This window comes from Mixophyes fleayi, chromosome 4 (genome assembly GCF_038048845.1).
Source record: "Mixophyes fleayi isolate aMixFle1 chromosome 4, aMixFle1.hap1, whole genome shotgun sequence".
In the NCBI taxonomy this organism is placed as follows: Eukaryota; Metazoa; Chordata; class Amphibia; order Anura; family Limnodynastidae; genus Mixophyes; species Mixophyes fleayi.
Window position 1 is genome coordinate 313,783,411 of NC_134405.1, and position 62,944 is coordinate 313,846,354.

Here is a 62,944-nt window from a genome sequence, read left to right on the forward strand (position 1 = left end):
AAGGGGCCAACTTACTCTTTTCATTTTGGTCTTTCGTTCATCCTCTCCATATTATTATTCTACTTTCAGTAGTTGCTAATCTTTATTAAACACATAGGGGTAGAATCAATTGCCAGTGATGTGGCATGCAGACTTCACGCTATGCAAATTGCTGGCAATTACATTTTTGAGCGAGGATTAAAGCCAGAACAATGGTGTGAGGTGTCTACACGGAAGTTCCAGAGACAACTTGTGCCAAATTGATTATCCCCCCATGCGGTTATAATAAAATATTTTTTTCAAGAGGATAAAGAGGATATTGCTTGTTGACTTTATAATCTAGAGGACATATTTTGGCTTGTATACTAATCTATACTTGTCATACTCTGCTTTGTGTACTACAAAAGGGTTTGTTTTACATACTAGCCACTAGGAAGGGGTCTGATTTTATATGTCAGCCATCAGCTTTTAAAATGGTATAGTGGGGACTAGCAGCAAATTTGAATACTTTGATATGTGAAATAATAATAATAATAATAATTTGGGCAGCACGATGGCCTAGTGGTTAGTACTTCTGCCTCACAACGCTGGGGTCATGAGCTCAATTCCCGACCATGGCCTTATCTGTGTGGAGTTTGTATGTTCTCCCCGTGTTTGTGTGGGTTTCCTCTGGGTGCTCCGGTTTCCTCTCACACTCCAAAAAAAAACGAACCGCTCCCCTTTTTAGATGAACCGCTCCCCTTTTAGATGAACCGCTCCCCCTGTTAGATGAACCACTCCCCTTTTAGATGAACCAATCCCTCTTTTAGATGAACCAATCCCTCTTTTAGATGAACTGCTCCCCTTTTAGATGAACCAATCCCTCTTTTAGATGAACTGCTCCCCTTTTAGATGAACCAATCCCTCTTTTAGATGAACCGCTCCCCTTTTTAGATGAACCGCTCCCCTTTTAGATGAACCGCTCTACTTTTAGATGAACCACTCCCCTTTTAGATGAACCAATCCCTCTTTTAGATGAACTGCTCCCCTTTTAGATGAACCAATCCCTCTTTTAGATGAACCGCTCCCCTTTTAGATGAACCGCTCCCCTTTTAGATAAACCGCTCTACTTTTAGATGAACCACTCCCCTTTTAGATGAACCAATCCCTCTTTTAGATGAACCAATCCCTCTTTTAGATGAACCGCTCCCTTTTTAGATGAACCGCTCCCCTTTTAGATAAACCGCTCTACTTTTAGATGAACCACTCCCCTTTTAGATGAACCAATCCCTCTTTTAGATGAACCAATCCCTCTTTTAGATGAACCGCTCCCTTTTTAGATGAACCGCTCCCCTTTTAGATAAACCGCTCTACTTTTAGATGAACCACTCCCCTTTTAGATGAACCAATCCCTCTTTTAGATGAACCAATCCCTCTTTTAGATGAACCGCTCCCTTTTTAGATGAACTGCTCCCCTTTTAGATGAACGCTCCCCTTTTAGATGAACCGCTCTACTTTTAGATGAACCACTCCCCTTTTAGATGAACCACTCCCCTTTTAGATGAACCAATCCCTCTTTTAGATGAACCGCTCCCTTTTTAGATGAACCGCTCCCCTTTTAGATGAACCACTCCCCTTTTAGATGAACCAATCCCTCTTTTAGATGAACCGCTCCCCTTTTAGATGAACCGCTCCCCTTTTAGATAAACCACTCCGCTTTTAGATGAACCAATCCCTCTTTTAGATGAACCGCTCCCCTTTTAGATGAACTGCTCCCCTTTTAGATGAACCAATCCCCCTTTTAGATGAACCGCTCCCCTTTTAGATGAACCGCTCCCCTTTTAGATAAACCACTCCGCTTTTAGATGAACCAATCCCTCTTTTAGATGAACCGCTCCCCTTTTAGATGAACTGCTCCCCTTTTAGATGAACCAATCCCCCTTTTAGATGAACTGCTCCCCTTTTAGATGAACCGCTCCCCTTTTAGATGAACCGCTCCCCCCTTTCTCGGGAGTACGCACAACAGCACAATGCTGCAAAACAAGTTGTCTGGCTCCTAACTTTGGAAGCAGGCTCCTAGATTTTGACTAAACCTGTCAAGCCCTATGTATAGCTATAAACAACAAAGTGTTCCTGGAAATTGTATTTATATGACAGGTACTGTAAAAACAGATTTATGTTCCTTTTCTCACTTTTTTTTTTTTTTTTCAAGAATAGTCTGTGCTCTTAACTTAATTACCTGGTTAGTACATGAAGGAATGAATAACAAAGCTGAATAAATATGCTGGGGGCACAACGCGCTATCTGGGTGGAGTATCTAAGATACGCAGTCATCAAATATTGGTCAACCCCTTTAATGTATTGTGGTAACTATAACTGAACTTTGCAATGGATTTTGTTAGCAAACGTTTTCATCCACGTTGCATTATTTGCCCGTGTCCAGTTATTAATAAGCAAATGGAGATCTGAAAAACAACAGGTATCAACTCCACAGGAAACTTACCACAGAAAATGTCAGACTGCCTGAATCCAAACTCGGCCTCTATCAGTAGTAGACAGAGAGGTCCCCAGATGCCAAGGACATTGGAAGATCAGAGCCGGGGGAAAGATTTCTGTGGAAAGAATTTATTTTTATCCTGCCTCTAATCCATAAGAGAGGACTGATAACAGTAAGCAGTTGTCATACATCATTGGTGTGTGGGAGAAAGACTTCAAAGTACTATTGTACATAGCTACACACCAATGTTTCCACTCCCTGAGCTGGGAATATAATAATATGTTGTACTTCATAAACTTACAAAGGTTTTATGCTGTGATAGAGTGCACTGGAATTCTTTTATCTTACACAGAAATATATACCCTCTTTGAAGATAGTATTTAGTTCAGTGTTTAGACACTGACATATGTTAACGTGAATCTGCCTTCTAAAATGGTGGATGCAGCCATTTTGTGGCTGATCAATAACCATCAACATTTAGAAACAATTCATCAGGAAACAGTGACATCTCAAGACCATACTTGCCTACTTTTAGGCAGTACAGTCCGGGAGAGGGGCGTGACTAGAGAGCGGGAAGGGGGGAAATGACGTTTTGTCGCGGGGCGGGTCCAAAATGACGTGATTGACCGTGAATCGTGTTATTTTGGCCAGGAAATTGCGGGAGACTTGCCTGCTCTCCCGGGAGTCCGGGAGACCGACTCCAATTTCGGGAGTCTCCCGGACATTCTGGGAGAGTTGGCAAGTATGCTCAAGACATGGAGATTTTCTAGGTTCCCAGAATACTTGGTGGGCAAAAGTGAGATCCGGTTTATGACAGTTAATTGTAAAATTGGGCAATATTTTGTGGCCTGTATTCTGGTCACTTTATGAGCACTCAGAACAGGGGCGCACGCAGGGGGGGTTTCTGGTTCCCCAGAAACCCCTCCCCTCTGTGAAGAACAGTATCCCTACATAGCGACACTGTACTATACAGCAGCCGCAGCGCTGTCAAAGAAGCGTCCGCGGCAGTGCTGTATTGCAATACAGCACCACCGCGTCCACTTCTTTGACGGCTGCTGTTCAGTGCAGTGCCGCCGAAATTGAGCTGATGCGCATGCGCAGCAGCTCCGGTTTTTTTTGCATGCGCCCCTGCAGGACTCACCTCTGCACTCCCAAATATACCTGCATACATACCCCACAGTGGGAGTAAAATTATACCTAAGGTGAACACGGAGATCCCGGACTAACCAAAGACTTTCTTTCTTTATTTAAAATACATACATGTACCATCTCAATCTGGAATTGTAGATCACTAAAGAGACTCCTCATACCAGAGAGACTGATAATATCCTTATGGATATACACTCTGTTAGTTAGAGCTCACAAACTTGCCTATTACAGAATATATAGGTATGTGTCATACAATTCTGGTCAGAACTGCATATGTTTTACTCTATTTGTACTGTACTATCTTTTTGCTAGATTATAAATACTGTTGTTATTGTACCATTGCATATTGCACTGCCAAAAACTACCAAACTAGTGGAGCGCCAGGGAACATTACAGACAAGGACTGCACTGGTTAAATTATAGCATGATCCGCCAATTTATGAATACCAATCGCTTGTCTGAACTAAATTTTGGGGGCGATATCCTGATATCTAGTAGCTTCATGTTAATTTAGAGTGTTTTTCATTAATCTGGATAATTGCTTTTGGTTTAGGGATTGCATATTAATCTGGGTAATACACCCCCTCCCCAGACTCACCGAGACTACTGCAATTGAGCTCGTTGAAAGCCAATTGACGTTCAGGCTGTGGTTGGACAATGCAGTGATCCCCATCAATAGTGTTTAATTTCTAGATAAATAAAGAAGTGAAACTCAGAAACTTATGACTTATGCCGGGAGGAGAATGAAAATTACTTTAAACATTGACAACTTCAGGGCCAAATGAAGCACCAGAATTGTGATCCTGAGTATTCCAGCACAAATAATGCTCATCCGGTGTGTGGAGTTCCATTTTTTTCCCATGCTGAAGGCTGCCACCCCCCTCCTTCCTTCCCCCTCGGGATCTGCCACTGTTTCTTTAAAAATAAGTTTTGTGGACAACAGCAATCTGGGGCAAGGTTGTTACCCTACCACCCTCCACAAAAGAACCTTCAAATGGATCGAGGGTCATTTTTTGCTTTCCAGGAATATACTTTCTTTGCAGGCTGGTTCCAACTTTTGAAGAACTATAGCTTCCAGCAGTGGTCATACAACATATGTGGAGCCACAAGGGGATTATCACTGCTTTAATACAACAAAACCATAAGGATTTGACAGCTAGAGAAAGCACAGTTACGTTTCACTCTCCGCATGTTTAGAATAAACTACAGTATATTGATCTACTAAAGCCTACAATGTTCTGTGTACATAGTTACACTGAATACTTGGTTACCATAACACACATGTGTATGGTATTACATTGCTATCTATATGTCCCCTGGACACACATTAGTATATTTCACTCTTAAAGAGTTTTGCTTTCCTTGCAGTGAATGTATTTTACTGGATAAGATATGGAAGCTGTATACTGGAGTGTATATATAACACTGCTTTACGTGAATTAGCAATTGCAGGGTTTATACGCTGGGCTAGTTTAGATCTTTTTCTGCCACTGATAACACTGTATATAGTCTGATGTCATACGAGCATGTTCAGAATGAGCTCTGGAATTACCCTGGTACAGGGACAGTCATGTTATAATAAAGGATTACATAATGTTTCAATGTTGTGTTGTACCCAGTAACAGTATCGTCCTGTACATCTCTGGGAGATAGAGCCCTGGAGGTATGTATCTGCAGGTCTTACCTTTCATGGGCAAATTAAATAAAAAATACGAAAACTTCCAAGGACAAGAAAATCTTCCTACACCAGTGTTGGCTAACCTGTGACACTCCAGGTGTTGTGAAACTACAAGTCCCAGCATGCTTTGCCAATATATAACAGCTTATTGCTGGACGGGTATGCTGGGACTTGTAGTTTCACAACACCTGGAGTGTCACAGGTTAGCCAACACTGTCCTAAACTATCTCCACAATAAATAAGCACAATAAAGTTCATACTATTTGGTCAAATACACGTATTGGTTCTCCTCTGTGCAGAAACTTGGAACAGCCATTTCCAACATGCTTGTCTACTTTATTAGGTGAACTACAGGTACGGAGCCTGGGGGGGGGGTGCCCCGAATTGTGTAATCGAGTCCCCCCTCCTGTAGGATGCAGGAGAATGGCCTGCTCTCCCAGGTGTCCAGGATACCTACCCAAAATTCAAAAGTCTCTTAGATATTCCAGGATTGTGGTCTCCGATGGTAATGCAGACAAAAATAAAAATATCACTTCACAGTACTGCCTACTATCACTTTATTGGCGTATTTATTAAGTCTTAAACCATGCAGAAATTGCCTTTTCCGCACTGTTTAGGCATTTTTAAGTAAAAAAAACAACACATCAATTGGCCCCCTGAGCCTCCATCCAGGTGAAGCCTATGACTAATCCGCCCTTGTGAACACCTCAGGAAGCATTGAGTGGGACGTGTGACAGGTTGCATAGTGTATCTTGCATGATCTGAGAATGCCATTAAAGTGGGCACTCCCGTTTGGTTCTCTGCAGACTTACGTCATTCCAGCCCTTGCACCTCTCTGCACCTGGAGTGGTGGGATATGGGGGGGAGGGGGCGTGCAAATGTAGGCAGAGTACACTAAAGGCATGTTCATATAAATGCGGCTCATGCAGACCTGCAGAAACATGCATATACGCTTGTTAGGAGGCATATGTCTTTTTTCAATGGGGACAGAGGGGGGGTGAAAAAGGACTTATGTAATGTATTTATAGCCAGACCAGGTGTAAGGGTGAGAGATAGAGTGTGCCTTATTTATTCAAAGGTGCAGAATTCCGTAGCTTCCAATCAGACATTTGCTTTCATTGTCTTACTTACACTGGATAAATCATAGCTAATTATTGATTGGTTGCTCTGGTTATGAGTCCACAGGATCATTGGTTAAAACCCCACTGACTATTTCCTGCTGGAATTACTCTCCTACTTGCTAGACCATTTAAATTAACTTTATTTGCACCACTACAACTTTTTACCTCAACGTACTATAAGGTAAGTGATTATAACCTTTTGTTTTTAACCCTTTTGTTGACTGAGAAATGAACAGTTGTCCAAGGAAGCAAAGAAACATCTAGAAATCCCTGTATAACCAGTATGATTGTGACATGAAGGGATTATCACAGTCCTGCAACATGTTTCTACCCTTTTTGTTAAAGCACTTGCAACATTGCAACAAATATTTTGACTTTGTCCTCTGTGTAACAAATGAGCATTGGAAAATGCCCAAGAACTAACTTTATATCATTGCCACAGTCCTGGTTTATTTTGCTTGGATCTGTCTCCAAATTTAATAGTTTGTTTACCTTTTATAAAGATTACATAAGTGTAAGCTTGCCAATGGTTCAGAGTTTTCTTTTCTTTTATAGCTGTGTTAATATTTTTTTTTGGGGGGGGGGGGGGGGGAATTTCCAGCACTTCGAAAATGTTAAGTACAATGTTTGTAAAACTGTGAAAAATACAAGTGACCTACCTGCTATGGTTTATATGCACATATGTGGTTGAATATATTGCAAGGGGTCTATTTATTCTGATTGGTCAACAACACCACCCAAACAATGATACAATCATCGGACAACCATATTTCCATCCCTTCCTGATCAAGTTCCATCACAGTCTGATCAGCTAGATACAGTCGTTTGCTACAAGCACAAATGGCAGTAACATATTGCCACTTAACCCATTCATTACAATAAGACATTTTACACTATTTACAACTTAAAACCTTGTGTGTGTTCTATACACATGTCCTTGAAAAACTGACTACAAAGTTTGTAGCACATTTGTACAGTGCAGCTTCAATACAGACATTGTCATACCTTGCAATACTACCCTGTAACACATACCACTATTATTCAGTCCAAGCACAGTCTCCTGCATTATCATCATCACCATTTATTTATATAGCGCCACTGATTCCGCAGCGCTGTACAGAGAACTCATTCACATCACATTGGAGCTTACAGTCTAAATTCCCTGACTCACACACACAGACCGAGAGAGACTAAGGTCAATTTAATAGCAGCTAATTAACCTAGCAGTATGTTTTTGGAGTGTGGGAGGAAACCGGAGCACCCAGAGGAAACCCACGCAAACACGGGGAGAACATACAAACTCCACACAGATAAGGCCATGGTCGGGAATTGAACTCATGACCCCAGCGCTGTGAGGCAGAAGTGCTAACCACTGAGCCACTGTGCTGCCCATTATCCCAACCATATGCATCAGTTTACTCTGTTATACAGTGCATGGCATTCATGAAGAAGCTCATTTAATACTAATTAAAATGGTAATGTTCTATTCTATCCACAGACTCTGTACTGTAGAAATGGTCCAGTTAGTCTATAAGTGCTACATTTCGCCATTTTCCTGAACATTTGCTGGTGGAGGAACTGAAATTGGGTGGATAAGTCTCCCTCCCCAACTTATTTAAGCCCCCATAATGGATAGAATGTCTCTTTTTTAACCATTAAGCCTATCAGTTATTCCAAAGCTGCTCAAGCAGTGTCTGTACCAAGACTACATTGAAAGCAAATGACAGGTTTGCAGACCCACACTCCAATGCATGCAGCTCTCCTACTGATACACCGTAATGTGCTATAACTGGTAGCACTCTATAGTGATACCTGGCACTGTAATATGTTAAATATAGCACGTTACATTATATCAGAGAGGGAAGATCGTTGAATAACTTGGTCTCCATACATCCATATAGCAGTGTACAGTGTCCGCTAAATCAGTACTACGATCATGAGCCAGATATATATACTTTTTAAAATAATACCCAGGGGTGAGGGGTGTTTAGAAATGGATGAGGGAGACAGAATTATTAGCATGAGTGCAGAACCCTTTACGTGATCTTTGTGTCGTGTGACATAACATGTGCTAAATTACGGCGTGTTGGCTGTTGAAAAGGGTGATACAGACTGCGATATGTGAGCACTAAATGAGAAATGAGCATTGTTATTTGTGCTCTACTACAAAGAGAACCAGGTTACGTATCCTAGAAATGGCGGAATGACTCTTTCCAAATAGAAGAGTGTTGCTCCAAGGTTGAGACCTCCCAACATTGAAATAGCCATCGAAGACTGAACAGATTTGCTATAAAGAGAGCACACTTTTTCTTACATTATTGAGGGTAAATGTATCAAGCTGCGAGTCTACGGCGGGTTTGAAAAGTGGAGATGTTCCTTATAACAGCCAATCAGATTCTAGCTGTCATTTTTCAGAATATACTAAATATATGATAAATGCAATCTGGTTGCTATAGGCAACATCTCCAATTTTCAAACCCGCCGGAAACTTGCAGCTTGATACATTTACCCCTTGATGTATACATTTTGGTATACTTTAGTACACAGCCCTGCAGACCCTACATATGTTGACATACATAGGGTCATGAGTCCAATTCCCGACCATGGCCTTATCTGTGTGGAGTTTGTATGTTCTCCCCGTGTTTGCGTGGGTTTCCTCTGGGTGCTCCGGTTTACTCCCACACTTCAAAAACATACTAGTAGGTTAATTGGCTGCTATCAAATTGACCCTAGTCTGCCTGTGTGTGTGTATGTGAGGGAATTTAGACTGTTAGCTCCATTGCGGCAGGGACTGATGTGAGTGAGTTCTCTGTACAGCGCTGCGGAATCAGTGGCGCTATATAAATAAATAAATGATGATGATGATGATGGATGCTACTATTCAAGAGTCAAAAAATCATGAGCCTCAAAACACAGAGAATTTGGATAGAAACAAGGGAATCCTGGACGGAAAGAGTGACAAAGGGGATTTTGATATACAAGTGGGATAGTAATGAGACTTCATAGTGCAACATTTACAACCATCTGATCCCATGCCCTTCATTTGACCATCCCAAATTCCATAATTGAATTACACTCCCCTGGGCTTTCTGCCCATTGATAGAAGACAGCCAAGACAGATTTGTAGCATCTAACATCTCTATGTGAACTATATAAACAGTCCTGCCCCTACACGACTTTCAAAAGACCTAACAAAACATCTTATGAACTTGTATATGTTGTATCCATTTCTAGTATATTTTCTACTTTATTTATTTTTCCAGTTGTGACCTTTGTTCTACCTTTAATTTCTTGTTTGTGTTGAAACTTCACAGTGATAAAGTGATCAGGGTAGCACGCACTGCCGTAGGCAAAGAGTGTAATGATTTCTAGACCTTCTATTTTTTAAAAAAAACAAAAAAATGTCACTTGTGGGGTATCAGCTTTGTTCAGTCTACAGCTACCATTCTTTATGCTAGTGGATTATTTTGTTTCTTTTGACACATTTTAACTACAGGTTTTCTCGTAGGGTTGTGTGATAGACACCGTATGTCCCCCAGGGTCTAAGATTGGGGGGATTAGCATACTGGACTGTGTGCTATTGGTGAACATGGTATAAAGGAGACAAGGATTTTATTAAATTTGGCCAATCTTGAGATCAATTCTTTTAAGATGGTGAAATAAGGTCTTGTTTAGGAAGCATATAATGTATTCGGTAGTGTTTGCTGGTTTGCTCGGTACAGGAATCTAGGTGAAAAATAGCCGCTAGTTGCAATCCCATAAAGTGACAGTCTATGTGGAGCAGGTCCTCATATTTAAAACAAGTTAACCCGTGCATGATACTCATGCATTCTAGTCAAATCAAGCTACTTAAGGTGTTAAAAAGGTTCTTGTCATGCATTTGGGCCTAGCCCAGGCCTCCTCAGGGGAAGAGCGTTACTTCCCGACGCAAGCGCCCTTTTTTAACGTGGTTTTGTCCACATGTCACCACCTCATCATTTTTTTCCATCACCTCATCCTTCATCTTCATCGCCACATCCTTCATCAAGCTACTTAAGGTGTTAAAAACTCCCCACTGTCACCCCCGGCAACCACCAACCACTCCCAACTGTCACTTCTCCTTCAAGAAATATATAGGTCAGTGTATAACTCTGCCCAGCAGGTGGCGCTGCAGCTTGTTGTTTTTTTTTCACACACGCCACTAGGCATTTATATAGTAGATACCTATGAGTCGGATCTGAGATGCCTGTGATATCTACCTGAGAGAAACATTGATTTTATTCGCTTTGCATTTTGCACTTAGTGCAGTGACAGTGCTATTGGTGTTTTTTTCCACACATATATTCTTAGACACTAAGCATTCTGGGTCTGATTCTACTTCGGATGTAAGTCCCGTTACATGCTGTCGGTGGCAGTCATTATCTCGGCTGTTTAAAAGCCACCACACCAAACACTGACATGAAAATAGCGAAGACTATAACAGCGACAGCGACACAAAGTAGACTTACCATCTAACAGACTGACAATATTTCCAGGAAGGCTTAATGTGCGGCAGATATAAAACACGACTTTCACAAATGTCTCTATGAAAAAATGACATCACTTCTAATGGCCACTCTGAAAATGCTGGTTTTAAAGTGGCAATGGCCAGACCCGCCACCTTGATTATATTATACAGGCGGCGGGTGTGGACATTGCCACTTTAAAAACATCATTTTCAGTCTGGCCATTAAAAGTGACGTAATTTTTTCATGGAGACATTTGTGAAAGTCACGTTTTACAACTACAGATAAATGTATTCCAAAAACATGCTAGTAGGTTAATTGGTTACTATCAAATTCCTCCTAGTCTCTGTCTGTGTGTGTGTATGTTAAGGAATTTAGATTGTAAGCTCCTATGGGGCAGGGACTGATGCGAGTTCTCTGTACAGCGCTGCAGAATTAGTAGCGCTATATAAATAGCTACGGATGATGATGTTTTATCTGGCAGTACCTCTGTTCACCAGAGGTGCTGCTATTGTGCCTTTTCCTTTGTCATTAACTTATGTGACTAATTATCTCCTGCACCTGGTGATTCCCTATTTATACCTGCCTCTCTTTATTACCTGTGTTGGTCATTGTTGTCTTGTTGCTACTCCTTATGGTTGTGTTTTCCTGTGCTCTGGGACTTTCTCATGTAGCTGCTGACATCACCACTCCGGATTTCTCTTCGCTCAGCTATTCTACCTCCATCCGTTGTATTCCTTTGCTACCAGTTTTCAGCTTTACTCTGAAGTTCCCTGTGCAGTATCAGCAATATTTGGTTTGTACTATTTTTCTGTATTTTCTGATTAAACTGCTCAATAAACACCTTTATGCTTTCATCACATCCCGGTCTCCATAACTGTGATTTATATTGAAGCATGACAGTGGCACTTCCTACAGGAAGGGTGGTCGGATGTATGTGTTAGGATTCGTAACCAGGGCTTCTGCTTTGGTGGCCTGCTGCTCTGCAAACTGAGCTATTCTGGCTGCTGGACAGCTCCTTGTCTTTACTCTGTGTTCTAGCTCAGATCACTGATCTCCCGATGTTCCACCATGTTTTAGCTCCTTCTCTTGACTTCCTATAAATTCCTGGCCTGTTCCTGTCTTCCTTGCCAGATTCTTGTGCTCCTGCCAGTAATCTCCTGCATTCTGCCTCCGAGTGACCTGCTACTCGTTTACCAACCTCGGATTGTCCTCAACTACGCCTCTGCCTAAACCTTTTGCCTTATTGCTCTACTGTGTACTGAACCTGGCTATTGTTGACTATTCCTTATTATATCATCCCCTTATGGCCTGCCTTCCTTCTTCCTATTCAGTCTCCAGATCGTTATAGTAGGCAATGTACAGTAAGGGTTTGCCGGGGTTGAGCGTATGCACAATCGTCCGATACACGCTCTGGGCATCTCTTAGGTATGTGTTTTTTATACCAGTATCACTTGCACCATATACAGGGCAGGTGTAAGTGCTGGTTGATAGTGATACATGCCAGAACATGTTTCTGCAAGTAAGAGAAGTTCTAAAAATGCATTTTATGTACAGTAGGCATTAAGAACATCCCGATATGTCATGTGAAAAAAATATAAAACAAAAACAAATGTAAAAGTATTTTTATTAATGATTACAGTATTAAGAATGTATGAGTTAGTGTCTGATGGGAATTTATAGTGCACATATGCTTTGTGCGTACCCTGCAGTGTGCTCTGTCTGTCTGCATGTGGCAAGTACCGTATAGCCAGAGAACACTAATAGTACTAAAGGACAAAACAACAGCGCTAGAAATACAATATTGGTGTAGCAATAAAAATAGTACAAAGAACAGGGCAGAAGTAAAATACCACCAGTTTATTCACAAACAAATAATTATTGGATCCAATATAAAATGAGGAGATAATGCTCCTAAATGCAAAAATAAAAATGAGTCCTATATCAGATGGAACCAATCATAGAGACAAAAGTGACACAAATTAGCCCAAAATTGCACACTACTCTTCATAATAAATGTCCACAATAACAGATGTATCTGGGAGCAAAGAATGGAGGTTATATAGGCACTGAAGATATCCGGATAAAATAGCCTAATATCAAGTCCAGCATTGGGTAGAAAGGATATAGACCAACAGTACTCACGGTCCTCCTCTATGCTGTTAATATCACGGCTCTACGGAGTGGATTCTCCTACAGCTATCCGCTGCTAATGATAACAGAGGTGCCCCGTGAATGGATCCTCCTAGCGGTGTTATCCGCGTCTCTCCCGTGGTTCAATAACTGCCCGGGCAGAAAGGAAGAGTAGTGTGGAATGGTTCCTTAAATAATAGGTATGTAGCACCTCTGTTGGTGTGTAGTCAGAACCAAATGGCTAGAAATTAATCCAATGGATACTGGGCCACACGTTTCCTCTCAAGCATGAGACTTTTTCAAGCCAAAAAGTAGATAAAGATGTTATGTCTCTGTTCATTCTTATATAGGTGAAGAGAGAGGTGTAAGTTCCAGGTGTCAATAATTGGTTAATTACTTGATTAGCTGCATTCATAGCAGCTGTAAAAGGTAGTCGCATATGTGAAAAGAGTCAACATATAAAATATAAAGCATATATAATACGATATATGGCATGTGGCATATATACCACATTATAGTGGATTATAATATAAACATGCATATTATTATTATTATTATTATTGTTGCTATAAAGAGAGAGGGACATTTAAACTAAACACAATCGAATACATATACAATCCTAACAAAATCCCAATAGATGTAATTATAATAATGCTATATATGGTGATGGTATTGTCCAAAATATATAAAACTAATTGGACAAACGAGTACCCGATAAGTCATAAATTACCAATATAAATAGAAATATAGACAAACCATAAAAATACTGCAATAAATATTATCAATATATTAGATTCTCAATGCTTCATAATTAATCTTCATGAAAATCCAACGCCTCATTTAATCCTTCTGGGCTAAGAGTTTTTAACTTAAAAATCTATAATGTTTCTGCTTCACGTAGTTTTCTAAATCTATCTCCTCCTCTGGAGGTTTTTGTAATTAATTCAATTCCTGTTAGTTGTAAACCTGAAGGATCTTGATTATGTACTAACGAAAAACGTTTAGATAAACTGTGTGTCTGTTGGCCTATAGCAATGTTACGTCTGTGTTCTCTAAAGCGTGTCTTTAGAGATCTAGTTGTTCTGCCTACATATTGACGTTGACAAGGGCATTCTAAGACATACACAACAAACGTGGAATCACATGTAATGTAGTGCTTTATAGGGGATATTTCACCAGAAACAGTAACATGTTTCTTTTTGTTAGTTATAAAAGTACAAGTCATACATATTTTTTTATTACATTTATATAACATCCTATAATTCTAGGTAATAGCCAGTTTGAAGTAGCAAGTGTTGGTAATTTTTCCATTTAAAACTGGCTAGAAGTCAGAAAACTTTTCAAATTTCTATTTTTACGAAAGACAACTTTCGGTCTATTACCTAATAATGGTTCTAATATCACATCTTGTTTTAATATATCGTAATTTTTCAATTTTCTAATATTCAGTGACTTGGTATTGTATTTCGATATAAAGATAGGTACACTATCATCTTTATTATATCCATCTCTAAACATATGTTGAAGTCGTATAATTGGATGAACGAAAGTATATTGGTTTAATATTGGTTTGCCATGCGTATTGCGAAGCGTACGCCACGTGTTACGTGGCGTGGTGTGTTCGCACGGTAAAATACGGACGCACACACTCGCATTACAACATTTAGTTATTTATATAATTTCATATTGGTTCTGTTACACTGTAATTCAGGAGCAGATAGTATTTGGTTTATTATTAGTATATATATATATATATATATATATATATATATATATATTGATTATATGTACATTGTAGTGTTATTAAAGGTTTAGGTTATAGGAAAGGTGTCATGCCTGATATCATATTGTTCCCCTAATCATCAGCAGCTGTCCGGTGCAGTCGGCGAAGAGACCACACATTGCATACTTTAGTTATTGATATTAGGGAATAATCCTTTGTATGATGCTGGCTATGAAAGGAGCAGACCCCCCTGGAGAGACGACCCCCACCTTTGGATTCCTTAGATTGAATCAACCTATGATCTGTTTACACTGGACCCACCCAACCTCTGGACCTATAGAAGCAATCTACGTCATCTCTATTGTTCAAGTGTAACACTGTACTGTATATAATCATAGCTGCACACACCCTGGCCCTCAGTCAACTCTGACACAGTGGACAAAAGGGATTATATCTGCGCTAATACCCAGTTCAGTAGGAGGTGGCTGCCAAAGATGGGGACAGTGTAAAAGGGGGGGACCCCTCCCCCTGGTTGGATATCAAAGGACCACAAGAAAAGACTTGAGGTAGTCCCTAGGCGCCTGTTTGTTGTAATCATTAAGGTATATGTCAGAGACCAATAGGTATTAAATTAGGTCCATACAAGAACACAAGGGTTAAATGGAGATGTATACTCCATATTCCAATATCATGGTACTGGTTTGAATTTATAATAATACATGCAGCAGGTAAGCTGACACCAAAAGTACACCATTAAAGATAAAATCACTTGCGACACCAAGGGGGTGATATATATGCTCGAATGCCCTTGTGGAAAACAGTATATAGGAAGGACTGCAAGAGATCTACATACCCGTGTCAGTGAGCACCAAAGGAACATCAAAAAGGGATTTGAGGCACATAGTGTCTCAAGTCATTTTGCCCTCTTCCATAATAAAGACCCCTCAGTGCTTAAATTCCTAGGCATTTGCAAAGTGAAAAAATCATGGAGGGGGGGTGATTTCATTCGGTCCATGTCACGTGAGGAGAGTAAATGGATCTATACCCTCAAAACTTTAACACCACGAGGCCTCAATATTGACTTTGAGCTTAACAGCTTTCTCTAGTGTACACTTTATGTTTATTTATTTATTATGTACCATCACAATTTTATCCTTTAGAGAAATATATTCAATACCATGTACACTAATTTGCTGCCATATATTGAATTTACCCATTGAAAAGTCCTAATTAATACATCTGGACTATAAAGACTTTCTATTGGTCAACTCCGTTTAAACAACTATATAAGGGAGGCAAAGTGGCCTTTGTCCTCCACACATCCCTGAGGAAGCCTATTATTGGGCGAAACGCGTAGGTAAGGAATTCCAAACGGATTTACCAGCATCAACTATCATCTACACTTTTGTATTGCCACATCAACTGCACGTCTGTACAGATCGGATACACACTGCTGCATGCGCATGCGCGGATCACGTACTTTCACTTGACAGTTGGATGCCGAGCAACACGGACGGAGAACCACTTAGCGGCCTCCTGGAACAGGCATCTGCAGAGCGGGCCCTCCAGGAGCGGGGTAAGTTCACCTTCTTTACCCTCCTGTGACACACCGGAGCTTTGTGCACCTTTGGCGTTCAGTGACTCGCATCCATCTTATTGACTTTTTATTATGTGATCAGTTCGGGGAATATTACCCACAGCGTGTGATACTGCAAATATTCATTATCCTTCGGGACCTGTTTCAATCGATGCACACCATCGGGCTGAACTTTATTACTTGTACTATCAACCTGGACTATCACGTTTAAGTGAGTAATTTGTGTTCATGAATAGATCCTTTTATATCGGCTAGATTGCTGCAAGTCACTATATACTTTGTGCCATCACTGTAAAACGAGCGGATTGTGTTCGTTTTTGGAATCAAAACTTTTGGTGTCAGCTTACCTGCTGCATGTATTATTATAAATTCAAACCAGTACCATGATATTGGAATATGGAGTATACATCTCCATTTAACCCTTGTGTTCTTGTATGGACCTAATTTAATAACTATTGGTCTCTGACATATACCTTAATGATTACAACAAACAGGCGCCTAGGGACTACCTCAAGTCTTTTCTTGTGGTCCTTTGAACTCTGACACAGTATTCTAACAGATATACTGTCCACCGGGTCCCGTGGGTGCGCAGCGTGCGCAAGCGATTGCATTGGTATGTACTTATCTTTTGGTATTGGCTGTGCTGTACTGTACTTTATTAGAATATAATAATGTATTGAATTGTTGACTATTTACATCTGCTAAAAATAAAAAGGGTAATCTCACCTCTTTCTCAAATGCAGTGTCTCTGTCTGAGTTGTGTTCTCGGGGTTGCAGATCTTGGCATGGTCTACCAAAGTAATAGGTGATTGCCTATTACTATTAATGTAAATGAAAGGACATCAGGTTTCCCTTTCTCTATTTCATTTACCTCCCTTCAAACAGCAGCACAATACACACAACATTCTCTACTAAAGGCAGAGCAGACAGTCACTCCTCTTTACAAGGCCTACCAAAGGTTGACTGGAAAATCCCCAAATGACTCCTTATAAATCACTGGTGATGACACACACACACACACACACACACACACACACACACACCCCACTAAAAGGGGGGGGGGGGGCACTTAGCACTTTTATTAAATAGCCATGTAACTTAGAGGCCCGTAACCTGATAAACGGTATATTAAATAAGGATAAATAAATACAATAAATAACGATAGGATAAATAAGTATTTTAGCTCTTATTAAGCATCATACTCTTTGCTCTTGGCTGGGCTTGGATATTTTTTGGAGTGTATAGTATTCACAAACCTGTAGGCGCACACCATGATATAGCTAATGTCTCATACAGGAAACAAGGATGAAATGGAAAAACTAGAACACAAAGAATACATACTATCTCTCTGAGTAAAAATTAGAGGTGTTAGCAGCATATACTGTATATATGATGAATATAATTATGAAGAATAACACAAGAATAACATGAAGAATAACATAGGCCTCATCACTTCGTGATGAGGCCTATAAAGAATATAACTCTCACTTTGAACAAGATCATTATACTTGGTCTTATAGTCCCATTAATATTTATGAGAATGCATTGTTAAGAAGACAATAATGAGGGTAGTAAGTACTTGAATAAGAATTGGCACAGCTAAGTGCAAAGGATGAGTTGAAGGGATCATCCTCGCAGTGTAGGGCAGTTTAAGGCCAGACCTCGTATGGAGCTGTGCCGTATGTAGAGGATTACTCACACTTGTCATTGACACTGTCCAGTTCTGGAAACCTCGTGAGCTCTTGAAACATGGATCAAAGGCCAGGACCTGGACTCCATCTGGACCTCTGGAGTGGACCTGGACTCCATCTGGACCTCTGGAGTGGACCTGGACTCCATCTGGACCTCTGAAGTGGACCTGGACTCCATCCATCTGGGCCCCTGGAGTGGACCTGGACTCCATCCATCTGGGCCCCTGGAGTGGACCTGGACTCCATATGTTGCTGATTGTTTACTCTCTGACAATGGCAGACCCTCATCGTTTGTCAGCCCTCTATAGTAACCTGGCAGCTCTACCTTTAGATTTGCAGCCCTTATCATGACCTCTAGCAGTGGCGGTACTATTGTGAATGCAGGGGGTGCGGTTGTTATGGGGGCCCAAAGGTAAGTTGGCACATTCTCAGGACTGCACATGCTCAGAAGAGGCCCCCTCTTTCCTCTTTTCAGAGCAAAGCATGGGAGCCCAGGAGGGTACAATGTCATTGCTCTTACCTAAATTTTGTTATGTGGCCCCTGGCTTTTAGTCTCACTATAATAGTGTCGTCCTTTCTGTCTTTGCCTCTCCATATAGCACACTCCCAGTGACTTCTCCTCCCTCTGGCAGGTTCAGTGGACTTGGCTGTGCTGCTCTCCTCCCATTGGCTGCACTTGGTGAGGGTGCGGCCCCACAGATGGCCACGCCCACCTCTACAATGGCTGCACATCTGTGCTTCTCCTTTTTCCTCTGCTCTGGATCAAATCTCTCCGCGTTTGGCGGGCTTTGAGCTCATTTCCTATTACAACCCTCGGACATGTTGGGAATGTGGTATCCAGCACCCAAGGCAACTGCAATTGGCTCCTCCTCCTCCTTGACTTAAAATCACAGACTATTCACTCTGACATCTCCTGTTCTGCAATGTAACATCCCATCTAATAAGTAACTATTCCCATCCTGTGACACAAACACTCCACTTAGAGGGATACGCAAACTACATTAACACACAGACTGCACTAATACAAACATACACATACTACATTAACAATAGAAAAACACACATACAGTTAAATGACAATTATCTACTCTCCCATGTGTGCTCCAGTGTATTGGCAGTGACTACTCCATTCCATCATCTATCAACAATATGTGCCTACTCCCTTATTCTATTGTGGCTCTTCATCTTCTACAACATTCCCCTGGGACTCAAACCAAGCACAACTTAACCTGCTTAGCTCCATCACAATGCCACTCTAATGCCCACCACTCATGGATGCTGTGCTAAGCCTCATCCAGCCTAAAGCATGCACAAAGGCCTGGAAAAACATGATAAACATGGTAAACACAGGTTAGTATATACATACTAATCAGACACCACTTTACAGGAATACATAGTTGCATGCAGAAAAAAACAACCAAAACACAAATTCACAGAAATAGACACCTCTACTCGTTACAATTTTAACCTGTTTATTAACAATGTCCACCAGGCAACAGCTTGGTCCCTTTTGCTAGTACCCAATAAGCAGAATTTGCAGGTGACATTACTGTAATAAATGTACACTACAGAGAAACCTTCACTGGTCACAAGTTGAACAGTGGTTGAGGATTGAAGCCTTGTCTATTAATATAGCTCACGTTGACTTTCGGATACAGCAATGTCTGCAGATTTTCTATGTGGTTCTCTAATCGTTAACATAGATACAATGTTTACATTATAATTTTTAAATAACGCTTTGCTCTGTCTGTTCCTACATCTGGTATATTTCACATTAAACATTAAATTTTCAAGGAAAACAAGACTATTTTATTACTGTAACATAATACTGTTCAAATGACCAGAGATAATTCCAGTAGTTCTGATAAAATATAACTGTTATCCCAAACAACTTAATAATGTGTTTGATTGAAAAATATGTACGATAGTAGGTGTCAGGTCTGACTTATGCACTATGGCAGTGACACATCACTACTTACAATGGTCCAGTAGGCTTAGTAGGGTAAAAGTGTCATTTATAGAACCATATTACCCAGAATTACTGGCAGTTACTGTCCCACTATCTGTTTTCAGATATGTACATCACATGTAAAACCACCCAACAAGGTGTATGGTTGGTTTCTGTTGTTCTTTTAACTGTTGATCAAAAAGAACATTTTCCCTCCTGCAGTGCTGAAGCAGAAGTACTGTATCATCCCATAGGTTTTATTACCAGAGTGCTTGAATGTTGGCAATTTCTGATCCTTGGACTTGTTGGTACTGACAAAAACAGACATAGATCCTCTGCACTCACCATGTACAGACTGGGGTGCAAGAGGCGGTTGCCCGCATTGTATAGACAAAAAAACAGGGATACTCTGCACTCTCCAAACACATAATTAATGCTGTACTAAATACTGTTCTATATTAAAAACGGGTAATGTTAGTTCCAAATATTGCAATATATGTTAAGCTGACCAACTCACACCAAAGTCTTCCCAATCTGGTCAGTCCTAACATGATCAAATGCTATGCTATTTTATCTGGGCTTAAGGCTTATCTGCACACAGCTTTTAAAGGCAAGACTTTCCCAAGCACTAGCAGCCATGGGAAATCTGGGATTCACTTGACACAAGTTGGAATTAAATAATGTAAAGAATGGGGTGCAAGGTTTTATTATCAGATTGCTGGAATGCTGGCAATTTCTGATCCTTGGACTTGTTGGTATTGAACATGCCATGGGTTAGTCCAGCTACTTTGGCTTTATTTATTTTTTGAGGCTCTACAACTGGATGGAAATTAAAGAACCTGGGTAGTTCATAGACAAGTTATTTTCATGAGCAGACCAATGTTTCTTCTAGGAATATAATGTGATATACTCATCTGTCCAGAGTCTTCAAGAAAATTCCATAGTTCTGATATGCCACATGGAGTTCATCACCATCAACTCTAAGACGGTACCATAGATTCTGTAGCACCGGACAATCTTCAAACCGATATGACATATAAGAATACAATAAGCATAATAACAAATACATGGATATAATCGAACATGGCAGCAAATACATGGATGTAAATATGCAAGATAGTAACGCTAAGCCCAAATACAAGAGTGAGTCATGAATAATAACAGCTAGCACAGATATGGAGAGAAATGAGACATTGGGTAGAGAAGACTCTGCCTGTGAGAGTTTACATTCTAGATGGAGGGGGTACTGAGACAGTAGGACCAAAAGGGACACAAGTGGTGGATGGAGGAAGTACAGTGGGAGGACGTGAAGGTCCATGAGGAGGTAGGGTAGGCTAATGGGAAGAGGTTAACTTTGAGTGAGTGATTAATGGATTGTAGGTTGGGGAAGAGTCAGAAAGGGCGAGGTAAGGTGTTCCATAGGTGGGGAGCAGCCTGGGAGAAGGGAGTGTGTGGAGGTTATAAGAGGGGGAGAGAGGTGAAGCAGAGTAGTTGAGCTGGGGGTGAATCGCGAGATGCGGTCAGAGATGTATGGGGGGAAATGTTAGTGAGGGCTTTGTAAGTGAGGGTGAGCAGCTTGAACTGAATTCTAGAGGGAATGGAGAGCCAGTGGAGGGATTTACAAAGTGGTGCAGTGGAGGAGGAGAGAGGGGAGAGGAATATTAATCTAGCTGCAGCGTTCAAGATGGATAGTAGAGGGTGAAAGCTGAGGGCAGAGTCAAGGATGACACCAAGGCAGCGGGCATGGCTAACAGAGGAGAGCATGATTGTGTCAACTGTGAGGGAGATGGGGGGAGGGGTAGTGACAGTAGCAGGGGAAAAGATAATCATCATCATCATCATCATTTATATACGGCAGAAAATTCCATAGCACTTTACAATTAGGAATAAACATTAATAAAACAATACTGGGTAATACATACAGACAGAGAGGTAAGAGGGCCCTGCTCGCAAGCTTACAAAGATAATGAGCTCAGATTTGGACATGTTGAATTTCAGGAAGCATTGGGGCATCCAGATAGAGATAACAGATAGGCAATTGGACACACAGTAAAGGGAAGAGGGAGAGAGGTCGGGGGAGGAAAAGTAGATTTGGGTGTCTTCTGCACACAGGTCGTAGTGGAGGCCAAAGAGGAGGTGGAGAGAGAGAAGAGCAAAGAATCAAGAGCAGAGCCTTGAGGTGCCTCAATGGAAAGAGTAACAGGAGGGGACAACTACGACCGGAGTTTAAATGGTCGGAAATGTCCAGGCATGTATGTGCTTGGTATCACATTGTCACGGAGCCTGAGTTTGGAATAGACCTCGAAGCCCTGCTCTAGATAGACTTACCCCCAGAGAGGTGCAGAGTCTAACAGTAGAGAGGTATTCACTAGGGATCCCCGCAAGGGAATATGGACTTAGCTGCTCTCTAGCCGCAGGTTGCGGTCCTCTAAGGGGGATTAGAGCAGGGTGAGATAGAACCGTGGAGTGGAGCAGGACTGCTGGACGATAAATGCAGAGGGTCAGGTGAACGTCAGTGAACCGAAGCGTTGAGGTCTTTAGAAAGCAAATAGCTGACAACAGGACTAATTATGAGGCACGAGATTCTTGCAATAATACCAGAGGTCTTGATCATGGAACAGGTAACACAGGATACCAACTGAGAGCTGGTGAACTGCAGAGAACTGATGCACTGAGATCCCTAGAAAGCAAATAGCTTGAGGATTGGACCGATGATGAGGCACAAGGTTCTTGCATAATACCACAGGTCTTGATTGTGGAACAGGTAACACAGAATACTGATGTGCACACAGGAGCCAGAGAGAACAGCATCCTAACAGGTAAGGAGACCTGAAGATCTGGCAACTTAGTAGAGAAGCAGGTGCTTTAAATAGGCAGAGCTGACAGGCAATTAGCCAATCAAGAGAATGCAGGAAGTTTTGAAAAGACCAGGTGTGCGCATGCTCAGTTCAGACCAGCAAGTGAATGCAGGGATTGAGAGCCAAGGGAAACAGGTAAGAACAGTGGCCAAAATGCAGGTTAGCTGGTGCAATGTGTGACACACATAATGCACCTGTTATAAGTATTCTTATCCTACTCGGTTGCTATTGTCTTATTGGATTTACTCTTTCCCACCTCTCCTTTGTTCCAGATCATTGTGCCATGCCACCTTTCCTGACTTTAGTGCCTGTTCTGACCCCAATTTTTGCCAGGCGATTTCTTACCACTTTGCCTATCACTCAACCCCTCTTGCCCTTTCGCTGGTCATAGATGTAGCCATATTGGTCAACGACCATAGCTACAGAGCGGAGTATATGTGAACATGTTTAGTTCTGTGGAAAATGGAGCTGCTAACGGAGAAGACCACAACTAGAAGATCCCGCAGCCCCTCTCCCCCACGACCCTTCTCCCTTTGGTTTTACTACTTGGGAAGAAGATATTTTGCACTTTTCCCCAAAAGTGTAAAGAAAATTTGTGTTCTCCAATAAACCAAAAAAGTATTGGTGCAAACATGTATCTAGGAGATTGAAAAGCCCGAAGCACGCAGGGGTTGGAGACTCCAATTACCTTTTTAAGAATACTAAGGGGTCTATTTATCATTGGGGCCAATATGGCGGCTGTAGCTATCATTATGTATCGCTGCATATCGCAGTGATACATGATGCTGTACTGCCTCTATATACATGTCTTGCTCTGGCTGCTCCTGGAGCACCGGCAAAGACCCCCCACCTCCACAATGTATTTTTCCTTTTCACCAGCAACCTAACACTGCCAGCGAAAGGAGGAAGTGCAATGCGCATGCAAGGCTAGTGGTCTGCGCATAGAGCTTTATCCTGGTGGTGGTCTGCTGGAGAGGCTTCAGCTGGATCCCATGTTAAAGCCTACGAACGCCATCCTAAGATGACGTTACTTTGTGCTTTTCACAGCTAAATGAATTGCCTAATAATGTTGGGCCTGATTCATTAAGGATCTTAACTTAAGAAACTTCTTATTTAAGTCTCCTGGACAAAACCATGCTACAATGCAAGGGGTGCAAATTAGTATTCTGTTTTGCACATACTGTCTGTTTTTTCATGTAGCACACAAATATCAACTTTAAATGTCAGTGTACAAATAAGCTATCAAGTATTTGTATGCTACATGAAAAAACAGCCAGTATTTAACTTATGTGCAAAACAGAATACTAATTTGCACCCCTTGCATTGTTTTGTCCAGGAGACTGATATAAGAAACCTCTTAATTTAAGATCCTTAATGAATCAGGCCCATTGTTCCCTTCGAGGTCTTTGGGGACCGCAGTAAATTTAGGTAAAGCCTAGATATCTTCGGCATTAACCCTTTGTTAAATAAGAAAAGGCAGTTTCTGCTTGTTAAATAGACCCCCAAGTACAGAAATGTATTTAAAATATGTTGTAAGGTATTAAAGTAAAGGAGTTTGAATGCTGCTATGTCTATTTTTTACCACCAGAGAGCAGCGTAAGTTGCTATTCTATGTGTATTTCTCAAGGTGTCTCACAAGAAAAATCAATACTACAGCTACAGGACAGAAATGACATATTTGGCTGATCTTCACATCGGAGGCTAAGGAGGGAGATATGCTGAAATAATTCATTTGTACAATGTGATTGTAATCTCTGTGTATTAGATTTTTTTTCATGTTTATTTAATTTCTAACTGCTTTGGTTTTATCTACTGATAAGCAATTCTGCAGTGTTTACTCTGTGTATTTATTATCACACAGCTACGTTTATTAGGTGAAGCAGAGGTAGAGGAGATCAAGCCTCAGAGTTCTAAGCGGCACGTCTGTACAGTAGCCATGGCAAAGCTCGCATTGTGTTTCCTGGTTGCCTTTGCAGCACTAGGACATTTTACTGATGCCTTTTCTATTCTACCGGCGAACTGGATGCAGTGGAGTCTCATCACGGTAAGAACTGTTATAATGCAAGGGGTAGGATGTTGGGGAGGTTAGCGGGGGCTTGTGTTAATACTGTGCATTTCACTGAAAACTGTCTCACCATCTCAGCATGGTGATATATATTCATTGAAAAATGTTTTCTTTACATAAAGTATTTTTTTTCATATAGGTATGCCTGCAAAATAATGATTTTTTTTATATCTTTTTTTTTAACATTTTATTTTATTTATTTTTTAATTTTCAGGGCTCCCAGTTATGTGAACTGGCATGTATGTGCAGGTGTACCCGAGACTGACTGCCGAAGCATTATCGCTACTCTTAGCGCTGCCAGCCAATATCGCCGAGCAGCTGAGCGTTATTCAGCTGCTCCGGCGATATGTCACTGGATGACAAGCAAAGATTGTCACCCAATCACTCTCTTGAGCCACTAGACCTCCGATTCTTTCTTATTTACTGCCTCACAGCACTGGGGTCATGAGTTCGATTCCCATGGCCTTATCTGTGAGGAGTTTGTATGTTCTCCCCGTGTTTGAGTGGGTTTCCTCCGGGTGCTCCGGTTTCCTCCCACATTCCAAAAACATACTAGTAGGTTAATTGACTGCTATCAAATTGACCCTAGTCTGTGTGTCTGTGTCTGTGTGTATGTTAGGGAATTTAGACTGTAAGCCCCAATGGGGCAGGGACTGATGTGAGTGAGTTTTCTGTACAGCGCCACGGAATTAGTGGCGCTATATAAATAAATGGTGATGATGATGATGATACATATACACATACACATACACACGCATACATAATATATATATATTTTATATCATTATATAATAAGTTTCTGGCACAAACAAAATTAAGAAATGACATATAACCTCTTACAGATCCACCACTGAGCTGACACACCAACATACTTATCACGGTGCAGTATGTTAGCTGTATGGGTGTCTAACTTGGACTGTGCCGTGCAAAAGTAGATGATTTTAGTTCTATCTTGTTCACATGTCACTTCTCTACATATAAGAAAGGATTCAGTAGTGGGAAAGTACAATGGTGAAATGTACAGTTAAACATGTATGGAATACACCAGAGAATTTTGAGGCATGGTCTGTTTATCTTGGCATTACATAATTATACATTTTTTCAGCTTCTGACGAATGTGCTACTACACTTCACATACCTTTCTGTGCTACACTGATGAGTCCCAATAATTGTGAAGCAGTCTGTCTCTAGGTAGGTTTCTGTCTCCTATACTTCCTCGGAATTCTCGGAATTCTCGGAATACCCACATAGAAAAAGACTGTTTCACTTGTGCTGTTCAAGCCCTGTATAAACAGGGTTTTATGCTCAGCAGGTGATGGGCTAGTGCATAAGAGTAACATGGTCAGAATTTACAGGGTTTTCAAGTCCTGCGTAAATGCTAATTTTGATAACTTTGATATCTATTTCCTGACAAGACAAAACCCACCTAAGGATTGGGGCTACATTGATTCCCTGCAGTTCATATTCCTGCTGGGTGGGCCTCCTGAATATGGCAGATTTATTTAATGAAAAGTTCTTGGAGCTTTTCTGGTTAATCCAACTCTGAGTTAATGCGATTGCTATTAATTCATCATTTTGACATGTTTTCCTCTATATCTAAATAACTTCATCTGTTTCAGAAGTGAATATATGAATTATATTATCTCTGTGTCACTATACAAGCCACGTATTGCCAGCTTTGAATTATATCCGAGAAATGTTATTGACTGTCCATCTGTGTGCGTCTTACTGCAGGTGCAGAGTATCACCTGGGAGAACTGCGATTCAGGAAAGCTCCCCGGCACAATCAAAAGTCTGTCTATTAGCCCCAACCCCATATCCATTCCTGGAGACGTGACCGTCTCTATGGTCCTGAACACTGAGGTCCCTCTAAGTTCTCCCGTCCAGGTAAGGTGACATCCTGTCCATTTATTTCCAGGTAAGGCTGCAACTGACACATTGTGGGGGCAGCTTATGTAAATGAGAGTGAACCAGTCAGTGCATTAGGAACTAAGGACATTGCTGAGGCACTCTGTGAATAGTATAAGCTATATTTTCAGGTTGGTTAAGCTTATAAATTTGGTGGTTGCTACTGTGTTAGGTGCAAGGGAGACTGTATTTACCTGCTACACCACAAGGGGGCATACATAGACTTTTTCTATCCCAGGCTATTCTAAATGAATGCACATTATTTTTGTAATTGTGCGTGGTAACCAGCACTGCTCTTTCATAGAGGTAATCCATCTTAATTTCTAAACAGCTGTTTGCAAGTAGGAATTCTATCTCTGCGTTTCTGGTTCTATCTATGCTGGTTATTAGCTGTGGGCAAAGCTTTTACTGCAATAGAAACATGACGTAAAACGCATATGGGGAAATCTATATAGTTTGCCTGGAAGTTTCTTCCATCTGAAATGGAAATGAGAACATCACCTGTGTATTGCCCATACATTGCTAGTGTAAAGTCTTATCAACATACTACTGGGCAGCCTGGCCAGAATGCACATCGCCCTGCCCTCCTCTGTACATAAGTGTGCTACCCAATCTAGCTATTAGCATGCTAAGCCTGCTACTTATTGGCCCCACTCCCCACCCTACCTCTGGCTACGGTGCTCCAAATCTGCACAGACAATTCCTCCTTTTGTTTGTTTTTATACCAGGCTTGCAAACCAGATTTAACTCACGCACACCATGATGAGTCAGCAAACATTTGACTGTTACAAATGTAATCTATAAATGAGAACAAAAAAAATTAACTTCAATATTTCAGATTGTCAAATCCCACCGCTGCCACCAATTGTCAGGGATAAGCCCCTCTAGCTACTCCCTGATTAGATATCTTATCATATATTTCAGCAGTCATACAATATATCACCTCTATTTTGTCAGGAAACCGCTCCTAAACCCCTTTATTGGGCACAACCCGCCGTCTGCGCACTTGTGACTTGGAAGCTTACTGTAAAGGAACACATAGGATTCCAGCTGAAATCTCACACTCACCACTTCCTCTAAGGCTACAGATTTCACTGGTCCCTTCCCAACAGAGACGCATGCTTCACACCTCTCAGCAACTGCCATCAGCTACGAATAAGGCCCGTAGCAAACCTATGACTTAATCACCCAAATGCGCACACTCTGTGCTCATGTAGCTAAACAGTTAACCCTTCACACACTGGTTTCTAAAGAGTTAATCCAGCCAAGCAATCTGTCTCTTCTAAACAGTCAATGAATTTGTTTTAGAGCAATAAGGACAGAACTGTTAAATTGTTAGATTTAATATACAAAAAGTACAATGCTTACAGAGAATAAAAAAAACAGTTAGATAAATATTTGACATACAAGTAAAACATTGCAAACAGTTATAAAAACAAATGGGATGAAAGTTCATAGCATCACTTACATGCAATAATCTTTATGCCTGGGGCAGGCAGAAAAGATGGACAGTCCTTCAATTAGATTGATCCCCAAGAAGCTGACAACTTGCCCCTTCCCAACACAGGTTTTTTAAGCAAAATGAAATGGGACCGTCTTCACAGGGGCGTGTTAATGCTAATAGGGGGGCAGGGATGTCCTCTGGTTGTCACTATAGTTTTCTCACAAATATTCCCAAAGTTTTGACCTGTGGGTAATTCTTCACAGATATATAACAGAGACATAACTCACCCTTCAATAAACCGGTCATAATCTCCCGCACATTTAAATACCAAACATGATGGAATTATGACAATGCGACATCCCTTTTGCAAAGATATGTGATTATAGCTGTTCCCAGATTCTGCCAGTACCTGTCATTATTAACCCTGGTGTGATTTCTGCTCCTTGGTATGAAGTGGCACCCAGATTTCCCAAAATATGAACTATGAAGACATTTTCCTTTGAAACTCATATTTCTATATACCGGTATAAGCAGTCTTCAAATGCTGTCTTTGTCCTCAAGGATCTCACCTAGGCATATGGCTCTGTCATTTACATTTAGTGGTTCGTTGTGTTTACACTACCTATTGAAAGGAAGTCAATTAGGAAGTGGAATACATGATCAAAACAATGGATGTCTGTGATCTGCATATCTTAAGCAGGTCTCCTCAACCTAATTTCCTTCTACTGGGCTAATTGTTTCCTTTGTAAAAACATTTGGTCAAACATTTATCTGAGTTAAAATCAGGTTTATTTAGGTATCAATGCAATGTTTTATTTGGGCCCTGACATTCAATATTCTATTTCATCATATCAGATTTATGCTCTCATCCTGACACAGATGTTAGTTTTGATTAGAGATGGTCACTGACCCCCGTGTTTTGGTTTTGGATTCGGTTTTGGATCTGGATTACCGTTGTGTTTTGGTTTTGGTTTTGGTTTTGCAAAACCGCCATTGCGTGTTTTGGTTTTGGTTTTGGTTTTGTTTGGTTTTGTTTTGCTATTTTGTTGGAAAATACATGTTTTTGTGCCTAAAATAACCCAATTTAGTGCTCCAACTGTTTTAGAGATAAGTAATCTAATTGTTGAGGTAATAAATCATCCAAAAAAACAGTTTAATTCTTCGTTGGTAGGCCTTCATTTATTCTACACACAAAACAGATTGTCTTCCTCTCCATCTATGCATATTGGCAATGCAGCCATCGTCTTTGGATGTATATTACACCCTACACTTATAGTTAAATATGTAAAGAAATGGAAAAAGACAGTTTGCTTTCTGTCTCTATAGGCCCCCCTCCACTTTTTTAAAAAAACAAAAAATTCAGCCATTATAGACTGTACAATATTAATTGACATGGAGAAAGCCAGTTTGGATTCTGTCTCTCTAGGCCCCCCTCCACTTGTATAAAATACTAATAAATTCAGCCGTTATATACTGTACAATATAAATTGAAATGGACAAAGGCAGTTTGGTATCTGTCTGCATCAGATCCTCTCTCCACTAGGAGTAAAATAGAAAGCTATTCAGCCGTTATATAATCTAGAATATAAATAGAAATTGAGAAAGGCAATTTGGTATCTGTCTGCATCATAGTCATCAACATCATCATTAGCGGCCTCGTCGCCTACACAAATCTCCCCCTCATCCTCTTCTAATTCCAAAGTGGCATCCTCAATTTGGGTATCACCGGCTACACTCGGGCTATTAAGGCACACATTAGCAGAATGCTCACGATTAGACATCCCACTGTTGGATGGACTCTCCAGGGATTGTTGTCATTTGTGAATCAGAGCAAATATTCTCCTGTAATGCCTCACTGTTATCTTGCAGCTCGGCTTTGACGCGTAACAGTAGTTGTGCACCAATTGTAGGCTGGGTAACTTTTTGGGATCTGCCACTAATACCCAAAGGTGAAGGCCTCATTCTCTCTTTGCCACTGCGTGTGTAGAATGGCATGCCTGCAATTTTTTTTTTATAGTCACTTAACTTTTGCTCAGTTACACTTCTTTTTCGCTTCAATACAGTAAATTTTTTTTGGGTTTTTGTTTTTTGCACTAATTTGGAAACACTCTGTTGTTTGACATCGCCTTGGCCAGATGACGTACTGGGAACACTAACATCAGGACTGGTGACAGAACCTGGTTGCTCATTCAGATCATATGTGGACTGCTTTGAATCCATTCTGAGCGCAAACCACTGGGGAGTGCTAAAAATTATTTAGTAGATACTGCTGACAGTTATGACTTTTGACAGCCAGGAATATTAATGCACAATTAGGGAGGACACCCCAAAAGCACTGAGGAGTGCTAAAAATTATTTAGTAGATACTGCTGACAGATATGACTTTTGACAGCCAGAAATATTAATGCACAATTAGGGAGGACACCCCAAAAGCACTGAGGAGTGCTAAAAATTATTTAGTAGATACTGCTGACAGATATGACTTTTGACAGCCAGAAATATTAATGCACAATTAGGGAGGACACCCCAAAAGCACTGAGGAGTGCTAAAAATTATTTAGTAGATACTGCTGACAGAAATGACTTTTGACAGCCAGAAATATTAATGCACAATTAGGGAGGACACCCCAAAAGCACTGAGGAGTGCTAAAAATTATTTGGTAGATACTGCTGACAGATATGACTTTTGACAGCCAGAAATATTAATGCACAATTAGGGAGGACACCCCAAAAGCACTGAGGAGTGCTAAAAATTATTTAGTAGATACTGCTGACAGATATGACTTTTGACAGCCAGAAATATTAATGCACAATTAGGGAGGACACCCCAAAAGCACTGAGGAGTGCTAAAAATTATTTAGTAGATACTGCTGACAGATATGACTTTTGACAGCCAGAAATATTAATGCACAATTAGGGAGGACACCCCAAAAGCACTGAGGAGTGCTAAAAATTATTTAGTCGATACTGCTGACAGATATGACTTTTGACAGCCAGAAATATTAATGCACAATTAGGGAGGACACCCCAAAAGCACTGAGGAGTGCTAAAAATTATTTAGTAGATACTGCTGACAGATATGACTTTTGACAGCCAGAAATATTTATGCACAATTATGGGGGACACCCCAAAAGCGCTGGGGAGTGCCAAATATGAAGAAAAAATAATAAACCTCTATCCTCCTCTCTGCACTAGCGATTTTGGTTAGAGCAATTGCAAGAACAATATTGTATTCTCTGTCCCTGCTCTAATTAGCCTATGACTACACCCTGCTCTCTCCCTCTGTCAAATGGCGATGGATTGCTGTGGAGGCGTGTATTTATAAAGTTGAAGTATCGCGAGAACCGAGCCCCGAGATCCGACGACGTCACAATGACGTTCGGCCTCGATTTGGATTCGGAATGGGCGGGAGAGTACCGAGCTGCTCAGCTCGGTACTCGGATACCCAAAGTTCGGGTGGGTTCGGTTCTCGGAGAACCGGACCCGCCCATCTCTAGTTTTGATATTGTTTTTTTAAACAAGCTATTTGTTTTGGTCACTTGGTGCATTTACTCTGCAAACAGTCATCACCCACATGTCATGATTCATTTGAAGTGTTCTATAATAAAACGCAGAGAGATCATCATCATAAGAACATGTGTAATGATATTTCTTCCCGTGATCTAGATACAAATCTCTGCAGAGAAAGAGATGCTGGGTGAGTGGTTGACAGTTCCCTGTATCGATCAGTTGGGCAGCTGCACCTATAACGATGTCTGTGATATGCTGGATACTTTTTTCAAGCCAGGAAAACAGTGCCCAGCGCCCCTACAAACCTATGGCCTTCCCTGTCACTGTCCGTTCAAAGCAGTAAGTACCTTTTGTCTCCCAAACCCAAGAAATATTTTTCCATGACAATGGTAATGTTTTGACATTTTTAGAACATTTCATTTCAATGCATAATTTTAGTGTCTTATTTATTTAAAAAAATTATATATATATTTTTTTTAGCTGAATTGTACAATAATAGAATTTCCTTCTTTTTCAGGGTACCTACACACTCCCCAGCACCAGTGTTACCATACCAAACTTGTCTCTCCCCTCCTGGCTGGCAGAGGGCAGTTACCGTGTGTCTGGAATACTAAGCCAGAATAATCAGGAGATCGGATGTGCCAAATTTACTTTTACCCTGGCAACTCCCTCCTCCTGGTGGTGGTGAAAAAGAATCTTCACATAGCTCTGAAAAAAAAAAAAAAAAATCTTATTACAGAAATCATTTACCCGATATCCCATTTCTAACCCCAACAGACTCATTCTCATAAAAAAAATGAATTGTATTTATCAAGGATAAATTATGTGTGTCTGGAAAGAAATATCTGGGCCCTATCATTTAGTAACTTATGTAATATTTAAATTATGCCCTATGTAGTTGATATAGCAAATGGCAACCAGCTGTGTAGTATTGATATGATTTAGAGATTTTATTTATACAATTAAAGCCATAATTACATCAATGGAGCCAATAGTCCTACAGCCATTGGCACTGTAAACCCCGCCCCATCCACTAACCACTCCTCTTTTACACAGAAAATTCCATAGGCCCCTTAGTCCTGTCCTATGGCAGGCTATAATGTCACTATCCTGCAAATTTCATCCTCCTCTAAGTTAAATCATTTTATTCACATAGCCCTCCTCCACGGCCACGCACGGTTCATTTTACATTTTACCACCTTTGTTAAACTCATATTAGTTTCTTTAATTACTTTTTCCTTGCTAACAATAGAAACAAAGTTTGACATACACATTATATAAAGGAAGAACCACCTCTCAGTCTCAGGCCTACTGTGTACATTTACAGAGCCAGATTAAGACCCCATGGGTCCCTAGGCTACATGCTGGTTTGGGTCATTCACCCCCCCCCCCTCCCCCTCCACAGGGCACTAGGCGGGAGCCTAGGTAGCTTACTAGGAGATCAAGCTATGCATACTTGCCTACATTTCATATCTTGCTTGGAGATGCATAGAGGAGTTATGAAAAGAGGTGGGCTTAACTTACTGATTCCATTCACATCAACACGTAGCCTCGCAAAGTGTTTGATGATGCTAGTTCATCATCATGCCCCTGGCCATCTGTTACTAACTGAGGTGGGTGAAGTCTGATGGCGCGATTTGCGCAACACATCCCTGTCCACCTTGCGGGCAATTACGGCAGAATAATTGGCTGCTGTCTTATGAGTCCTAGAGGTCCACACTTAAAAATAAAAAGTATTTATTGCTCCTAAAAGCAGTGAAAAGGCCGGACCAGCTGTGGAGGGAGTGAATCACGGCCAGACCTGGGGCCTGATTCATTAAGGATCTTAACTTGAGAAACTTCTTATTTCAGTCTCCTGGACAAAACCATGTTACAATGCAAGGGGTGCAAATTAGTATTCTGTTTTGCACATAAGTTAAATACTGACTGTTTATTCATGTAGCACACAAATATCAACTTTAAATGTCAGTGTACAAATAAGCTATCAAGTATTTGTGTGCTACATAAAAAACAGGCAGTATTTAACTTATGTGCAAAACAGAATACTAATTTGCACCCCTTGCATTGTAACATGGTTTTGTCCAGGAGACTGAAATAAGAAGTTTCTCAAGTTAAGATCCTTAATGAATCAGGCCCCTAGACTGTATCTCATCGCACTATACAAAAGGCCGGTGTCACACAGGGGTTTTAGAATGCCAATACTTCCCAGCTAGGAAAACACAGCATTCTGATTACTCCTAGCTCTGGATGGGAAACACTATTTTCCTGTCACATGATCGTGCTTCAGCAGTCAGAACACTGCACACCTGTGTGATACAAAATAATGTCTATTAGATTAAACAATAAGGAGAGCAAAACATGTAAAACAAGACTTCAAGATATTTTACCATTGCCAGAGTGCAATGTAAGCATTGTAAGTGACATATCAAAGATTCTAATCCAACGCCTTATTTATGTGGCTACCTATAGAAATGTATCTGCTTCTAATCACTGTCCAATCACAAAGAATAAACCTATTACTACATAATCTTTTCCTTGACTGTGGTTGGTGTTTTATGTGTACATGATCTTTCCTGTGTCAGTCTGCGCCTTCAGGTTTTCTGGGGTTTTTTTTTAGTAATACAAAAACAACCTATAGTTTGGGACAAATGATTTTAAATGCTAATGTTAATACCAGCAAAAACATTGGATTTGGTTCTGAAATATAATAAACAATTGTGGGAGTAAAGGGAACTTATACTCAAACATTAGTTATCAAAATCCAGACAGCACATGAAATTCAGCAGCAACATCCATTCCAGAAGGCACTTGTCCTACAGAAGAAGCTACTAGTGCTCCACCGCGCTCCACATCCAGTATGGACGCCTTCTACAGTTCAGACTAGATAACCTCCCCAGGACATCAATCCCTTGATGTCATCATGTTCCAACTGTATAGACACAGGTCTGCCAAGAGGAATGTGAGGTCCAGTACAGCATCTTCTGGGTACCACTTCTATAGTCAGAGAAGAGGGTGTGACCACACCAGGATAATGGCTCCTCCCACTACACAGGCAGACTTTGTACTTGCTCCACCCCTCTGAACGCCCCTGTGTAGACACATTAAGACTCTGACAATCTTTTTCCACCCATTCTCTTTATCCCTATCACTGTATCCTACTTTGTCGCGCCTACAAGACTTCTCCCGTGCTGCTCAGCACTTATGAAGTTTCCTTCCCTGTGGAGCACTGAAGTACCTTACAAATCTACCATGTTAATAAAACTTCACAAACCTAGCAGCTCTTCCTTATAGCAGGAGTCATTGCTGAACTTTACATTCTGGTGGACATCACTCTCTTATGGATGACCAACTACGATAAGTTCCTCCTCCTAAAGGTTGCCTACTAAGCTCTGTCTCCTCAGGACTTATTCTAAGCTCTGCCTGCTGCTGGAAATTACAATTGTGTAATATGGTTGGCAATAGGATCTTTGTAATTTGGCAGCCGAATGGATCTGTCCAATGGTGCTGGCTTTAAAAAAGCAAACAACTTTTTTACATTTTAAGTTGCCCATTTTCACTGCAAGGTCAAGCGGTTGGCTACATATCATAGTATGTGTGGCCTTAAAAGGAGCCTGTTGTCTGACAGCAAAAGTGGCTTGAAAGTTATTATTAATTTGGACAGTGGTATCTTCATTTGGAAGATGATCGCTATCAGTTCGTGTGTACAATCATTTTCCAAACACACTTACAGGCCTTAATATGCCCCAGTAGAGAGTTGGGCATTTAATGACCAATATACATCCTGTACAAGTGCCCAAATTTGACAGCGATCACGTCATTCGTCACTTGGGCCAAGCAGCAGGATTACCCAGCGTGTCATCTACGATACACCATCTAAATTGACTAGTGACATCTAAAGGCATCCATTAGATAATCAGATGGAAAACAATTCCAGGATATATATATATATATATATATATATATATATATATATATATATATATATATAAAAAGACAAATGTCGCCCCAGGCCCATAGATGTTGCAAACAAAGAGACTTACTCTTCCCCCAATTTTTAACCACCCAGCCCAGCTTTAAATATAACTAGATATATTTAATGATTTTCACACAAAGTTGCTTTGCATTCATATACATTCTTGGTATACTAACAATGGGGGGAAATCAGAAAACTAAATCAATCTCCTTTGTTCCTGGTATATAACTGCCTCAGACCTCGAGTAAAATACTCATTTGGTATCATTGTACTCATGAGGGGAGATATTCAGAAGATTTAGCTGATCAAATTGCATGCCAGTAACTATTGGAAGAATGGTGGAAAGGAGTACTGGTTCACAGTTGTGCCCGTTGTACCCTCTATAGTGTCTATAAAATAAGACTATAATTATTCCAACATGCTACCAAAAGCAAACTTGACTTGTCCCTCAAAAACTGTATAAAATTCACTTTGTTAGATAACCTTGTTTTCCTAGTGGAAAAAAAAACATATGACAACTGTCAGGATGGTCTGACTGAGCCTCTTTCTCACCCCCCCCCCCCCCCAGGTCAAAAAAGTGGTTAAAAAAAATGATATTTTGTAACGGAGAGCAATCTATACATTAGTTGCATTGGATATCCGTGGATCCCCATATGGCTCTTTTTACTCAGTTATTTAAAAAAAAAATGCATGTCATGTTTTTGGAAATACCTTGTGTGTATTTCTAATTACAGAAGTGGAAGTTGCTCAATCAATTTATAGGCTATAGCAGGTGCTTGAAAGGATGGGGTTATCCTGAAAGGAACAAACACACAGAAAGATCCCCCAGCACACTGCTATAGCCAGCAAAAGACCTGACATTTCTACCGTAGATAAAAATGCAAAAGTCTTAGTTGCACACATTTGCAAATGTATGCTAAAGCCACCCACCACTCCACGGCACTTTTGCTAATAGAGTGGTCCTAACTCTAAACAATGAGAGTCCCATATATTTGGTCCATACATATATGTGTTTTTAAATTGAAAGCTAACTTACCAGGAGGAAACCCAAAAGCCTCCAAACAGCAATCCAATGCCAGCACTTCCCCTCTATGTGTATTTCTAATTGCCTACTTTAAGCAAAAGAGAGTTATGATCAATGTGTGTTTCAGTAGATTTCATGAAACTATTTATGTACAGCTGACATTTAATTAAATAGACATGGTCAATTGCAAAAGTGCATAACGTAGATGTTCTTGTGATGTCACATGCTTTACTTTTACCCACAAGGGCAAGAATGGTGGCATTTGTATGGGTGCATACGTTTGGGGTATTCCGTACAATGGTGCTGAATTTATATTGCCGTAATTTATAATGAAATTTCCTATCCCCCTCATTACCTCGTTCTGCGGGGAGCTGGGCAAAATTATATATTAGCATATCTCCAGAGGCTCTTACGGAAATCACCTGAAAGTGGTGTCGGGTTGGGAAATAGTCATCAAACCTCTTTTGACTTGACCATGTAGTATAAATATTATATAGGAGTGAAATAATTTCATGGCATAGGACTTCTAGTATGCTGGTCAAAAGGTCACTAAGATATTTGACCATATTAAAATGAACCTCTATTTTAACCCTTTATCATGTTTTGTCAACCTTAGTCACAATCTGGATCTAGATCAAAGTTAAGGCAGCAATCCCACATGAAAACATTTTTTCATGTTAATTAGCAACACAATTACATTTTATAAAAAGCATCTGATAGTCATTTTTCTTAGCTATCCTCCTACAAATCATTATCTACTTTTCAAAAGCTCTCTGGCTGGGATAAAAAAAACTGCCAAACAAAGGCAGAGTCAGACACAGACCACATACACGCAGCTTTCAGCATGTCATGTGATGGTAGAGGGGGGGGGGGGTTCCAAAGCCTTCCTGCTCATTACATCATGTGCCATGTGACTGTGGTTGCCATGGTAGTTCAGAATAATAAATCAGTAATGGCAATCTGAAGAAAAAAAAACATGGGAAATAGTAAATACCAGTATTCTTCTTATAGCCTGCCGCAGTGATTTATGTTAAGGTATGCATGATTTTTTCTTGGGATTGCTACTTTAATCCATAGACTAGTAGCAAAGAAAAGTGATGCTTTTCACATTCTAGCACAGTCCACGTGCCAAACGCACAGAAAACAAATACAATTATTAAATATCTTAACATATTTTTTCCCTTTCTATCAACCACTCAGACACATGGGTACAAGTATAAAACAATGTTTCCACCATTGTACAATCCTCAGATCAACCTCTACCACTAACTCATTTTATAATACCCTGTGCTATACTAATAAAACCTAATGAATAAAGCTTAAAAAATATATATGTAGATAATAGAAAAAACATATTTTAATTATCATTACCTTATGAAAAAGCCTTCACTGGCCTACGGCGTTGTTAAATAGAGAGAATTAAGTTTTTCGCTGGATCTAGGACTTTTCTTTATTTCTGGAATAGGCATCTAAATAATGTATTATTTACTATAGTCTCTCACTACACTGTCTTTTTCTGTGAACCTTTGCTATAGTGTTATTTCCATCTGCTACCAGCAGAGAGCAGCAGAGTGTCTGTTGTGTGTGTTGTCACTCCCAGAATCCTCCTGGTCACAGAGTACAGTTCAGAACACAGCCTAGGAATGTCATGTGATTGGCTGTCAGCTTCAGGGTTGGGAAGGGAAAGCATTTGTTACTGATAGCAGTTGCAAGTGCTACAGTTTTATTTCCTGCTTCTATCAATACTTTGTCTGTTTATGAGAAGCCTGCACTCTGCTGTGGGACCTGTTCTTCACAAAGAGAAGCAGAACAGGAAGCATCAGTATCACTCACTGCCTGGCTGATTCTGTGATCAGTTGATACATCTGCCCATAATGGCAAAGACATATTTTTCTTTTTTAATGGCCTGTGTTGCCTTGGGGCAAATTAAACCGATGGCAGCCACAGGATTCCGGGTGGACCGAATACCATGGATGATTACGGAGGTAAGATGCAACTATAACTGTATGTTGTGTTTTCACTGTGTGATTAAACTTAAATATAACCCTTTAGCATAGTTAGTGCTCTAATTAGCTGTACTTCTAATAAATTGAACAATGTTTGCAACAGCTATATTATAGGTGCGCAAAGATTGTCATTTGGTTTTGTGTGTAGAGCAAGAAGGAAAATAAAAAACTCAGCGACCTAAATGGCAAAACTGAAGAGCTCATGTTTGAACTACGGAGTTAAATATATTGTCCAGGGTTAACATTCAACTGCTCTCTGTTCAGAATTTCTTCTATAACTGGGATCACGAGTGAAAAGCAGCCTCAGGCTACTCAGCACAAACCTGGTGCCTCTATGGAACTGGCTGCAGATAGCAGATGATGGGATGGTAATCCCATCACCCATAGGTTAAAAGCCATGCGATGAAAAGCACTTTGGCACTTCCGGACCCCAGTAACCCAGAGGTGGTCAAATTCAGTCCTCAAGAGATACCAACAGTTCATGTTTTCGGGATTTCTTTAATCATGAACATGTGAGTCAAACCCTGTTCACACTGCCTCAAAAACTGGGTTATTGCCGGGGCAAGCCCAGGTGACCCGGGTCCAGGCTCAGTGTGAACGGTTCCAGGTCTAATTCCTGGGTCGGATGACCTGAGAATTAGACCCCCGGGTCTTTTGGAGGGTTATTCCCAGGTCCGACCCGGCTAGCCTCCAGTGTGAAAGGTGAGACCCAGGTTTTTCAACAATGATTGACTACGTGATGTGAGTTCCGGCACCTTTTGTCTTGCAAAAAAAGCACTGATTAAATCAATTTTATAAATCCAACTTTCCTGCTTAAACAGAAAGTGTAAATCATCACTACACTCATCTTGGCTGTTTCTTTTCCTTTCTTACAGGTCAACGGTTTCTCCTGGGCTAACTGCGATGCTGAAACTCTGCCTGGTAAAATAAAGACTCTCACCATTCTCCCAGACCCCTTACTGATCCCAGGAGAAATCACCGTGTCTACAATCCTGAACACCAGTGTAGCGCTGATTTCCCCCGTCACGGTAAGCTTGTCTCACGCTAGTTGTTCACCACATAACCATTATTCCTTATAATAATAGGTGATTACCGGATTGCAGGAATTTCACTAAATCTTGAAGTGTTCAATTTAAGAAGAATTTTATTTCAAGTTGTAAAAAAAATATAAAAAAATCTGTAAATGTACATAAAACAACTTGTTACATATAAGGTGCACATATTTGAAGTAGCTGTTTTGTGTCTGCAGCCTATCTATCCAGTGACATCACTTCCTAGTCATTTGCATTTTTATGAATATTAATAATTTTTTGCAGGAGATTGCGGAACTTGTCCATCAGATATCCCAGCCATTGTTTAATATTTTTATATACATTGTGTTTGGCCTCATTCCTGGCAACCTGGTTCGTTGTACAAAAGGCCTGATTTAGAGTAGAAATGAAGTTTATTAACACAGCGTAAAAATGCAATTCTCGGCTCACTGCACATGCACGAAGAAGCTAACCCAAATTTAGAGTTGTAAGTACAATGAACGTACAGCCCCTGCATCTGGAGAGGCGGATTTGGGGCGCTAACATGCAAATTTAGTAATGTAAGGATGACCAATAAAATATAAGCCCCCAATAGACAGAATGAACAAACACTCGCTCAGCCGTTAGTAGCGGCCGAAGGGTGGAAAAGCTGCTCTTATTAATCCCTCCAGGTCAATAGAGATTGCTCATTATTGTTTTTGCAGTGGAGCCCCCGGCTTGCTGTGTCTGTGCAGTAGTGGTAACCAGCCCGGGCTGAGCTGAATTCTATCCTAATGCCAAAAAAAAATAGTCCTAAGAAGAGGAGGTGAAGTGTGGGGACGGAGGACGGTGGGGAGCGGTGAATCACGTCATTTTGGACCCGCCACATGATGCAATGACGCAGTGTCATTTTGCCACGGGGGGCCATAATTAAGTGATTCACCACGAATTTTCATGAAGACTCCCATCCTGCTCACTTCACTAGCAAGTGGGCAAAATGCGGGAGATTGGCCTACTCTCCCGGGAGTATGGGAGACCTACCTGGAATTTGGGAGTCCCCCAGACAGAGTGGAACGCTGTACTGGAGACGTGTGGACCACTGCTACCTTTCTGCAGGTCCTTTACATTTATGTGTGGGTTATTCTTTGCATATTTGATCAGTTTATGAGCAGTTTTATCAGAGATTGATGTTTTTTCCATTGGAAATCCCAATCGACAAGTCTTAGATCTTTTCATTCTGTTGCTGGCGTGTCAGCAATCTCTGTTGCCTTTAGTTATCTTTGAATATTTCGCATAGCTTGTCAGGGGCTTTTTTACCTTCCTGAATATCCTCTTGATTTAATTTGCTGAAACCTGGGAAACCGGTCAAGTAGCAGCAATATGTGTTTACCTGAAAACAGCTCAGGTTTTGACCTTCACAAAAAAAATAACAACTTGTAGTTGTTATGTGGATAGATGTGGTTTCAACTGTTACTGATCCTGATAGATTAAATATTATCTTTACAGCAATATTCAGTACTGAATACAAGACACATGATCATGAGTCATTGTGGTTTAATACCAGCTATATCAAATCCAGCAACAACATGTGCCATCAATCATGTGTTTACAAAATTAGAGATGCTCACTGACTCCCGTGAACTGGTATTGGTTTTGGTTTTGGATCTGGATTCGCTTCGTGTTTTGGTTTTGGCAAAACCACCCTCGTGTGTTTTGGATTTTTTAGAAAAAAAATAAATAAATCCTAAAATATGCTAAAATCACATAATTGTGCTCTTTTTTTGTTCCTAAATTATCATTAACCTCAATAACGCTAATTTCCAGTCATCTCCAGTCAAATTTGACCACCTCACAGGTCACAATATTATTTTCATACACTTTCGGACAAATACTGCAGCGACCTGGCTGGATGGTAAGCGACAGAGCAATGACGCAAACACACGGCAGTTCCTAGCACATCTAGGACACATTGGCAAACAGCAGTGACAGAAAAGAAAAATGGGTGTCTGCCCTCCCTCCCACCCTCCGCTATGTTGGATCTTAAAAAGGAATTAAAAACCCGTGGGATCCAAGATCCGACGACGTCACAATGACATTGTGCCTCGTTTTTCAATTCCGAGGGCGCTCGACAGTACTGAACCGGCTCGGTACAGTATCCCCTAAGTTCGTGTGTGTTCGGTTCTCGAGGAACCGAGCCTGAGCATCTCTATACAAAATATTACATAACATGCTTACAACACAAAACACATGAAATGTATCACTAGAGACTTTTTTGTGCGGCTATAGATCATACCTGTCTACTCTTCTGGAATGTCTGGGATGTTCCTGAATTTCCAGAAGTCTTCCAGGACTGCCAGAAGAGCAGGCATCCTCCCAGGTCTTGGTGGAAGCGGGACTTTTTTCGGTATTTCATAGCAGGGGTCGTTGCCACGCCCCCTCCCACACTTTTAATAGTCAGCAATTATGATATAGATTTGCTTCTTTTTTTTTTTGTTTTAAAAGTGTTAGTTGTCTACACACTGCGGAGGCAGCCATTTTGTGTGCTGAACCAATACCCTTTAGTATGCAGTATATCAGACCATGAGCAAGTGACATCACTGAGGTGTGAGTGAGGCACAAAGTGACTGATGTCTCAGTGATGTCAGTAGTTTTCAAATGGTAAACTGTGTCTGTCTGTTCTCTCCACGTCTGAGTGGCTCCTATGCACCAGTACGTATATAGTCCAAAACTTACTGGTATATACCTTTCAACTACTTTGTCAGTCTGTAAATCGAGACATTGGCAGCGTGCAGATGAAAAGTGGGCGTGGTAACATCACGTGGGACATACCACACCCCCCAGGGGTGTGCCTCCTACTCCTGAAGTGCTAGGCCGCCTTCAGCCTCGCCCCCCTGCGTTGCTGCACGTACCAGTGGCAGGTGTGTGTAGCATCTGCTCGTGTCACGGAGGAGGACCTACCTACCAACTGTCAGGAGAGTGCTGATTTGAGGGGACTGTCCTGCCTAAAATGGTACGTTGGTAGATTAATTGGCTTTGTCTCCTGTTACCTGGTAGAACTGGCGTGTGTCATGTGGCCTGTTACCTGGTAGAACTGGCGTGTGTCATGTGGCCTGTTACCTGGTGGAACTGGCGTGGGTCATGTGGCCTGTTACCTAGTGGAACTGGCGTGTGTCATGTGGCCTGTTACCTGGTGGAACTGGCGTGTGTCATGTGGCCTGTTACCTGGTGGAACTGGCGTGGGTCATGTGGCCTGTTACCTGGTAGAACTGGCGTGGGTCATGTGGCCTGTTACCTGGTAGAACTGGCGTGGGTCATGTGGCCTGTTACCTGGTAGAACTGGCGTGGGTCATGTGGCCTGTTACCTGGTGGAACTGGCGTGGGTCATGTGGCCTGTTACCTGGTGGAACTGGCGTGGGTCATGTTGCCTGTTACCTGGTGGAACTGGCGTAGGTCATGTGGCCTGTTACCTGGTGGAACTGGCGTGGGTCATGTAGCCTGTTGACTGCCGGGGAGGCTAGAAATAGCCACTTCCTTGTCTCCCTTTTCTTATCATAAGTGGTATGAAAACCCAGGTGCTGTGGGTTCCTGTCCACTGTATTACATAGTACCAGATAGAACTGGACAGAGGACATACCAATCTCACACCTCCATCAGCAAAGGTCCATCACACATGGCCCTGGAGTCACTGATTTATAGAAAGCCCTGTGCTTAAGCACCTTACAGTATGGTCACTGCCTGGGCTCCAACTCTATTGCATTGCTTCCAGTAAATCTGTCTAGGCCTATATGCAGGGGATCTTTATTTCTTTCACTGTTTGGGGGCTTCCACATAACTGACACCACCCCTCCAGCCCCTGTATATTAGTGACATGCAGACCTGCTGCTAGGTGATCTGACCTGTGGTGGATTATAACAGGGGTGAATAATGCAAACCCTGAGGGGCCACTTGGTTAAGATCACCAATGATCTCTTCAGTGAGGACGTTATCCACCCATTGACCCTCCGCAGCCTCATGTTGGATTGCCACTGGGATGCATCGGTTTATGCAGTAGAATGACCACAGTTAAGGAGGATAAGAGGGCGGATGGAAGGCGTTATATTGGTTGGGTAGGAGATGGTTAAAATAAAACACAACTTGACGCATGCTATATCTGTGTTTTATTAGGCATATTTAGACCATTGTTAGGTTAGTAAGCGTTTGGTTGCAAAAATAAAATGTAATTGGTTGTCTTAGGGTTCTGTTTTATTAAAATGTAGCAATAAGGCTGATTTACTATCGCCGCTCATCTCGTGGGAATGAGATTCAGACATTTGGATAAAGACATAGAACAGATTGGCACTCACGACAGCTCAGAGCACCAGCTACGCTATCTCTATTTCATATGCAAATAAATATATGTGACCATACTTGTCCTTTGCAGGAGGAAGAAAGGATTATTGTCGTTCTTGTTTCTTGAAATACTTTCAGAAAGAGCCGTTGAATACCTAAGCTGTAATTCTCACCGTAAGAGGATATCACAACATTAAATTCCTCTTTCATGATCACAACTGTTCCTCTTTCACTTCTGCAATGTGTAGTAACCAAACAACAAAAACCCAAATGCCCAGAACGATAAATATGCTCAAAGGGAACAGATAAAACAATACAATAATGCTGTCAATTTATGAAAAAGGTCATATTAAATCAGTGTCGTTACCAGTGTGGTCACAATGTCCACCTCTGTCTGAATGTGTTTGTGTTGAAACAAATGGGAATGTACTGCTGTCATATCCTCACCCTTTGCCATTTTCCCAATCCCGTTGCTCTGCAGTCTCACTTTATGGCATTACAGTGCTCATCTCTCTGTTTCGTTTAAAACACACCTGGCTAGGTGTTTGGTTGTGGCACGTACACTTGTCCGGGTGCTTGTGCATTGTCGCTTCCTCATTCTACACTTCATGCCTGAGTAACGGTGCTATTGTATTAATAGGACCTATCTTTTCTGACTCTCCTGTTTGTATTGGCTCAGCTTGTCTTGAACTGCACTTGATTGGCCACTACCTCAGTTCTGCTGGCCCTCATTATTGTTGTTATTACCATTTATTTGTATAACGCCACTAATTCCGCAGCGCTGTACAGAGAACTCGCTCACATCAGTCCCTGCCCCATTGGAGCTTACAGTCTAAATTCCCTAACACACACATACACGGACAGAATAGGGTCAATTTGTTAGCAGCCGATAAACCTACCAGTATGTTTTTGGAGTGTGGAAGAAACCGGAGCACCCGGAGGAAACCCACGCGCACACACGGGGAGAACATCCCCCAGCAAGGCCATTTGCTGAAGACGCTTGTGATACTAGTGTTCCTATTTGACTTGACCCTTAAGTCAACCTGGGCTAATCACTAGCAACCACCAGCCTATGCGGCATTTGTAGACAATGGGATGTGGTTAGATATATCTATCAATGACTCGATTGTGTAAAATTGCTTTATATATACAAATACTAAGCATAGAGGTTTAGTTATGCCAATTGTAGGTTCTGTCGGTTTTCATCCCAATTATTTCCTTCTTTGCTTGCTTTTTAGCCACTTTCTGCTTGCAGACATGTAAATCTCATCAGGGGGAGGGTTTAAACACATAATGGAAGAAGTGTGATTGTAAAGTGAACGAACATTTCAACACATGAATTGATCCATCATTTTGTTGTACAGAACTGAGTGCATTGCTTTCAGGTGTCCTTGTAGTAATGTGCCACTGTCAGGGGAGCACAGGCTTTGAGTTGTGTCATTGATACTGGCTCTGCTTCATCAAGTACCTGGGGATAGTGACATAGATTTAATCTTGTATTACTGGCTTCTGTTGTTTGTGTACGATGCATTCATTTATCTCTTTACATTTTTCCACAGATAACCGTTACTGCAGAAAAAGTGGTGATGGGTGAGTGGCTGAAGATCCCCTGCATAGACAACGTTGGAAGCTGTACCTATGATAATTTTTGTGATATTCTAGACATTTTAATCCAGCCAGGACAGCAATGCCCAGAACCTCTGCACGCCTACGGATTACCGTGTCATTGTCCCTTTCAAGCAGTAAGTACAACCTCCCCTTCATAGTGCTGTGATGCCTCATTCCAGCCTTCCTCGCGGCGATGTCTCGTTCCAGCCTTCCTCGCTGCGATGCCTCGTTCCTGCCTTCCTCGCTGCGCTGCCTCGTTCCAGCCTTCCTCGCTGCGCTGCCTCGTTCCAGCCCTCCTCGCTGCCACGCCTTGTTCCAGCCCTCCTCGCTGCCACGCCTCGTTCCAGCCCTCCTCGCTGCGACGCCTCTTTTCTGCCTTCCTCGCTGCGATGCCTCGTTCCAGCCTTCCTCGCTGCGCTGACTCGTTCCAGCCTTCCTCGCTGCGCTGACTCGTTCCAGCCTTCCTCGCTGCGACGCCTCTTTCCTGCCTTCCTCGCTGCGATGCCTCGTTCCAGCCTTCCTCGCTGCGATGCCTCGTTCCAGCCTTCCTCGCTGCGATGTCTCGTTCCAGCCTTCCTCGCTGCGACGCCTCTTTCCTGCCTTCCTCGCTGCGATGTCTCGTTCCAGCCTTCCTCGCTGCGCTGACTCGTTCCAGCCTTCCTCGCTGCGCTGCCTCGTTCCAGCCTTCCTCGCTGCGATGCCTCGTTCCAGCCTTCCTCGCTGCGCTGACTCGTTCCAGCCTTCCTCGCCGCGACGCCTCTTTCCTGCCTTCCTCGCTGCGATGCCTCGTTCCAGCCTTCCTCGCTGCGATGCCTCGTTCCAGCCTTCCTCGCTGCGATGTCTCGTTCCAGCCTTCCTCGCTGCGACGCCTCTTTCCTGCCTCCCTCGCTGCGCTGCCTCGTTCCAGCCTTCCTCGCTGCGCTGCCTCGTTCCAGCCTTCCTCGCTGCGCTGCCTCGTTCCTGCCTTCCTTGCTGTGCTGCCTCGTTCCTGCCTTCCTTGCTGTGCTGCCTCATTCCTGCCTTCCTCGCTGCCACGCCTCGTTCCTGCCTTCCTCGCTGCCACGCCTCGTTCCTGCCTTCCTCGCTGCCACGCCTCGTTCCTGCCTTCCTCGCTGCCACGCCTCGTTCCAGCCTTCCTTGCTGCCACGCCTCGTTCCAGCCTTTCTCGATGCCACGCCTCGTTCCAGCCTGTCTCGCTGCCACGCCTCGTTCCAGCCTGTCTCGCTGCCACGCCTCGTTCCAGCCTGTCTCGCTGCCACGCCTCGTTCCAGCCTGTCTCGCTGCCACGCCTCGTTCCAGCCTGTCTCGCTGCCACGCCTCGTTCCAGCCTGTCTCGCTGCCACGCCTCGTTCCAGCCTGTCTCGCTGCCACGCCTCGTTCCAGCCTGTCTCGCTGCCACGCCTCGTTCCAGCCTTCCTTGCAGCTTCTTTTGTTTAGTGCATTCTACAAAATAACAGCTAGAATCTGATTGGTTGCTATAGGCAACATCTCCACTTTTTCAAATCCGCAGTTTAGTAAATATACCCCCATGGCTTCTTTCTTTCTGGGATATATAGAGATACAGCTATTTCGCTAGAGCTACATCGAAAATAGTAACGCAAGCTTTAAGGTACACATTCTGTGTATGTATACAATACTCAGAGCAGTTTAGCCAGGTAGACCAGCCTGTTTCAATTGTGGTCACCCCGGTGTTTGTTGTAGCCACTGTCAGTAATGTCATTTTATTAAAAATTTTAAATAACAATTTAAAATAAAATGATAGAGAACTATTACTTGCCATCATTTAAGGAACTGTGCCCTAATACTGTTGCAGTAGTTAATCTATTTCTGTGTATTTTTATCTTTAAGGGAATCTACTATCTTCCTGTTACCAGCTTTGAAATCCCAAGTATATCTATACCGTCTTGGTTTTCTAACGGCAATTACCGCATAACTGTGGTTGTGAGTCATGAAAAGCAGGAAATTGGATGCGCCAAAATCACTTTTTCTCTAGCAGGATCTTATGTGCGTTGGTGGTAAAAAAAAAAAAACATTCGGGGAAGGAGAATGGGGATATTTTACTATAGAAATAATGATCTAACATTCCCTTGCTGCCACCAGTCTCAGTCATATATGTGTCTGGGGGTCCTAATTCCATATTGTGATGATTATGTAATTTAGTAATAAGTCATTCACTTGGTTTCATCTAACGCCTCGCATGGCAGCCAAGACAGAGATCGGGAGACGGTTTTATTGTATATAAGCAATAAAGACAGGACTATGTTTTATGTTTTGGTTGGCAATAATATTCAGAAAATATGTGACGCAATAATTAGATTCACAATTGGCATAGGATTGACGGGAGAGAAAAATACCCCCCAGCACCTTCTGATCAGTCACCGTTTCATATATGGACTGTGTATTGCTTGTAAGCTTGCGAGCGGGGCCTGATTGCCTCTTTGTCTGTTTTACCCAGTTTGTTATTAGTTTACTGTGTTTGTCCCCAATTGTAAAGCGCTACGGAATATGTTGGCGCTATATAAATAAATGATGATGATGATGTATTGCACAATCCCACTTTAATAGTTGCTGCTGATCTCGTGCACTGAAGACATTGGGAAGATTCACATGTGCCTGGCCTGTAGGGGACAAACATCTATCCATGCCTGTATTAATCTTAATGGTTTACCTATAAATAATGATAATAAATAAATAGCAAAATTGCTAAATAAAACATTCTTACACCAATCTTGCCATTTGCGTGTGCTAAATCCAGTGTGTTATCATTAAAAATAAACCAGAGTGCCCGTAGAAGTGTCATTTTTTTTTTTTTATTGAACCGTATTAATTGTATATTTCACAAGCCATAACACAAGGTGGCCACATTTAGAAGGGATCCTTCTATTACGAGTTACTATGAACTTACATATTTTTGTTCAACTGTATTAGGTCATTGGAGATGTTATCTTTTCTCATGCTCGGTAGTGCGATTCTGAATGTTAGAAGAAGGAGCTCTATTCAGGGCTGTTTGTAGTCGTTTCATTGCCTTGGGCATTGTGACAGACCCGGGCCTTATATTGGGAATATCATGCCCACCCGGTCTGTCCTCAATGGCCCAACTGAAGAATCGTGGCCCACTCTGTTATTAAATGCCGTCTGGTGGCCAGATCTGTTATTGCTGTGGTGTCCGGAGAGGGAGTGGGGAGGCAGCTCACAGGAAGTGTGAAACAGCTGTGGACCTTGTGACATAAAAAAAAGAGTGGAAGGGGTAAAAACAGGAGGGTCAGGACATTATTTAAAGTCAGGAGGGGGACTCTCCCTGTTTGCTAACTATTGTTCTAATAACTCTGCAACACAGTCTGAATGTAAGCTTGCGAGCAGGGTCTTCTCACCTCTTTGTCTGTTTTACCCAGTTTGTTTATTAGTTTATTATGTTTGTCCCCAATTGTAAAGCGCTACGGAATATGTTGGCGCTATATAAATAAATGATGATGATGATGATGATGAATGGCACCATCACCGCAGATGGGAGACCACTGATGTCATGCTCTACTTCCACCCCTGTTACCACCCAAACGCTTCACACCACCAATCACAGGTGGACATTCAGTTGAGCTGTCTCGGGGGGTGGGGGTTAGTTGTTGGAGAATCTTGAAAGCAAGCACTTGGACTGATTGAGAGTAGCCGTATTCTCTCAGGGCCAGAAAGGAATGCTTGAAGCAGGAGCTTCTTGACACAGATCGGACAGTGTATCTCTAGGACTGATTCTGTTACCACTCCATCGGGGGACTCCCAGATTCTGGGGAATTGGTGAGCCTACATCGGTAGGGAGACTAATACCCAGGGTCCCACCAAGCTGGTGGAGAATTGGCCAAGCGGCTGGGATCAGCAAGATACACCGAGCCACCTTACGGATCAGAAACCCTGGCCCACTTGGATTGTCACTTGTGGATTTTATTACCAGGAGTATGGACCTGCTAGGACTCTGTGCATGGAGGTAACCTGCTGGGGACTTTGTTGGGGAGTTTTTACTTGCACTGGTGATTTTCTGACACTTGATATATTTGGTGGGGGAACAAGTTTCTCCTTGGGGAGCACTGTTTTATTTTACTAAGTGTCTGCACTTTGTTTAATAAAAGGGATTATTATCTCTTTCCTGTCTCCTTACCTGTGTGACCTGTGAACCTAGAGGACCGGGTCTCTAGTGAGCTTTGGTTCCAATCCCGGTGTCCTCACAGGCATCAACTGAAATTGTGCTTTTTTTCATCCTGTTCTTGATGTAAAAACGTGTATACCAGTATTGTACATTTTGTTAATTATTAGCTCCCAATACACTACAAAGTGCTTTTTAGTATTATTTTTTTTATTCTATAACTTATGCTATCCACTACAACCAGTTGCCTAGAAGTCTGCCTTTAGGTTTCCTCCCATCATTACTGCTTCTTCCACTATACAACTACCGGTCTGCGGCTTCCTTTGTGCCTCTTCCTCACATCATGACATCACCCAATCACATGCCACCCTTTCCTCACAAGTGGATAGGTCTTCTGTCTTCTGTAATATCCACACACTAACCACCAGAAATTGTCACGGGCACTAGGAGTCTTTACCCAGGGATCACCAGGTGATAGGCTTACCAGAGCAGTATAGGTGGTAATATGGTACTCTGGTAGCAGGGTGATCACGGAACAGGAAATAGCAGATGATGAGATGCTCAGGAAAGTCTATGACTAGCAGCACTGGCAATATGGAGGTAGTAATACACGAGGAACTGTATGGACAAAGGACACGTGAAGGTAGTCAGTGGTCTGCGGTAGCAAGTTGTACCACTGCTATAGTGAGGAGGAATGTCCAACAGAAACGAGGAGGTGATGAGAGTCAGCGGTCTGCGGATAGCAAGTTGTACCGCTGTCTGAGTGAAGGAATGGAATCCAAGTGGAGGTATCCGGGGAGTCAGTGGTCTGCGTTAGCAAGTTGTACCACTGCTATGTGAGAGGATACTGGAACAGGTGAAACTGTAAACAGGGGTCAGTGGTCTGCCACTAGCAAGTTGTACCACTGAATATATATGTGAGGAGGTGCACGGGGAGAGACTGCAACACAATATATACACGGGCACCTTGACTTTGATCCACAGTAATATGCACAATATAAATGTATAAATGACTGAACAACACTGCCAATATAGAAAGTCTCTTGAAGTAATCCAGCATGAGATAACACAGTCAATGATGGCAATAGACTCAGCGGATAGTACACTCCAGAGGAGAATCAACACAGTCCAGCAAGGTATGCAATACACAGCACAGTCAATGGGAAGTATGCATACCGTGGTTCAGGAGAAGGCAGTCAGACAGGAGTGCAGAGATACCTGAACGGCAGGAGGCCGGCAGGATGCAAAGTCCCTGGATGGGTGAAGCGGTGGTCTAGCAGGTGCAGCGCACAGGTAGGTAGACCAGCAGGGAACACAGGAAGGCGTGGAGAGCGGATCAGCAGTAGATGGATGAGCCGCGCTGAGAAGTAACAGCAGCGGGTCTCTGCGGGAACACGGAGGTAGCCAATAGCAACCAGCAGGTGCAGTAACGATGGGACACCGGAGCAGAGTTGAACTGGAACAGTTGATCACGGAGAGTAGCGGGTAGCAATAGTGGCAGCAGACTCAAGGAAACACGGGAGAGTTGACAAGGACTGAAGACTGAAGCGCACAGAGGCAGCGGATAGGAATCAGCTAGCAGTCACGATGATGAAACACAGACGAGTGGCAGGTTGAAGACTGTAGTGCACGGAGGCAGCGGATAGGAATCAGCCAAACAGTCACGATGATGAAACACAGACGAGTTGCAGGTTGAAGCCTGTAGTGCACGGAGGCAGCGGATAGGAATCAGCTGGCAGTCACAATCATGAACAGGTGAGTGGATGTGAATGAAAGACTGTAGTGCACGGAGGCAGCGGATAGGCATCAGCTAACAGTCCCAATGATACATGGTAGAGTTGAAGTGGTTAGAAGACTGTAGTGCACGGAGGCAGCGGATAGGGATCAGCTCACAGTCACGATGATACAGTAGATGGTAGAAGTGGTATGGGAACCACAGTAGTAGAAGTGGTTTGGAAACCACAGAGGTAGAAGTGGTTTGGAAACCACAGGAATCAGCTGGGCTGAATAAACGAGGAAACACAGGAACACCTTCAGAGACTCATGGGGAATGAGACTCCAAGATCAGGCAACGTGGTGTTGACCACAGGTGCTTAATATAGGGAGGTTGCCTGATCTGCCAATTAAGTTAAAGGAACATACACTGGAGGTATAGAAAGGGCTGCGCATGCGCAGTCCCTCAGGATGGAGGACGGCCACGGTTCCTAAATGTCCGGGAAGAAGCACTCACAGTCCGGTGAGTGACAGTACCCCCCCTTTTAAAGGTGGGCACAGAACGCCTGGAACCGGGCTTGTCCGGATTTTTGGAATAAAACTTCTTCAGAAGGGCAGGAGCATTAAGATCTTCAACTTTGATCCATGAACGCTCTTCAGGACCAAAGCCCTTCCAATGAACGAGGAAACGGAGGACTCCTCGTGAAATTTTTGCATCCAATACCTCAGTAATCTCGAAATCCTCCTCCTGATGAACTTGAACTGGCTGCGGTGCTGAGGGAGGAGTCGAGAAACGGTTGATGATGAGAGGTTTGAGCAAGGACACATGGAAGGCATTGGAAATCCGAAGATTCTTAGGAAGAAGAAGTTTAACACATACTGGATTGATAACTTGAATGATCCTATATGGACCAATAAAACGAGGGGCGAATTTCATAGATGGAACCTTCAAACGAATATTTTTGGTAGATAACCAGACACGATCTCCAATTTTTAGTGGTGGAATAGCCCGCCTCTTCTTATCTGCGAAAGACTTATATTTGTTAGATGTCTTCTTTAAACAGGTTTTGACCTGAGACCAGATATTTTTGAAGGTCTGACAAGCAGTCTCCACAGCAGGAACTTGGGTGGGCGGGAGGGCAGGAAATTCCGGAAAGGACGGATGGTGACCGTAGACCACAAAGAATGGAGTTTTGGATGATGACTCATGGTACATGTTGTTATGGGCGAATTCAGCCCAAGGGAGCAATTCTACCCAGTTGTCTTGGTTGGCTGAAGAGAACATCCTAATAAAAGTCTCAAGATCTTGATTGACTCGTTCCGTTTGTCCGTTAGATTGCGGATGGTAAGACGATGAGAGTGCTAATCGTATGCCCAAGGTTTTACAAAGGGCCCGCCAGAATCTGGAAACGAATTGTACTCCTCTATCCGACACAATCTCAGACGGACATCCATGGATGCGGAAGAATTCTTTAATGAAATGTTCAGCCAGAGTAGACGAGGAAGGTAAACCGGACAGAGGGACGAAATGGGCCATCTTCGAAAATCTGTCTACCACTACCCAAATAGTATTGTGATTCTTACTTGGTGGCAAATCAGTAACGAAATCCATACTAATATGGGTCCAAGGCTTGGACGGAATGGGTAGTGGTCGCAGCAACCCTGCTGGAGTTCTGCGGGAGGATTTAAACTGAGAACATAAATCACAGGAAGCAATAAACTCTTTGACGTCTCTCCTCATTGAAGGCCACCAGTAACTACGAGAGAGAATCTCAAAGGTCTTGTGTTCACCGGCGTGTCCAGAAAAACGAGAGGCATGGAACCACGAAAGGATTTTCCTCCTCAGAGTAGGAGGCACAAGGGTCTTCCCAAATGGTAGCATTTTGGTGGATGAAGCAGCCAGAGAAATACATTTGGGGTCTAGAATAGCATGGTTGGGAACCTCTTCTACATCAGAGGACGTCACAAAAGCTCGAGATAGAGCGTCAGCTTTCTTGTTCTTAGCGGCTGGTTTGAAGGTTATAATTAATTCAAAACGGGAAAAGAAAAGAGACCATCTTGCTTGACGAGGGTTCAAGCATTGAGCAGATTGCAAATATGACAAGTTCTTATGATCCGTGAAGATCGTCACCGGATGGCGAGCTCCTTCCAACAAGTATCTCCATTCCTCTAATGCAGCTTTGATGGCCAGCAACTCCTTGTCCCCGATAGTATAATTTTTCTCTGCGGGCAGAAGACCCCGAGAGTAGAAGGCACAAGGATGTAATTTTTGTTGCTCCGAGCGTTGGGAGAGAATAGCTCCTAAGCCCACATTAGAGGCATCTACTTCTAGGAAGAAGGGGAGTGTCACATCAGGCTGTCGCAGAATGGGAGCAGACGAGAAGGACTCTTTGAGGATTTGAAAGGCTTGGAGAGCCTCAGATGACCATTGCTTAGTATTAGCCCCTTTCCGAGTTAGGGCCACAATGGGAGATGCAATGGATGAAAAGTCTTGAATGAAGCGTCTATAGTAATTGGCAAAACCTAAAAAACGCTGGATGGCACGAAGAGTAGTTGGCTGAGGCCAATGTAGTACAGCATTTACTTTGTCTGGATCCATCTTCAGGCCAACTCCAGAAACTATATACCCCAAGAATGGAATCTGGGGTAACTCGAATGAACATTTTTCCAATTTACAGAACAACGAGTTTTTCCGTAGTCTGGAGAGGACCTCTGCCACATGTTGGTGATGAGAAGGCAGGTCCTGTGAGAAGATCAATATGTCGTCCAGGTAGACAACGACACATACATATAATAAGTCCCGAAAGATCTCATTGATGAAACCCTGGAAAACAGCGGGGGCATTACACAGCCCGAAGGGCATTACTAAATATTCGTAATGCCCATCTCTGGTGTTAAACGCGGTCTTCCATTCGTCACCGGAACGGATTCTAATTAAATTGTAGGCACCACGAAGATCCAACTTAGTAAATATCCGAGCTCCCTTGATGCGATCAAATAGCTCAGTGATCAGCGGAATGGGATACCGATTCTTGATAGTAATGGCGTTGAGTCCACGAAAATCTATACAAGGGCGTAATGATCCATCCTTCTTTTTGACGAAGAAGAACCCAGCTCCAGCGGGAGAGGTGGAAGGTCGAATGAACCCACGCTGGAGATTCTCCTGTATGTACTCAGATGTGGCTTGAGTTTCAGGTAACGAGAGAGGATAGACCCGACCCCTGGGAGGAGTCTTGCCAGGTAGAAGGTCGATCGGACAATCCCAAGAACGATGAGGAGGAAGACGTTCAGACTGAGCTTTATCAAACACATCGGCAAATGAAGCATACTGAGGAGGGAGTCCCGGGGAGGAAGATGAGATGGAAGATTGCTGTACTTTAAGAGGAATAACTTGAGAGAGACAACGATGGTGACATTCAGACCCCCAAGACGTAACTTGAGGGGTGCGCCAGTCAATCTGGGGAGAGTGACACTGAAGCCATGGAAGGCCTAAGACAATCGGACTTGTCGTAACTGGAAGAATTAAAAACGAAATTTCTTCATGGTGTAGTACACCAATCTGAAGGGTTACTGGAGACGTACTCTGGGTGATGAGACCATTGATGAGGCGTGATCCATCTATAGCCGTCACAGTAATGGGTGTTTTTAAAGTGATCACTGGTAGGGACCATTGATTCACTAGTGATTTAGAAATGAAATTTCCTGCTGCTCCGGAATCAATCAATGCCTGTGACTCAAAGGATTTGGTAGCAAAGGAAATCGTAACATCAAAAGCGCAGACTTTAGATTTCATAGACAATGGAGAGGACTCCAGGGACCCTAACTTCACCTCTCCAGAACTAGTTAGGGCCTGGCATTTCCCGATCTCTTAGGGCAAGAGCTGAGCATATGGGTGGAATCAGCACAATAGATACAGAGTCTATTCTTTACTCTTTGTTTCCTCTCCTCTGAAGATAATTTGGAACGTCCTATCTCCATGGGAATCACAGAGGATGGAGCTGGACGAAATTGAGGATTTAAACGAAGAGGTGCTTTGACAGCCGTTGTTTTCTCAGACTCTCTTTCACGAAATCTCATATCTACACGATGGCAAAGAGAGATCAAATCTTCTAGTGACGAAGGAAGCTCTTGGGTAGTCAGTGCATCTTTAATTTTATCGGAGAGCCCCTGCCAAAAGGCGGCAACTAATGCTTCAGTGTTCCACTGAAGTTCAGAGGCTAAGATCCTAAATTGAATGACATACTGTCCTACTGTATGGGAGCCTTGTCGCAAACGAAGGATGCTGGCAGCAGCGGAGGTCACCCGACCTGGTTCATCGAACACACTTCGGAACGTGGAAATGAATTTGGCACTATCTTGTAGAATTGGATCGTTTCTCTCCCACAGAGGGGAGGCCCAAGCCAGGGCTTGTCCAGAAAACAATGAGATAAGATAGGCCACTCTGGAACGATGGGTAGAAAAATTTTGAGGTTGAAGTTCAAAATGGACTGAACATTGGTTAAGGAAACCTCTACAAGTTTTGGGGTCCCCATCATATTTTGACGGAGTAGGCAGGTGAAGCGTAGGAACTGTAGACACCTGGGATGGCACTGGGGAAACGGAGGAAAGCACAGGAGCTTCAATATTAGCTGTAACAGTCTGTCCAGATGTTCCTTGGGAGGTTAATGATTGGTAACATTGAAGTAACAGCTGTTGGCGAGCATCCTGTTGCTCCACACGGCTGACCAGATGCTGCAGCATCTCTTTAGCGGTAGGTTCCGTATCTGGGTCTGTCATGGCCTGATCTTACTGTCACGGGCACTAGGAGTCTTTACCCAGGGATCACCAGGTGATAGGCTTACCAGAGCAGTATAGGTGGTAATATGGTACTCTGGTAGCAGGGTGATCACGGAACAGGAAATAGCAGATGATGAGATGCTCAGGAAAGTCTATGACTAGCAGCACTGGCAATATGGAGGTAGTAATACACGAGGAACTGTATGGACAAAGGACACGTGAAGGTAGTCAGTGGTCTGCGGTAGCAAGTTGTACCACTGCTATAGTGAGGAGGAATGTCCAACAGAAACGAGGAGGTGATGAGAGTCAGCGGTCTGCGGATAGCAAGTTGTACCGCTGTCTGAGTGAAGGAATGGAATCCAAGTGGAGGTATCCGGGGAGTCAGTGGTCTGCGTTAGCAAGTTGTACCACTGCTATGTGAGAGGATACTGGAACAGGTGAAACTGTAAACAGGGGTCAGTGGTCTGCCACTAGCAAGTTGTACCACTGAATATATATGTGAGGAGGTGCACGGGGAGAGACTGCAACACAATATATACACGGGCACCTTGACTTTGATCCACAGTAATATGCACAATATAAATGTATAAATGACTGAACAACACTGCCAATATAGAAAGTCTCTTGAAGTAATCCAGCATGAGATAACACAGTCAATGATGGCAATAGACTCAGCGGATAGTACACTCCAGAGGAGAATCAACACAGTCCAGCAAGGTATGCAATACACAGCACAGTCAATGGGAAGTATGCATACCGTGGTTCAGGAGAAGGCAGTCAGACAGGAGTGCAGAGATACCTGAACGGCAGGAGGCCGGCAGGATGCAAAGTCCCTGGATGGGTGAAGCGGTGGTCTAGCAGGTGCAGCGCACAGGTAGGTAGACCAGCAGGGAACACAGGAAGGCGTGGAGAGCGGATCAGCAGTAGATGGATGAGCCGCGCTGAGAAGTAACAGCAGCGGGTCTCTGCGGGAACACGGAGGTAGCCAATAGCAACCAGCAGGTGCAGTAACGATGGGACACCGGAGCAGAGTTGAACTGGAACAGTTGATCACGGAGAGTAGCGGGTAGCAATAGTGGCAGCAGACTCAAGGAAACACGGGAGAGTTGACAAGGACTGAAGACTGAAGCGCACAGAGGCAGCGGATAGGAATCAGCTAGCAGTCACGATGATGAAACACAGACGAGTGGCAGGTTGAAGACTGTAGTGCACGGAGGCAGCGGATAGGAATCAGCCAAACAGTCACGATGATGAAACACAGACGAGTTGCAGGTTGAAGCCTGTAGTGCACGGAGGCAGCGGATAGGAATCAGCTGGCAGTCACAATCATGAACAGGTGAGTGGATGTGAATGAAAGACTGTAGTGCACGGAGGCAGCGGATAGGCATCAGCTAACAGTCCCAATGATACATGGTAGAGTTGAAGTGGTTAGAAGACTGTAGTGCACGGAGGCAGTGGATAGGGATCAGCTCACAGTCACGATGATACAGTAGATGGTAGAAGTGGTATGGGAACCACAGTAGTAGAAGTGGTTTGGAAACCACAGAGGTAGAAGTGGTTTGGAAACCACAGGAATCAGCTGGGCTGATTAAACGAGGAAACACAGGAACACCTTCAGAGACTCATGGGGAATGAGACTCCAAGATCAGGCAACGTGGTGTTGACCACAGGTGCTTAATATAGGGAGGTTGCCTGATCTGCCAATTAAGTTAAAGGAACATACACTGGAGGTATAGAAAGGGCTGCGCATGCGCAGTCCCTCAGGATGGAGGACGGCCACGGTTCCTAAATGTCCGGGAAGAAGCACTCACAGTCCGGTGAGTGACAGAAATGCTGTGTCACTGTGTACATTCTGATGATCTGATTGGCTCGAAGGTGTTCTATCCCCGCCCATTTCAAAATTGGGGACAGAATGGACAAGCAGGAGATAAAGGGGCACTTTTAGCCGCCAGGCTCTATGAGATGGGAGCAAAAATAAAGATTATTAGAAACCTCCCGCTGAGACACATAGTGCGGGTCTAATTGCATCTGCCCCTAAGAATGATAATGAAAATGTGCTGTGGACCGAGTTAAACAAGCCTTAAAAAAGTGCCAGGCTAACAGAAGCGTATTGCAGCAAACAGAGAGCGTTTTGGAAAAATTGTGTCTTGTTTGGGCACGGTGGTGAGCATAGTATTAATGATAGGTGTGTCTTAATTGAAGGTTAGGGGACACGACTGTTGTCATAATAAACGTGTAGAACATATTCATAGTATAAATGTGAATAGTGTGTTGTCCTGTGTCCCAGCAAACAGAACTGGAGGACTGACATTATGTGGTTGCCAATATTTATACAGAATAAGAATCAGGACTGGCACAAACTAAGTTGATAGGTGTCCTAATGCAAAAGTTTTTGTTTTATATAATAAGAAAAGAAGAGCATCCTCTAATTACAGAGTGACACAATAGCAACTTCTTCCAGGTGCCAAAATAAATAAAACATTTAAAAATGAACAGAAATGGAAAAATAAAAGAAGATTATGGTTGGTGTTCATTCCCTGAAGAATAAATCTGCATTATCAGAGATTAGATTAGAATAAGGATACAGCAAGGACGGTCTAACATTCAGCCTAGGTCATAGGGGAGAATTTGTCCTAGAGCGCCCACATTTTTATAAAAACAGTTCAATCCTCCGAATTAAAATATAATAATGTATTATTTATTTAGTGATTTTCTTCTAATAGGACTCAAAGCACTTTACATTATTGCAGATGGTGGGGAAGCCATCTTGGAGACGCTCGGTTGCTGTCCTATGTAATCACTCACATCAGTCCTGCCCCATTGGAGCTTACAGTCTAAATTCCCTACCAGAAACACATACTAGGGTCCAACTTTGTCAGAAGCCAATTAACCTATTAGTATGTTATTGGACTCTGGGAGGAAAAATATATAAACATGGCGAGAACATACAAATTCTGCACAGGTAGTGCATTGGTCGGAATCAAACCCATGACCCCAGTGCTGTGAGGTAGCAATGCTAGCCAAAGTGCCAGCAAGCTGCCCATACTGCTTGTGGGGTTCTTTATTCTACAAACATTTGATATCTGCCCATGAACATGCCACACTGATGACAGGATTGAACACCTCTATTTGAGAATGGTAACACATTTCTCGCTGCTAGAATATGATTGATAAACCAATTTTGCTTGTTTGGAGTATTTTGAGGAGGACAGCAGAGCCCCAGAAGGTAAGTAACAGGTGACCTCGGCCATGGTTTATCCAATTTACTTGTCAATATATTTCCACAACTGACCAAAAAGGTTTTATTAGAGTACAGTCCCAAAATGTGTGCTATAAGGTTCACTCTATACCCCACAGTGCCAGCTCTTAGATGACGTTTGCAAAGTGAAACAGAACTGCTTGAGTAAGGCCCCAAATAACCAACATATTGTAAAATTTGTCCTCATTCAAGATTTACAAGCTTTAAACATGTCTATCCCAAAGACTTTTCCCTGTCTTATCCTATGTTTTTGCTGGTAAAGAAGTCTGAGAAGAATGTCCATCTTAATGACTGCACAATTACTCAACTAGGAAATGGGATAATCCTCCCGTTTCTCTTCATAATTATGTATTGTTTTAAACAGCCGTGGGTAGAATGTAGCATATAAGGCTCCACAGAACTGAATGATATAAACTCTCAGGTACTTAATTCCAGTGCTCTGCTATGAATAATCGAAATTCATTCTCAATAAATGAAATAATGCTGGAGCCAGATTAATTGCAAGTGCGTTCGTTTTAGTGTGATTGGTCTTATGGCACCAAAACATGCCAAAGGTCTCAGTAAGAAAAAGTAAATTAGGAGCCAATAATAAAATGTAAATTAGTCAAAGTCAAGGGTTAACTGGACATCATTCGCAAATATGGACAACTTGAATTCTCTGTCTTAAACACTCACTCACTTTGAACCACCTGCTGTGAACAGGTGGTTCAAAAAGTGGGCTGCACAAAATAAATAAGTATGATGAAAAAGGGATTCCTTTGTTGAGCTCCATTGAACAACTGAAAGGTGTGAGCTAACGAGTGAGAGAGTCTAACTATTGCTGTTGGCTTAGAGTACAATATTCTGACTGCTTTCAAAATTGAACCCATAATCCCACTATTTTCTACATCAACGCTAAGTATCAAGGCCTGGTTTTAAATATATTTTATATATATATTCCTTTGTGTCGTATCTCTAAAACCTGATGAATCCACCTGATCCTTATGAAGCACTTAAGTTAGTAATTTCCTTAATCTATTTGCCAATATATTTTACTTTGCATTTAGCAACGTTATAGGCCTGTAATCCTTCTCTCTTGGGGATAACTGTTATTAATAAATAGAACATACATTTTGGAATCCATTTACTATCTAAAAATGTGCTAAGCTCTGTAACCATCTAATACAATAGCTGTTCAAGCAGTAATCGTATCTAAGCCCATCTGGGCCTCGGTCCTAACCAGAAAGCATACATTTGAAGACCTCAATAATTTGTCTGTTGCGGCGTTCATTTAGGCAACACCCTCCTCTGTACGATTTGGAAGTCCAAAGTGACTAAAAATTGGTTTTAAAGATAGGAAACTATAGCTTTCCAGGTGTTGTGAAACTACAAGTCCAAGCATGCCCTGCCAGCTATTGTCTGGCTATCTACTGGAAAAACATGCTGGGGCTTGTAGTTTAATCACAAGCTCCAGAGACACACAGGTTGGTCAGGCCTGGGGTATGAGTTTTATTACCTTTATTATAATATCGTTATCATCATTTACGTTCAGAGGTCACTTGCTGTTTTCTTGCCTTCTCTATCTTTTAGGTTTGGACAAGTAAGCAATTATCTGTCCTCAGAGATATGCTGTATGGACTCCTCTTAAGCTGGGTACACACTACAGAAATTTTAACCAACTTTTTATGCCGAGCGATTTTACATGCCAACGATGGTCCGATTGCTCGGTCCATGGACTGCATACACACTAGCCTTGTTTAGGACGATATAGGGAAGAGCAGACGTCCCTTTAGCGACTTTTTACAGCCATGTTGTCGTGAGCAATGATTGTAATTTCATACTCACTGTTGTGGATCGGTCGGAAGTTTATACACACTACACAGCGGAAACGAGATTGGAACGAAAATATTAAACGGTACGACCAACCAAATGAGGCGACAATCTTCCATTTGGGCAGACTTTCGACCATCGTCTCACTGCACACACTGACCCGACTTTTGAACGAGAGGTCGTATGTCGGCTGATCTAGCCGATTATTGGATGAAAACTGTGTAGTGTGTACCCAGCTTTAGGCTGTAGCACTTCTTTACTCAACCTACATAAATATTGATTTAACCTGAAGAGACCACTGGATGGCTTACAGCTGGGGCTATACATTTAAGTTTATAGCCTCACAATTTGGTCAACAAGTCACCTTGCTGTAGGTTTCCTTTTTATGAGATTATGTTGTGCTGGACACACACAGTTTCCCAGTACAGACAAAGTACAACAGAAAGAGACGACTTTAGACAAAGGAATCGGATTTGTGCCACTGTTGAAAGGAACAAAATTCTGCCTGACAGATATTTTTTCAGGATGTCTCTGATTGAGAAGCAAATATGTAGAAAATTATTGGCAATGACCTTATTATTTTACTGCAGACAAATCTTAATTGAATCTGTGAGAGTATAAAATAATGAATAGTTATTAAAGGTACAAATATATGTGTGACATACCTTAAAAAGCTATAACTACAGATATGAGAACTACGCCCTTGACATAAAAGTGCCGAAAACAAGTGTTTCCCATGGACCAGTGTTTCCCATGGCCAGGATGCAAGACTTAAAAACAACTGCCTGGAAGATATTTTCACAGCACTGGACAAATGATGTTGCCTTATACTATGTATGTACTTACTGTTGCAAAGAAAGATTTGTTAAACTTAAAGATATTTCCTTATATGTACTTTGTTGTTAACCAGTTAATGCTCGAGCTTAGGTATAAATAAAGGAGCAGTCTGAGAAGTCTCTCAGAGCTGATTCTGAAACTACAACTACCATTATTGGTATGCCGCTCAATCCTGGGTAACACCGCTGTCGTCTAAGCTGAGATCAGTGTGCGATCTCCGCCCCTGACCCTTCATCCTTTCTCCACCATATCCTCCCCTTCTTGCCTCATCTAACTGCCGGATCCACTTGTTTGTCTACACTATATCTACTAAACCAAAGAAAGTGACTTCAGGAACGGCGGCAAATTTCTTTGGATCAAAATCTAAACCCTCCTCCCCCCAGGCTGATCGCCAGGGGCCTTCGGGTTCTTCGCCTCCTGATGTTGAGCTTAACCCTCAGATTCAAGCGGTGATGACTAGTCTCCTGGAGAGGGTGAAGACGACTTTCTATCAAGAGCTGACAAAAGTGGTTAGTGAGTTCAAAACTGAGCTAAACACGTTGGGCAACAGGATGGATGCCCTGGAATCTAAAACAGATGATATCTGCCGTTCCAACTCTGTTATTGAAAAGGAACTCTCCCGTCTTCGCGATGAAGTCGAGAATCTGAAGGAAAGGCCGGAGGATTCTGAAAATCGATTCCGCCGTAATAATATCTGCGTTAGAA

General features: G+C 42.4%; 2 protein-coding genes across 2 annotated transcripts; both read left to right on the forward strand.

Moving 5' to 3' along the window:
- Positions 1–24,449: 24,449 nt before the first annotated feature.
- Positions 24,450–34,290, forward strand: LOC142152938 (ganglioside GM2 activator-like). The gene is made up of 5 exons (XM_075210092.1): positions 24,450–24,578; positions 24,699–24,881; positions 26,637–26,789; positions 31,920–32,102; positions 32,281–34,290. The coding sequence occupies exons 2-5, from the start codon at positions 24,774–24,776 to the stop codon at positions 32,449–32,451; spliced, it is 615 nt and encodes a 204-aa protein (XP_075066193.1). The 5' UTR covers positions 24,450–24,578; positions 24,699–24,773; the 3' UTR covers positions 32,452–34,290.
- A 4,121-nt stretch (positions 34,291–38,411) lies between these two features.
- Positions 38,412–48,440, forward strand: LOC142152939 (ganglioside GM2 activator-like). Its single transcript, XM_075210093.1, has 4 exons — positions 38,412–38,745; positions 39,642–39,794; positions 45,665–45,847; positions 47,562–48,440. The coding sequence occupies exons 1-4, from the start codon at positions 38,635–38,637 to the stop codon at positions 47,730–47,732; spliced, it is 618 nt and encodes a 205-aa protein (XP_075066194.1). The 5' UTR covers positions 38,412–38,634; the 3' UTR covers positions 47,733–48,440.
- Positions 48,441–62,944: the final 14,504 nt, after the last annotated feature.

Bases quoted from the DNA above. Each gene is read 5' to 3' on its own strand.
- LOC142152938 (XM_075210092.1), top strand. From the start codon at position 24,774: ATGGCAAAGCTCGCATTGTGTTTCCTGGTTGCCTTTGCAGCACTAGGA. The intron at 24,882-26,636 runs GTAAGAACTGTT...GTCTTACTGCAG, and splicing joins TGCAGTGGAGTCTCATCACG to GTGCAGAGTATCACCTGGGA. The intron at 26,790-31,919 runs GTAAGGTGACAT...CCCGTGATCTAG, and splicing joins CTCTAAGTTCTCCCGTCCAG to ATACAAATCTCTGCAGAGAA.
- LOC142152939 (XM_075210093.1), top strand. From the start codon at position 38,635: ATGGCAAAGACATATTTTTCTTTTTTAATGGCCTGTGTTGCCTTGGGG. The intron at 39,795-45,664 runs GTAAGCTTGTCT...ATTTTTCCACAG, and splicing joins CGCTGATTTCCCCCGTCACG to ATAACCGTTACTGCAGAAAA. The intron at 45,848-47,561 runs GTAAGTACAACC...TTTATCTTTAAG, and splicing joins GTCATTGTCCCTTTCAAGCA to GGAATCTACTATCTTCCTGT.